At 33.8% G+C, this 72,089-nt stretch overlaps 3 pseudogenes; all 3 read right to left on the reverse strand.

The window, feature by feature from the left end:
• Window positions 1-28,584: 28,584 nt before the first annotated feature.
• LOC143220158 (cytochrome b pseudogene) lies at window positions 28,585-37,287 on the reverse strand (annotated as a pseudogene).
• On the reverse strand, window positions 35,088-37,244 carry LOC143220156 (cytochrome c oxidase subunit 2 pseudogene; annotated as a pseudogene).
• Window positions 37,288-37,334: 47 nt separating the features above from the next.
• LOC143220159 (cytochrome c oxidase subunit 1 pseudogene) lies at window positions 37,335-38,862 on the reverse strand (annotated as a pseudogene).
• Window positions 38,863-72,089: the final 33,227 nt, after the last annotated feature.

A 72,089-nucleotide genomic window follows, 5' to 3' on the forward strand; every position in this document is an offset into this window, starting at 1 on the left:
AAACCGATCGAGGAAGTTGCCATCTTCTGTGAGAAACGAACGACTATGTAAATAGCTTAACATATCCTGTGACTCCGAATGTCAAACCAGATATTGCGGGAGAAAATGCGCTGTACGCAATTCGCAAGAGACACCACGATTCACGGTTAGAATATTAAAGTAGAGCGTGAAACAGTTTGAGAACGTTACCTATTGGTATAAAGTCAAACATTTTACGGCAGACTTTACCATTCCAGAGCCAAATCCGCTGCATCGAGAGTATAATTTCGTGTTCAGTGAAACAAATACGAACACATTTCAGTGACGTGCACCATAATTTCATGTATGACTTAGAAGATCGTCTATCAAACCGTTCGAGAACGTGACCAGGTTCTTGAGAGTCACGCAGCTACGCCAATAGCTTCACCTTTCCTGCGACTTTGCAAGCCAAACGCAATATTCCGGGAGTTACTGCGCTGCACAGTATTGGCAACAAACAGCTTAATTCACGGGTTGTATATTGAAGCAGAGCGTCAAGCCGTTTGAGAACGATACCAATTGGTATAACGTCATACACTTTATCACATACCTTACCATCCGAGAAACTAACCAGCTGTATCGAGAGTATAACTTCGGGGATCAGAAACACAAATTAATATACATTTTAGTGGCGGGCACCATAACTTCGTGTAGGAATTAGAAGATCTAGCGTCAAAACGTACGAAATCGTTACCACCTACTTTCAGAGTCGGACGGCTGAGTCAATAGTTTCACCAAAGGATGCGATTCTGAGAGTCAAACCAGATATCCCTGAAGTAAAGCCGCTGAGCAGTGTAGGTAATAAACACTTTCATTCACGGTTTGAATATTAAAGTAAAACGTCAAACCGTTTGAGAACGATACAACCCTCTACGAGAGGCGTACGTATATGTCAATAGCAACACTTATCGTATAATTCCGAGAGACAAACTAGGTATTCCGTGAGTTAATCCGCTTGACAGGATCGGCAACAAACACCTTAATTCACTGTTCAAATATTAAACTAGAGCATCAAACCGTTGTATAACATTACATATGAGTATAGAGGCAAACTGTTTACCGAAAGCCTTACCTTCCGTGCAGCTATCCCGCCGTATCGAAAGTATAACTTCGTGATGATGGAAGAAAATTCATATACACATTAGTGACGGGCACCTTCATTTGATGTACGATTTAGAATATCGAGGGTCAATCCATTCGAGAACGTTACCACCTCCATTGTGAGTCGAACGGCTAAGTCTATAGCTTTATCTGTGCTGTGATTCAGAGAAACAAACCAGGTACTCCGGGATTAAATCCGCTGAACAGTATTGCCGTTAGACACATTATTTCTCGGCATGAATATTATAGTAGAGCGCCTAGCCATGAGAGAACGTTATCAATGTCTATCGAGTTAAACCTTATACCTAACGCCATAGCTGGCGTGAATCTAGTCCGCTGTATCGAGAGTATAACATCGCGTTCCGTGAAACAAAATACACTGAATTTTTGCAGCGGGCACTTTAAATTCATGAATGAATTCGAAGATCGACTGTAAAACCGTTCAAGAACTTCTTTGAGAATCGAACGGGTATGTCAGTAGCTTCACCTGTCCTGTGATTCCGAAAGACAAACCAGGCATCCCGGGAGTCAGCAAACTGTACACGTTTGGCAATGGACAAATTGATTCACGGTACGAGTATTAAGGTACAAAGTCTATTCCTTGTAGAACGATACCTATTGGTATACTGTGAAAAGTTTTATCGATGACCTTACCCTCCGAGAACCTAACCCACTGCATCGAGAGTACAACTTCGTGTTCAGAGAACGAAAATAGTCTCCATTTCAGTAACGGGCACCTTAAATTCATTTATGAATAAGTTCGAGAGTCAAAGCGTTCGAGAACGTTACCACCATCGTTGAGATTCGTACGGTTAAGTCAGTAGCATCACTTACCCTGTGATTCCGAAAGTCAAACCAGATATTTCGGAGTGTATATTCTGTACAGTATTGGCAATAGACACCGTCATTCACGATTTTAATGTTAAAAAACTGCGTCACGCCGTTTGAGAACACTACCAATTTGTACAAAAGTCAAATGCTTTACCGAAGATCTTACCTTGCGCTATCCTCGCCCGCATCATCGAGAGTGTAACTTCGTATTCAGAAAAAGGCGTTAGTATTCAGATTAGTGAGTAGCACATTAATTCCATGCATGAATGAGGAGATCAGGTGTCAAAGCGTTCTAGAACGTTGCCACCGTCCTAGAGAATCGTTCAGCTATGTCAATAGCTGCACCTATCCTGTGATTCTGAGGAACAGGCCTGGAATTCCTGGAGTCAGTGCGCTGTAGACTATTTTCAATGGACATCTTAATTCACGGTTGGGATATTAATGTAGACCACTAAACAGTTTGAGAACGTTACCACCCTCTGTGGGAGACTAACGGCTATGTCAACAGCTTCACCCATCCTGCGATTCTCAGAGCAATTGCAGGTATCTCAGAAGTAACACGACTGAACACTATTGGCAATGGATCCCTTAATTCACAGTTTGAGTATTAGAGTTGAGCGTAAAACCGTTTGAGAGCGTTACAAATTGGCATAACGACATACTGTATACCTGATTCCTTTCTTGCAGAGATTATAATCCGCTGTGTCGAGGGTATAGCTTCGTGTTCAGCGAAACATATTAGTACACATTTTAGTGAAGCGCAACTTAATATCATGTATGAATTAGATGATCGAAGGTCAATCCGATTGAGATCGTTACGACCTTCTGTGAGAGCGAACGACTAAGTCAATAGTTTTCAACTATTCCGTGATTCGGAGAATTAAACCGTGCATTCCGGGATTAAGTCCGCTGAAGAGAATTGGCAATAGACATCATAATTAACGGTTTGAATATTAAAGCAGACCGCCACACAGATATGGATTACCTACAGGTATAGGGTCGAACTCTTTTCAGATAGACTTACCATCGGAGAATCTGACCTGCCGTTTCGGAAGTATAAAGTCGTGTTTAGAGAAACACATTGGTATACATTTCAGTAATGGCACCGTAAATTCATGTGTGAATTAGAATATCGATGTCCAAACCGTTCGGGAACGTTACTACATTCTTTGAGATTCGAACGGCTAAGTTTATTGCTTCACCTATCCTGCGATTCCGAGAGTGAAATCAGGTAATCCGGGAGTAAGTCCGCTGATGTTTATTGGCAACAGCCACATTAACACACGGTATGAATATTAATGTAGAGCGTCAAACCGACGGAACAAATTATGAATGCCCATAATGTAATTCCTGTTACCGAATACCATACCTTCCAAGTACCTAACCCGCTATACCGAGTCTCCTGCTTAATGTGCACGGAAACTAATTAGTAGACCTTTCAGAGGACGAACACCACATATTTGTGTTTGAATATCCACATCTGTAGTCAAGTCGTTCGCTGTCACGTTGAACAGTATTGGCAATAGATACATTAATTCTAGGTTTGAATATTGAAGTAGAGCGTCAAACCGTTTGAGAACGATACCAGCTGATATAAAGTCAATCGTTTTACCAATGACCATACCTACCGAGAGCCTTATCTGCTGCAGCGAATGGGTTGCTTAGTGTAACCGGAGACAAACAAGTATACATTGTAACGACTGGATCATTAGTTTCATGTATGGACGAGAATATCGTGATGCAAACCGTTCCAGAATGTTTCAACCTTCTTTGAGAATGGCATAACTAAGAAATAGCTAGTGATTCGGAGGGTCACACCAGGCATGTCAAGTGTAAATCCGCTGTATACTGTTGGCGATGAATACCTTCATTCGTCTTTGGAATATTAAAGTTGGCCGTGGAACCATTTGATATCGTTACACATTGATATAGAGTCAAATTCTTACCTATGGCCTTACCATTAGAAAGGCTGACGCCAATTATCGAGAGTATAATTTCGTGATCAGAGAAGCAAAGTAGTGACAAGTACCTTAATTTCACGTATGAATAAGAAGGTCGATATTAATACATTCCATAACGTTAACACTTTTTTGAAGAATCGCATAGCTAAAGCAATACCAGTAAATCCGCGGAACAGTATTGTCATTAGAAACCTCATTTCACGGTTTGAATATTAAAGCAGACCGTCAAGCCATGGCGGAACGTTACATATTGGTATAGAGTTAAACACTTTGCAGATGGCCTTACCTTCGTAGAAGGTAACCTGCCGCTTCGAGAGTATACTTTCGCGTTCAGTGAAGCAAACTAGTACATATTTTAGTTACGGGTACCTTAATTTCACTTTGGATAAGAAGATCGATGGTATATCCGTTCAATAGCATGGCCACACTCTTTGACAGTCGCACAGCTAAATCACTAGCCTCATTTGCCCCGTGATTCTGAGCTAAGACCAGGTATTCCTGGAGGAAATACGCAGAGGAGTATTGGTAATACCCACCTTATTTCTCGGTTTGATTGTTAAAGTAGAGCGTCCAAACGTCTAAGAGCGATACCAGACATAATAATGTCAAACGTTTTATTGAAGTCCATACACACAGAAAGCCTAACCCGCTGTATAGAGAGTATTACGTAGCGTTCAGAGAATAAAATTAGTATACCTTTTAGTGATGGGCACCTTAATACCTTCTATGAATTGGAAGATCGACGTTCAAATCGTTCTAGGACGATCCCATCTTCTTTAAGAGCCGAACGGCTAAGCCAATATCTTCACATGTCCTGTTATTCTGATAGTCACATCAGGTATTCCGAGAGTCAATCCGCTGAACACTAATGGCATTGGACACTATATTTCACCGTTTGAATTTTAATGTACAGAGTCAAACATTTGGAGAGCGATACATATTGGTACAATGTCAAGAGTTGTACTGAAAACGTTACCCTCCGAGAACCTAACCCGCCCTATAGTGAGTATAACTTCGTGCTCAGAGATACCAACTGGATTACATTGTATTGACAGGCACCATAATTTCATGTATGAATGAGATGTTCGGGTGGAGACCCATTCCGGAATGTTACCACCTCTTTGTGAAATCGAACATGTAACACAATAGCTTCACCTATACTGTGGATCCGAGAGGCAAATGTTATGCCCGGGGGTAAATACGCTGATGCGTATTGGCAATAGTCACCGTAATTCGCGGTATGAGTATTAAAGCAGGCAGTCATGCAGTTGTGGTCAACTAGCCATTGGTGTGGATTCGATCTTTTTACAGAAAGCGCTACCTTCCGAGAACCTAACCCGCTGTATCGAGAGTACAACTTCGTGATCAGAGAAACACATTAGTGTTCATTTTAGTGACGGCCGTCTCAATTTCATATATGCATTAGATGATCGAGGGCGAACAGTTCGAAAACGACATCACCTTCTTTGAATGTCGCACATTTAAGTTAATAGCTGCACCGCTCCTCTGACTCCGAGAGGCAAATCAAGTATTGCTGGAGTACATGCGCTGAACAGTATTGGCAATAGACACCCTAACTCACGGTATGGATACTAATGTACACAGGCAATCCTCTACAGAACGATAGCAATTGATATAGCGCCATACTCCTTACCGGATACCGAGAACATAGCTCGCTGTATCGCAGGTATATCTTCGTATTCAGAAATACAAATTAGCATACAGTTTAGTGACGCCCACTGAACTTTATTTATGCATAAGAAGGCTGAGTGTCAAACGCTCGAGTACGTATTCACCTTCTTTGAGAGTCGATCGGCTGAATCAACAGCTTCACCTCTCCTGTGATACCGAGAGTGAAGCCTGGTATTCCAGAAGTAAGTCCGCCGAAGGGTATTGCCATATGACGTCCTATTTTTCGCTAAAATTATTAAAGTTCAGAATCAAACCGTTGTTGAATCATTCTTATTGGTACAGAGTCCAACTTTCTACCGAAGGCCTTACTTTCCGAGACGATAATCAGCTGTATCGTGAGTATAACATCGTGCTCCGGGAAGAAAATTCATATACACTTTACTTACGGACACCATAACTTATGTATGATTTATAAGGTCTAGGGTCAATCCTTTCGCAAGCATTACCACCTACTTGGAGAGTCGAGTGGCTAACTCAATAGCGCCACCTACGCTGTGCATCCGAGAGTCAATCCTGGGATACCGAGAGTAAATCCGGTGATCTGTATTAGCAATACACTTAATTCGCGGTATCAATACTAACGTACAGGGTCAAACCGATATGGATCGTTACATATTGGTATAGAATCAAACTTTTCACCGAACGCCTTACCTTCCGAGAAGCTAACTCACTGTATGGAGAGAATAGCTACATGTTTAGGGATTCACAATAGTAAACATATTAGTAACGGATCCTTAATTTTGATATGGATAAGAACATCGATTTTCAAAATTTTCGAGAAAGTTACCACCTTCTGAGAGAGCCAAACGGCGAAGTCAAGAGATTCACACAACCTGTGATTCCTAGAGCTAAGCCAGATATTCCAAGAGTAATTTCGCTAACCAGAATTGGCAACAGATACCATAATTCACAGTCCGAGTAATAAGATAGAGTGTCAAACCGTCGGCGAACATTACCAATTCATATTAAGTCATTCATTTTACCGACAGCCTTACCTTCCGAGAACCTGACACGCTGTAGCTAGTGTCTCGCTTGTTCCTCACGGAAATAAATTAGTAGACATTTTGGTGGACATTTTTGTGCAAAAATATCAACATCTAGAGTCAAAGCGATCGAGAACGGTACCACTCTCTTTGAGAGTCGATCAGATATGTCAATACCTTCACCCATCCAGTGATTCCGAGAGCCACACCAGGTAATCTGAAGGTAAATACGCTGAAGGGTATAGGCAGTGGACACGATAATGCACGGTTTGAATATTAAAGTAGGCAGTCTATCCTTCGTAGAACTTTGCATACTGGTATAATGGCAAAAGTTTGACAAAAGTCAGTACCCTCCGCGTACCTAAGTCCGTACCTAATCCTCGATATCGAGATTATAACTTAGTAATCAGAGACACAAAGTAGTATACATTTTAGAAACGGGTACCTTAATTTCACGTATGAGTTAGAAGATCAATTGTCTAACCGCTCGGGAACAGAATAGCTTCACCTATCCTGTAATTCCGAGAGTCAACGCCGGTATTTAAATAGCAAATCCGTTGAATAGTATTGGCAACTGACACCATAATTCTCGGTCTGAATATTATAACAGGCCGTCAAACCGTTGTAGAATGTTAGTTATTGCTATAGAGTGAAACATTTTACCGATAGCCCTACCTTCGGAGGAGCTATCCCCCCCCCCCCGTATCGGGAGTATATAATCGTGATAATTGCAAGAAATTCAAAATTATTTCTGTGACGGGCACCTGGAGTTCATGTATGAATTAGAAGACCGATAGCCAAACCGTTCGAGAACGTTATCACCTTCCTTGAATGTCACAGTTCTAAGTCAATAGCTGCACCTATCCCATGATTCCGAGAGGCAATTCAGGTATTCCAGGCGTAATTGCGCTGATCGGTATAGGTTTGACGGTTGACGCTTTACTTTTCAATTCAAACCGTGAATTAAAGTGTCTGTTGGGAGTACTGTTCCGCTGATTTTCTCCAGGAATACCTGGATTGAATATCCGAATCCCTGGATGGGTGAAACTATTGAGTTGGCAGTTCGAATCTGATAGAAGGCGGTAACTTTCTCGAATGGTTTGGCGCACGATCTTCTTATTCATAACGAAATAAAGGTCCCCGTCACTGAAATGAATACTAATTTCTTTCTCTGAATCGAAGTTACACTCTCGATACAGCGTGTTATTTTTTGGTGGGTATGGTCTTCGGAATAGCGTCTGACTTTATAGCAATTGGTAACGTTCTCAATTGGTTTGACACACTATTTTAATATGCAAACCGTGAAGTAAGGTGTTTATTGTCAATACTGTGCAACGCAGTTACTCCCGGAATATCGCGTTTGACTCTCACAATCACAGGATAGGTGAAGCTATTGGCGTAGCTGTGCGGCATTCAAGGCTCGTAACGTTCGGGAACGGTTTGACTCTCGATCCAATAATTCATTCATGAAAGTAAGGTGAACTACAGTAAGATGTATAGCACTTTGTCTCTCTGAACGCGAAGATATACACTCGATGCAGCGGGTCAGCTTCTCGTAAGCTAGTGCCTTCGGTGGAATGATCGAATCTATACCAATAGGGAGCGTTGCCAACTGTGTGACACTGTACTTTATTACTTAGACCGGGAAGTAGTGTTTTTAATTCCTATACTGTACAACGGAGTTACTCCCAGAGTACCTGGTTTGACTCTCGAAACCACAGGATACGTGAAACATTTGACTTAGCCGTTCGACGCTCATAGAAGTTGGTAACATTCTCGAACGGATTGTGTCTTGATTTTGTAATTCATACATGGATCTATGGTGCCCATCACTAAAATGTATACATGAGTGTTTCTCGCGACGCGAAGTTGTACTCACGATACGGTGGGATAACTTCTAGGAAGGGTAAGAGTTCGGTTACAGGTTTGACGCTATGCGAGCACGTAACGTTCTTCAACGATTTGACGACCTGCTTTAGCATTCATACCGTGAAGTAAGGTGTCTATGCAAAATACTTTTCGGCGAATATACTCCTGGAATACATGGTTTGACTCTCGCAATCACTGGATAGTTGAGGATATTAACTTTGCCGCTCAACCCTGTAAGAAGGCGGTGTCGTTCTGTAACGGTTTGACCCTCGATATTCCAATTCATACACGAAGTAATGGTGCCCGTACAATGAAATGAATACTATGTTCTATCTCCGAACACTAACTTATACTCTGGACGAAGCTAGTGACGTTCGCGGAAAATAAGGCCTTCGGAAAAACGATTGACTTTATACCAATTGGTAACGCTCTCAAACGGTTTGACGGTCTGCTTTAATATTCAAACCGTCGTATATGGTGTCTATTGCCAATACTGTTCAGTGCACTAACTCCCAGAGCATCTGATCTTGTTCTCGGAGTTGCAGGATAGGTGATGCTATTGACTTAGCCGTTCGACTCTCAAAGAAGGTGGTAACGTTCTTGAATGGCTTGAACCTCGATGTACTATTTCATACATGAAATTAAAAGTCCCGTCCCTAAAATGTATACCAAACTGTTTCACTGAACAGGAATTTATATCCTCGATAGAGCCGGTGTTGTTCATCGCAAGGGAAGGTCTTCTGTATAAGCTTCAACTCCATAGTCAGTGATAACGTTCTCGAACTGTTTGTCCCTCGATCTTCTAAATCCTACATGAAAATAAGGTGCGCGTCACTATGATGTATAATAATTTGTTTCTCTGAACGCGAAGCTATACTTTCGATACAGCGGGCAAGGCTTTCGGAGTGTTATAGCTTCAGTAAAAAGCATGACTTTATACCAATTGGTAACACTCTCAAAAGGTTTGACGCTCTACTTTAATACTCATTCCGCGATTTGAGGCGTCTATTGGCAATAATGTTCAGTGGATTTACTACCGAAATTCCAGATTTGAATCTCGGAATCACAACTATAGTTGATGTTATTGATTCAGCCGTTCGAATCTCAAAGAAGGTGGTAATTATCTCGTACGGATTGACTCTCGATCTTCTAATTCATATATCAAAATAAGGTATGCCTCTGCTATAATGTCTACTACTTTGGTTCCGTGAGCACTGAGCATGACACTCGCTAAGGCGCATTATGTTCTAGGAAGGTATTATCTTCAGCAAAACAAATGACACTATGCAAATTGATAATGTTCTCCGATGGATTGACCTTCAACTTTAATATTTGTACCCTGAATGAAGGTGTCTATTGCCAATACTGAACAGCGGATTTACACCCGGAATACGAGGCTTGACTCTCGGAATCGGAACAATTGGTGAAGATATTGACGCAGTCGTTCGTCTCTCACAGGAGGTGGCAACGTTCTCGAGCGGTCTGAATCTCGACCTTCTAATTGATACATGAAATTAAGGTGCGCTTCACTAAAATGTATTGTAATTCCTTTCTCTGCACTCGAAGCTACACTCTCGATGCAGCAGGTTATATTCCTGATGGGTAAGGCCTACGGTAAATCTGTTGACATTACACCAAGGCGTAACGTGCATCCACGATTTGTCTGTGTATCTTAATATTTACACCGTGAAATATGGTGTCTAATGGCCATGCTAAACAGCAGATTGACTCGCGGAATACCTCACTTAGCTCTCTTAATCACAGGATAGCCGCTGTTCACATAGCCGTTCAATTCTCAATATAGGTGGTAACGATCACAAACTGTTTGACACTCGATCTGCGAACTCACACATGAAACTTAGGGTGCCGTCACTAAGATATATAATACTATGCTTTCTTGAACACGAAGTTATACTCTCGATACGGCGGGATAGGTCATCGCAGGGTAAGGCTTTCGGTGAAAAGTTTTACTGTATTGCAATATGCGTTCTGCAATGCCTATCTCTGACCCTTCATACTTATATTGTGAAATATAGTGTCTAATTCCAATAATGTACTGCGGGATAAGTCGCGGAATACGTGGCCTGTCTCTAGGAATCGCAGGATACGTGAAGCTATAGGCGTATCTGAGCGGCTTTCAAAGAAGTTGGGTACGTTCTAGAACGGTTTGACACTCGGTCTTCTGCGCCATTCATGTAATTAAAGCGCCCATCGCTAAAATGTATACTAATGTGTTTCTCTGAACAGGAAGCTATTCTCTAGATATAGCGGGTTAGATTATTGGAAGATAAGGCCTTCGATAAAGAGGAATAGTTCATTCCCTTATGTAACGATATAGAACAGTTGGACACTCTAGATTAATATTCAAACCGCGAATTAAGATGACAAGTACCAATACTGTTCAGCGAATTAACTCCAGGAATACCAGGCTTGACTCTCGAAATCACAACTACATGCAAAGTTACTGACACAGCCGTTCGACTCTCAAAGAAGGTGGTAACGATCTAGAACGGATTGACTCTCAATCCTCCAATTCATATTTGAAAATTTGGTGTGCTTCAGATATAATATCTACTCACTTGTTTCCGTGAGCACTAAGCATGACACAGGCTACAGCGTGTTAGGTTCTAGGGAGGGAATGTTTTCCGTAATAAGAATGACGCTATGCCAATTGGTAATATTCTCCGACGGTTTGACCTTCTACTTTAATATTCATGGCGTGAATACACATATATATAAATATATACATATATATTTTTTTTTTCTACTGTTGACAAATTTTATTTTGTATTATCTTTTCTACTGATGTAATCGACTAGTATTGTGGTGAGCGAATTTTATTGAATATATACTATGAAAACATGTTGTATTGATATTTTCTACTGTTGGAAAATTATATTGTGTAAAATTTGATCTATTGATATTTGCGACTACTAATGTGGTGAGCTAACTTTATTGCATATATAATATGAAAATTTGCTCTACTGATATTATAGACTAGTATTGTGGTCAGTTAATTTTATTGCACATATAATATGAAAATTTGCTCTACTGATAACTTCGACTAGTATTGTGATGATCTAATCGTATTGCGTGCATAATATGAAAATTTGTTCGATTGAAATTTTCTTCTGATGACATATTATATTGTGTAAAATTTGCAGTATCGATATTTTCGACTAGTACTGTGGTTAGATAATTTTACTGGATATATAATATGACAATTTGCTCTACTGATATTTCCGACTCGAGTTGTGTTGTGCTAATTTTATTCGATATATAATATGAAAATTTGTTCTATTGAAATTTTCTACCGTAGACAAATTTTATTGTGTAAAATTTGTTCTATTGCTATTTTCGTCCAGTGTTGTAGTGAGCTAATTTTATTGCGTATATAATATGAAAATTTGTTGTATTGAGATTTTCTACTAATGGCATATTGTATTGTGTAAAATTTGCTTTATCGATGTCTTCGATTAGTATTATGGTGTGCCACTTTTGTTGCACATATGAAATGAAAATTTGCCCTTCTGATATTTTCGACCAGTATTGTTGTGAGCTAATTTTGTTGCATATATAATACGAAAATTTGCTCTACAGATATTTTCGACTAATATTGTGATGTGCTAATTATATTGCATATATAATAAGAAGATTAGCACTACTGATATTTTCGTCTAGTGTTGTTGTGAGCTAATTTTATTGCATAGAGAATATGACTATTTTCTCTACTGATATTTTGGACTAGAATTGTGGCGAGCTAATTTTTTTGCAAATATAATATGAAAATTTGCGCTACTGATATTTTCGACTAGTATTGTGGAAAGCAAACTTTATTGCACATATAATACGAAAATTTGCTCTAGAGATATTTTCGACTAGTATTGTGACGAGCTAATTTAGTTGCATGTATAATATGCAAACTTACACTACTGATATGTTCGACTAGTATCGTGGTGAGCTAATTTTATTGCGTATCTAATATCATTATTTGCTTTACTGATATGTTCGACTAGTATTGTGGTGAGCTAATTGTATTGCGTATATAATATGAAAATTTGTTGTATTCAAACCTACTACTGATGACATATTATATTGTTTAAAATTTGCTGTATCGATATTTCCGACTATTATTATGTTTAACTAATTTTATAGTATATATAATTTGAAAATTTGCTATACGGATATTTTCGACTAGTATTGTAGAGAGCTAATTTTATTGCATATATAATAGGAAAATTTGCTGTACGGATATTTTCGTCTAGTATTCTGGTGAGCTGATTTTATTGCACATATAATATGAAAATTTGTTGCATTGCAATCTTCTGATGTTGACAAATTTTATTGTGCAAAATTTGCTCTATTGATATTATAGACTAGTATTGTGGTGAGCTAATTTTATTGCATATATAATATGAAAATATGCTCTACAGATATTTTCGTCTAATATTGTGGTAAGCTAACTTTATTGCATATATAACATGAAAATTTGCTTTACTGATATTATTGTCAAGTATTGTGCGAGCGAATTTTATTGCATATATAATATGACAATTTGTTCTACTGATATTTCCGAATAGAGTTGCGTTGAGCTAATTTTATTGCACATATAATATGGAAATATTGACGACTGATATTTTCGACTTGTATTTTGGTGAGCTAATATTTTTGCGTATATAATATGAAAATTTGCTCTAATGAAATTTTCGGCTAGTGTTGTGGTGAGCTAATTTTATTGCATATAAAATATAAAAATAAGTTGTTTTGAAATTTTCTATAGTTGACAAATTTCAATGTGTAAAATTTGTTGTATTGATATTTTCGACTGCTATTATGGTGATATAATTTTATTGCGTATATAATATGAAAATTTGTTTTTTTGAAATTTTCTACTGTAGTCAAATTTTATGGTGTAAAATTTGGTCTATTGATATTTTCGACCAGTGTTGTGGTGAGCTAATTTTATTTCGTATATAATATGAAAATTTGTTGTATTGAAATTTTCTACTGATAACATATTATATTGTGTAAAATATGCTTATATATATCGATATTTTCTACTAGCGATGTGGTTAGATAATTTTACAGGATATATAATATGACAGTTTGCTCTACTGATATTTCGGACTAGAATTATGTTGAGCTAATTTTATTGCAATATGTAATATGAAAATATGCACTGGGGATATTTTCAACTAGTATTGTGGTGAACCAATTTTATTGCGTATGTAATATGAAAATTTTCTCAACAGATTTCTTCGACTAGTATTGTGGTGTTCTAATTTCATTGCATATATAATATGGAAATTTGTTCTATTGAAATATCCTACCGCTGACTAATGCCATTGTGTAAAATTTGTTCTACTGATATTTTCGACTAGTATTGTGGTGAGCTAATCTTATTGCGTATATAATATGAAAGTTTGCAATACTGATATTTTGGACTTGTATTCTGGTGAGTTAATTTTATTGCACATATAATACGAAAATTTGCTCTACTGATATTTTCGACTAGTATTGTGGCGATCTAATTTTGTTGCATATATAATACGAAAATTTGCTCTACAGATATTTTCGACTAGTATTGTGATGTGCTAATTTTATTGCATATATAATAAGAAAATTAGCAATACTGATATTTTCGTCTAGTGTTGTTGTGAGCTAATTTTATTGCATAGAGAATATGACTATTTTCTCTACTGATATTTTGGACTAGAATTGTGGCGAGCTAATTTTATTGCATATATAATATGAAAATTTTCTTTACATATATTTTCGAGTAGTATTGTGGTTATCTAATTATTAGTGCATATATAGTATGAAAATGTGCTCTACTAATATTATCGACAAGTATTGTGGTCAGCAGATTTTATTTCATATATAGTATGAAAATTTGCTATACTGATTTTTTCGATTAGTATTGTGGTTATTTAATTCTATAGTACACGTAATACGAAAATTTGCTCTACAGATATTTTCGACTACAATTGAGGCGCGCTAATTTTATTGCCTATGTAATCTGAAAATTTGCTGTACCGACATTATCGGCTAGTATTGTGGTGAGTGAATAATATTGCATATATCACATGAAAACATGCCCTGATGATATTTTCGACATGTATTGTGGTGAGCAAATTTTATTGTATATATAATATGAATATTTACTCTACTGATATTTTCGACTAGTATTATGGTGAGATAATTTTATTGCCTATATAATATGAATGTTTGCTAGACTGATATTTTCGAATAGAATTGTGATGAGCTAATTTTCCTGCAAATATTAAATGAAATTTGCTCTACTGATGTTTTCGACTAGTATTATGGTGAGCTAATTTTATTGCATATATAATACGAAAATTTGCTCTACAGATATTTTCGACTAGTATTGTGGTCAGCGAATGTTATTGCATATATAAGATGAAAATTTGATGTATTGATATTTTCTACTAGTATTGCGGTGTGCTAATTTTATTGCATTTATAATATGAAAATTTTGGTCTACTGATATCTTCGACTAGTATTCTGGTGAGCTAATTTTATTGGGTGTAAAATATGAAATTTTTATCTATTGAAATTTTCGACTGATGACTAATTTTGTTCTGTTAAATTTCTGTATTGATATTTTCGACTGGTATTGTGGTGAGCTGATTTTATTGCATATAAAATACGAAAATTTGCTCTACTGATATTTTGGAATAGTATTGTGGTGGGCTTATTTTATTGCACATATAATATGAAAATTCGCTCTACTGCTCTATTCGTCTAGTATTGTGGTGAGACAATTTTATTGCATATATAATATGAAAACTTGTTTTACGGATATTTTCGACTTGTGTTGTTGTGAGCCAATTATATTGCATATAAAATATGAAAATTTGCTATACTCATATTTTCGACTAGTATTGCCGCGAGCTAATGTTATCGCATATACAATATGGAAACTTGCTCTATTGATATTGTCGACTAGTATTGTTGTGAGCTAATTTTATTGCATTTATAATATGAAAATTTGCTGTACTGATATTTTTGACTAGTATAGTTGTGAGCTAATTTTATTGCACAGATAATGTGAAATTTTACTCTACTTATATTTTCGATAGTATTGTTGTGAGATATTTTTACAGTATTTATAATATGAAAATTTGCTGTACTGATATTTTCGACAAGTATTATGTTGATCTAAATTTATGGCATATATATTATGAGAATTTGCTCTACTCATATTTTCGCCTAGTATTGTTGTGAGCTATTTTTACTGCATATATAATTTAAAAATAAGTTCTATTGATATCATCTACCAGTATTGTGGTGAGACAATTTCATTGCGTATATAATATGAAAACTTGCTCTACTGATATTTTCGACTAGTATTGTGGTGAGAATATTTAATTGGTTATATAATGTGAAAATTTGCTTTACTGATATTTTCGACCAGTATTGTTGTGAGCTAATTTTATTGCATATATAATGTGTAATTTTATTCTACTTATATTTTCGATAGTATTTTTGTGAGATATTTTTACAGCATTTATAATATGAAAATTTGCGGTACTGATATTTTCGACTAGTATTATGTTGATCTAAATTTATGGCACATATATTATGAAAATTTGCTCTACTCATTTTTCGCCTAGTATTGTTGTGAGCTATTTTTACTGCATACATAATATTTAAATTTGCTCTAATGATATTTTCGACCAGAATTGTGGTGAGCTAATTTTACTCCATCTATAATATGACAATTTGCTGTACTGATATTTTCGACTAGTATTGTGGTGAACCAATTTTATTGCATATATAATATGAAAACTTGCTCTACTGATATTTTCGACAAGTAATTTTGTGAGCTATTTATACTGCACATATAATACGGAAATTGTCCCCATTGATATTTGCGACTAGTATTGTGGCTTGCTGATATTATAGCTTACATAATATTTAAATTTGCCCTCCTAATATCTTCGACTAGTATTGCGGTGAGCTAATTCTGTTGCATATATAATATGATAATATGCTGTACTGATATCTTCGACTAGTATTGTTGTGAGCAATTTTTACTGCATATATAATATAAAAATTTGATCCTCTGACATTTTCTGCTAGTATTGTAGTGAGATAATTTTATTCGATATATAATATGAAAATTTACTTTACTGATATTTTCGACAACTATTGTGGTCAGCTGATGTCATTTCATACGTAACATGAAAAGTTGCTCTACTGATATTTGCGACAAATAATCTGGTGTGCTCATTTTATTGCATATTTATGATGAAAATTTGATGTAATGATATTTTCGGCTAGTACTGCGGTGAGATAATTTTATTGCATATATAATGTGAAAACTTGCTCTACTTATATTTTCTACTAGAATTGTGGAGAGCATATTGTATTGCTTATATAATGTGAAATTTTATTCTACTGATATTCTCGACAAGTATTGTTGTGAGCCAATTTTACTGCATATATAATATTGAAATTTGCTCTACTGATATTTTCGACTTGTATTGTGGTGAGCTAATTTCATTACATATGTAATCTCAATATTTGCTCTTATGATATTTGCGACTAATATTGTGGTGAGCTAATTTTATTGCATATATAATACGGAAACTAGCGCCATGTATATTTTCGGCAAGTATCGTGGTGAGCTAATTTTATTGCATATATAATGTGAAATTTTATTCTACTGATATTTTCGGCTAGTATTGCTGTGAGCTATTTTTACTGCATATATAATATGTAAATTTATTCTCCTGATCTGTTCGACTAGTACTGTGGTGTGCTAATTATATTGCAAATATAATATGAAAATTTGTTGTATTGTAATTTTCATCTTTTGACAAGTTTTCTTGTCTACAACTTGCTTCATTGATATCTTCGACTAGTATTGCCGTGAGGTAATTTTATTTCGTATATGATAAGAAAATTTGTTCTATTTAAATTTTCTAGTACTGACAAACTTTATTCTTTAAAATTTGCTCTACCCGATATTTTTGACTAGTAGTGTGGTGAGATAAATTTATTGCATTTATAATGTGAAATTTTATACGACTGATATTTTCGGCTAGTATTGTTGTGAGCTATTTTTCCTGCATATATAATATGTAACTTTATTCTACAGATATTTTAAACCAGTATTGTGTTATTCTAATTTTATTGCATATATAACATGAAATTTTGCTCTACTGATATTTTCGACTAGTATTGTGGTGAGCTGATATTATTGCCTATATAATATGTAAATTTGCACGACTGATATTTTCGACTATAATTGTGGTGTGCTAATTTTATTTTATATACAATATGAATACTCCGTCTACTGATATTTTCGACTAGTATTGTGGTTAGCTAATTTTGTTGCATACATAATATGAATATTTCATCTACTTATATTTTCGACTAGTATTGTGGTGAGCTACTTTTATTGCATATATAATATGAAAAGTTGCTCTACCAATATTTTCGACTAGAATTGTAGTGAGGTAATATTATTGCATATATAATATGAGAGTTTGCTGTACAGACATATTCGATTGGTATTGTGGAGAGCTAATTTTATTGCATATATAATATGAAAATTTGATCTATTTTTATTTTCGACTAGTAATGTAGTGCGATAATTTTATTGCATATATAATATGAAAAATTTCTCTATCGCTATTATCGACTAGTATTATTGTTAGTTAATTTTATTGCTTATGTGATAAGAAAACATGATCTACTGATATTTTCGACTACTTTTGCGGTGAGCTAATTTTATTGCATATATTATATGAAAATTGTCTCTACTGATATTTTCGCTTAGTACTGTATCGAGCTAATTTGGCGGCATATATAGTATGAAGACTTGATCTACTGACATTTTCTACTAGTATTGTGGCGAGTTTATTTTATTGCATGTATAAAACGAATATTTAATTTACTGATATTTTCGACTAGTATTTTGGTGACATAATTTTATTGCTAAAGTAATATGAAATTTGGTACTACTGAAATTTTCGACCAGTTTTGTTGTGATCTAATTTTATAGCATACGTAATATGAAAATTTGCCCTACTGATATGTTCGACAAGTATTGTGGTGATATAATTTTATTCCATATATAATATGAAAATTTAATCTTCTAATATTTTCGTCTAGTATTCTGGTGAGCTAATTTTATTGCATATATAATCTGAAAATTTTATTTACTGATTCTTTCGACTAGTATCATGGTGAGCTGATTTTATTCCATGTGAAATATGAAAATTGGCTCTACTCATATTTTCGACTAGTACTGCGGTGTGCTAATTTTATTGCATATATAGTATGAAAATTTAATCTATTGACATTTTCGGCTAGTATTGTGGTGAGCTAATTTTATTACATATGTAATATGAAAATTGACAATACTGATATTTTCGACTAGTATTGTGGTGTGATTATTTTATTGCATATGTAATAAGAAAGATGGCACTACTGATATTTTCGTCTAGTATTGCGGTGTGCTAATTTTATTGCATGTACAACATGAAAATTTGCACTACTAATATTTTGGACTAATCCTGTTGTGAGCTGCTTTAATTGCATACATAATATGAAAATTTGTTCCACTGATATTTTCGACTGTTATTGTGATGAGCTGATATTATTGCATATATAATATGAATATTTACTCTACTGATATTTCCGACTAGTATTATGGTGAGCTATTTTTATTGAATATATAATATGAATATTTACTCGACTGATATTTTCGACTAGTATTGTGGTGAGCTAATTTTATTGCATATATGATATTTAAATTTGTTCTATTAAAATTTTCTAGTGTTGACAAATTGTATTGTGTAAAATTTGCTGTATTGATATTTTCGACTAGTATTGAGGTGTGCTAATTTTATTGCATATGTAATATGAATATTTGCTCAACTGAAAGTTCAACTAGCATTGCGGTGATCTAATTTTATAGCATATATATAAAAAAAATTTGCTATACTGATAACTTCGACTAGTATTGTGGTGCGCTAATTTTATTGCAAATATAATATGAAAATTTGTTGTATTGTAATTTTCCACTTCTGACAAGTTCTATTGTGTACAACTTGCTCCATTGATATTTTCGACTGGTATTGCCGTGTGGTAATTTTATTGCAAATATAATATGAAAATTTGGTGTACTCATATCTTCGACTGTTATTCTGGTGAGCTATTTTTATTGCGTCTAAAATATGAAATTTTGATCTTTTTGAAATTTTCGACTGATGACTAATTTTGTTCTGTTAAATTTCTGTATTGATATTTTCGACTAGTATTGCGTTGAGTTAGTTTTTTGATTATGTAATATGAAAATTTGCCCTACTGATATTTTCGACTAGTATTGCGGTGAACTAATTTCAATGCATATATAATATGAAAATTTGCTCTACTCATATTTTCTACTAGTATTGCGGTGAGCTTATCTTATTGCATATATAATATGAATATTTGTTCTACTGATATTTGCCTCTAGTATTGTGGCGAGCAACATTTATTGCATATATTATACGGAAATATGCTCTACTGATATTTTATACTAGTATTGTTGTCAGCTAATTTCATTGCATATATAATACGAAAACTTCATCTACTTATGTTTTCGACTAATATTGTGGGGAACTAATTTCAATGCATATATAATATGAAACTTTGCTCTACTGCTATATTCGACTAGTATTGTGGTGAGTATATTTTATTGCGTATAGAGTATGAAAATTGGTTCTAATTAATTTTCTACGTTTGACAAATTTTGCAGTGTAAAATTTGCTGTATTGTAATTTTCGAATAGTATTGTGGTTAGCTAATTCTATTGCATATGAATTATCAATATATGTTGTATTGAAATTTTCAACTTTTGACATATTTTATTGTGTAAGATTTGTGCTATTGATATTACCGACTGTTATTGTGGTCAACTAATTTTTTGGATATATAATATGAAAATTACTGTACTGATATTTTCGAGTAGTATTGTGATGAGCTAAGTTTATTGCATGTATAATATGGAAACTAGCGCCATGTATATTTTCGGCTAGCATTTTGGAGTGCTTATTTTATTGTATATATAATATGAAAATTTGGTCTACTGATATTTTCGACTAGTATTGCAGTTAGCCAATTCTGTTGCATATATAATATGAAAATTTGCTCTACTGATATTTTGGACTAGTATTGTAGTGAGGTAATTTTATTGCATATATAATGTGAGAATTTGCTCTACAGACATATTCGACTACTATAGCGTTGAGTTAATTTTTTGCATATATAATATTAAAATTTGCGCTACTGATATGTTCGACAATCATTGTGGTCAGATAATTTTATTGCATATATAATATGAACATTTAATCTTCTAATATTTTCGTCCAGTATTCTGGTGAGCCAATTTTATTGCATATATAATTAGAAAATTTTATTTACTGATTCTTTCGACTAGTATTATGGTGAGCTGATTTCATTCCATGTGTAATATGAAAATTGGCTCTACTCATATTTTCGACTAGTACTGAGGTGTGCTAATTTTATTGCATATATAGTATGAAAATTTAATCTGCTGACATTTTGGACTAGTATTGTGATGAGCTAATTGTATTGCATATAGAATATAAAATTTGCTCTACTGGTATTATCAACTTGTGTCGTGGAGAGCCAATATCACTGCATATATGATACGAAAATTATCTCTACTGATATTTTCGAATAATAATGTGGCTAGCGAATGTTAGTGCATAAATAATATGAATATTTGTTGTACTGTAATTTTCCACTTTTGACAAATTTTATAGTCTACAAATTGCTCTACTGATATTTTCGACAACTATTGTGGTGAGCTAATCTTATTGCATATATAATATGAATATTTACTCTACTGATATTTTCGACTAGTACTGTGGTGTTCTAATTTATTGCAAATATAATATGAATATTTGTTGTATTGTAATTTTCCACTTTTGACAAATTTTGTTGTCAACAACTTGCTCTATTGATATTTTCGACAACTATTGTGGTGGGCTAATTTTATTGCATATATAATATGAATATTTACTCTACTGATATTTTCGACTACTATTATTGTGAGCTAATTTTGTTGCCTATATAATATGTAAATTTGCACGACTGATATTTTCGACTATAATTGTGGTGTGCAAATTTTATTTTATATACAATATGAATACTCCGTCTACTGATATTTTCGACTAGTATTGTTGTTAGCTAATTTTGTTGCATACATAATATGAATATTTCATCTACTTATATTTTCGACTAGTATTGTGGTGAGCTACTTTTATTGCATATATAATATGAAAAGTTGCTCTACTAATATTTTCGACTAGAATTGTAGTGAGGTAATATTATTGCATATATAATATGAGAGTTTGCTGTACAGACATATTCGATTGGTATTGTGGAGAGCTAATTTTATTGCATATATAATATGAAAATTTGATCTATGTTTATTTTCGACTAGTAATGTAGTGCGATAATTTTATTGCATATATAATATGAAAAATTTCTCTATCGCTATTATCGACTAGTATTATTGTTAGTTAATTTTATTGCTTATGTGATAAGAAAACATGATCTACTGATATTTTCGACTACTTTTGCGGTGAGCTAATTTTATTGCATATATTATATGAAAATTGTCTCTACTGATATTTTCGCTTAGTACTGTATCGAGCTAATTTGGCGGCATATATAGTATGAAGACTTGATCTACTGACATTTTCTACTAGTATTGTGACGAGGTTATTTTATTGCATGTATAAAACGAATATTTAATTTACTGATATTTTCGACTAGTATTTTGGTGACATAATTTTATTGCATAAGTAATATGAAATTTGGTACTACTGAAATTTTCGACCAGTTTTGTTGTGAGCTAATTTTATAGCATACGTAATATGAAAATTTGCTCTACTAATATTTTCGACTAGAATTGTAGTGAGGTAATATTATTGCATATATAATATGAGAGTTTGCTGTACAGACATATTCGATTGGTATTGTGGAGAGCTAATTTTATTGCATATATAATATGAAAATTTGATCTATTGTTATTTTCGACTAGTAATGTAGTGCGATAATTTTATTGCATATATAATATGAAAAATTTCTCTATCGCTATTATCGACTAGTATTATTGTTAGTTAATTTTATTGCTTACGTGATAAGAAAACATGATCTACTGATATTTTCGACTACTTTTGCGGTGAGCTAATTTTATTGCATATAATATATGAAAATTGTCTCTACTGATATTTTCGCTTAGTACTGTATCGAGCTAATTTGGCGGCATATATAGTATGAAGACTTGATCTACTGACATTTTCTACTAGTATTGTGGCGAGTTTATTTTATTGCATGTATAAAACGAATATTTAATTTACTGATATTTTCGACTAGTATTTTGGTGACATAATTTTATTGCATAAGTAATATGAAATTTGGTACTACTGAAATTTTCGACTAGTACTGCGGTGTGCTAATTTTATTGCATATATAGTATGAAAATTTAATCTATTGACATTTTCGGCTAGTATTGTGGTGAGCTAATTTTATTACATATGTAATATGAAAATTGACTATACTGATATTTTCGACTAGTATTGTGGTGTGATTATTTTATTGCATATGTAATAAGAAAGATGGCACTACTGATATTTTCATCTAGTATTGCGGTGTGCTAATTTTATTGCATGTACAACATGAAAATTTGCACTACTAATGTTTTGGACTAATCTGTTGTGAGCTGCTTTAATTGCATACATAATATGGAAATTTGTTCCACTGATATTTTCGACTGTTATTGTGGTGAGCTGATTTTATTGCATATATAATATGAATATTTACTCTACTGATATTTTCGACTAGTATTATGGTGAGCTATTTTTATTGAATATATAATATGAATATTTACTCGACTGATATTTTCGACTAGTATTGTGGTGAGCTAATTTTATTGCATATATGATATTTAAATTTGTTCTATTAAAATTTTCTAGTGTTGACAAATTGTATTGTGTAAAATTTGCTGTATTGATATTTTCGACTAGTATTGAGGTGTGCTAATTTTATTGCATATGTAATATGAATATTTGCTCAACTGAAAAGTTCAACTAGCATTACGGTGATCTAATTTTATTGCATATATATAAAAAAAATTTGCTATACTGATAACTTCGACTAGTATTGTGTTGCGCTAATTTTATTGCAAATATAATATGAAAATTTGTTGTATTGTAATTTTCCACTTCTGACAAGTTCTATTGTGTACAACTTGCTTCATTGATATTTTCGACTGGTATTGCCGTGAGGTAATTTTATTGCAAATATAATATGAAAATTTGGTGTACTCATATCTTCGACTGTTATTCTGGTGAGCTAATTTTATTGCGTCTAAAATATGAAATTTTGATCTTTTTGAAATTTTCGACTGATGACTAATTTTGTTCTGTTAAATTTCTGTATTGATATTTTCGACTAGTATTGCGTTGAGTTAGTTTTTTGATTATGTAATATGAAAATTTGCCCTACTCATATTTTCGACTAGTATTGCGGTGAACTAATTTCAATGCATATATAATATGAAAATTTGCTCTACTCATATTTTCTACTAGTATTGCGGTGAGCTTATCTTATTGCATATATAATATGAATATTTGTTCTACTGATATTTTCCTCTAGTATTGTGGCGAGCAACATTTATTGCATATATTATACGGAAATATGCTCTACTGATATTTTATACTAGTATTGTTGTCAGCTAATTTCATTGCATATATAATACGAAAACTTCATCTACTTATGTTTTCGACTAATATTGTGGGGAACTAATTTCAATGCATATATAATATGAAACTTTGCTCTACTGCTATATTCGACTAGTATTGTGGTGAGTTTATTTTATTGCGTATAGAGTATGAAAATTGGTTCTAATTAATTTTCTACGTTTGGCAAATTTTGCTGTGTAAAATTTGCTGTATTGTAATTTTCGAATAGTATTGTGGTTAGCTAATTCTATTGCATATGAATTATCAATATATGTTGTATTGAAATTTTCAACTTTTGACATATTTTATTGTGTAAGATTTGTGCTATTGATATTACCGACTGTTATTGTGGTCAACTAATTTTTGGATATATAATATGAAAATTACTGTACTGATATTTTCGAGTAGTATTGTGATGAGCTAAGTTTATTGCATGTATAATATGGAAACTAGCGCCATGTATATTTTCGGCTAGCATTTTGGAGTGCTTATTTTATTGTATATATAATATGAAAATTTGGTCTACTGATATTTTCGACTAGTATTGCAGTTAGCCAATTCTGTTGCATATATAATATGAAAATTTGCTCTACTGATATTTTGGACTAGTATTGTAGTGAGGTAATTTTATTGCATATATAATATGAAAATTTGCTTTACTGATATTTTCGAATAGTATTGATGTAAACCAATTTTTTTGCATATATATTATGAGAATTCGCTGTTCCGACATTTTCGACTAGTATTGTGTTGGTCTAAAATTATTGCGTGTGTATTGTGAAAATTTTTTTGTACTGTTATTTTCGATGAGTAATGTGGTGCGCTATTTTTATATCATATATAATTTGAAAATTTGCTCGAATGTTATTTTCGACTAGTAGTGTTGTGTGCTAATTTTATTGCATTTATAATGTGAAATTTTATTCTACTGATATTTTCGACTAGTATTGTTGTGACTATTATTACCCCTTATATAATATGAAAATTTACTCTATTGATACTTTGGACCAGTATTGTGGTAAGACAATTTTTATTGCACATATAATATGTAAACATGCTCTACTGATATTTTCGACCAGTATTGCAGTTAGCCAGTTTTATTGAATATATAATATGGAAACTAACGCTATGGATATTTTCGACTAGTATTGTGGAGAGCTAATTTTATTGCATATGTAATATGAAAATTTGCTCTACTGACCTTTTCGACTAGTATTGCTGTGAGCCAATTCTATTGCATACATAATATGAAAATTTGCTCTACTGATGTTTTCGACTAGTATCGTGGTTTGCTAATTATATTGCATATATAATATGAAAATTTCGTCTACTGATGTTTTCGACTAGTATTGCGGTGAGCCAATTCTATTGCATATATAATATGAAACTTTGCTCTACTGATATTTACCACTAGAATTGTGGTGAGCGAATTTTATTGCATATATAATGTGAAATTTTATTCTACTGATGCTTTCGACTAGTATTGTTGTAAGCTAATTTTATTGCATATATAATATGGCAATCTAGGCCATTGATATTTTCGACTACTACTGTAGTGAGATAATTTTATTGCATATATAATATGAAAACGTGCTCTACTGCTCTTTTCGACTAGTATCTTGGTGAGCTAATTTTAATGCAAATATAATATGAAAATTTGCTTCAATGATATTTTCGACTAGTGTTGTGGTGAGCTAATTTTATTGCAGATAGAATATGAAAATTTGCTCTACATTTATTTCCGACTAGTATGGTGGTGAGCTAATTTTATTGCAAATATAATACAAAAATTTGCCCTACTGATATTTTCGAAAACTTTTGGGGTGGGCTAATTTTGCTCCATATATAGTATGAAAATTACCTCTACTGCAATCTTCGACTAGTATTGCGGTGACCTAATTTTATTGCATATATAATATGAAAATTTGCACTACTGATATTTTGGACAACTATTGTGGTTAGCTAATTTGATTCCACATACTATATGAAGATTGGTTGTATTGATATTTTCTACTCATTACAAATTTTGTTCTGTAAAATTCGATCTACAGACATTTTCGACTAGTATTGTTAAGAGCTAATTTTATGGCGTACATAGTTTGACAATTTGTTCTACTGAAATATTCTACAGATGATAAATTTTATTGCGTAAAATTTGTCCTACTGATATTTTCGACTAGTATTGTGGTGAGCTAACATTATTGCGTATATAATATGAAAATGTGCACCACTGATATTTTGGACTTGTATTGTGGTGAGTTAATTTTATTGCGTGTATAATATGCAGATTTGTTGTATTGAAATCTTCAACTGATTACATATTATATTGTGTAAAATTTGCTTTATAGATATTTCCGAATAGTACTATGGGAAGCTAATTTTATTGCATATATAATATGAAAATATGCTCTACTGATATTTTCGAGTAGTATTGTCGTGAGCTAATTTTATTGCACATATAATGTGACAATTTGCTCCTCTGATATTTTTGACTATTATTGTGGTGAGCTCATTTTAGTGCGTATATATTATGAAAATTTGTTCTATTGAAATGTCCTACCGCTGACAAATGTTATTGTGTAAAGTTTGTTCTACTGATATTTTCGACTAGTATTGTGGTGAGCTAATTTTATTGCATATATAATATGAAAACTTGCACTACTGTTTTTTTCCACTAGTATTCTGGTTAGCTAATTTTATTGCATATATAATATGAAAATTTGCTTTACTGATATTTCCGACTAGAATTGTGTTGAGCTAATTTTATTGCACATACAGTATGAAAATTTGCTCTAATGATATTTCTGACTAGTATTGTGATGATCTTATTTTATTGCATATGTAATATGAAAATTTGTTCTACTGATATTTTCGACGAGTATTGTGGTCAGCTAATTTATTGCATATATAATATGAAAATTTTCACAACTGATATTTTCGATTAGTATTGTGTTGAGCTAATTTTATTGCAAATATTAAATGAAAATTTGCCCTACAGATATTATAGACTGGTATTGTGGTCAGGTAATTTATTGCATATATAATATGAAAATTTGTTGTATTGGAATTTTCTACTGATTACAAATTCTATTGCGTAAAATATGCTCAATTGATATTTTCAACTAGGATTGCGGTGAGATAATTTTACTGTATATATAACACAAAAATTTGCCATACTGATATTTTCGACTAGTATTGTGGTGAGCTAATTTTGTTGCATGCATAGTATGATAATTTATTTTATTTTTTAGATTTTATAGAATTTAATATATATGTACGTATATATATATATTATCCCCTGTGTATCAAAAACATGTCATTTGAAATTTAGTTTCATGTCAAATCTGCTCAATGGATTTTTAATTAGCTGCAGTATATTGACTGTACAAAGGTAGCATAATCAATTGTCTTTTAATTAAAGAATGTAATGAAGGAATTAATGACGTATGTACTGTCTCAATTATAACTAATTAATTTAAATATTTAGTTAAAATGCTAAAATTATATAATGGGACGATAAGACCATATAGAAATTTATATTAATTTAATAATAATTGATAATATATTTAACTAATATTATTAAGTTAATATTTAATTGGGAGGATTTATGAATTTATTAAACGTTATATTTTACTGGTTATTAAACTTTGATTTAATGAAATATTTAAATTTGGTATAATAATACTACTTAAGAGAATAAATTGCCAAAGGGATAACAGCGTTATATCTTTTTAAAGAACAAATTAATAAAGATGATTGCGACCTTGATGTTCAGTCAAGATAAATTTTAAATTCAGAAATTTAAAAGTTAAATCTCTCCGACTTTTGAAGTCTTACATGATTTGACTTCAGATCGACGTAAGTCAGACCGGTTTCTATCTATAATAGTTTGATTAATTAATTATTAGCTTATTAGTTGATTTGAATCGAACACCTTTTGATTTAATTGAAGGGGAATGAGAATTAATCTCAGGTTTTAATATTGAGTATCATAGATGAATATTTAGAATAATTTTTTTATCGGAATATTTAAATATTATATTTATATGGTTATTATTGGTAATTATATTTTTTAATTATAATTATTAATCATTAATATTTTTTGTCATTTATATATTAAATTTAATTTCATTGATTTGAATTCGAGCATTATTATCACGTATTCGGTTTGATCAGTTAATAAGTTTTTGGTGAACTGATATATTAATTATTATTATATATCATTTAATATTAATATGTTTAATAAAAAAAATTATATTCTGTTTTTTAAGGTAATAAAAAATTTAATTTTTATAATATATTTTCAAAATATATGCTTATTCAAGTTCATTAACTTTAATAAATTAAATAATCTCAAACTTTATTTAATTTAAATGAAATAATATAATATAAAAAATATGATAAAGTAAACAAAATATTTAAATTAATATAAGGATATTCAATTATTTGTCCTCCTAATCATGTCAATATTAAAAAATTACTAATATGATATCAATAATATAATAGTCTAATAGGATAATTCTTAAAATTTTTTAAATAATTATTATGTATTAAAGGTGAAGTAAATATAATTAAAATTGAAAATATTATTCCAATTACTCCTCCTAACTTACTAGGAATTGATCGTAAAATTTAGTAAGCAAATAAAAAATACCATTCTGGTTAAATATGAATTGGTGTAATTATTGAATTATTTATTTTAAAATTATCAGAATCTCCAAAGTAATAAGGATATCGAAAATTAATAAATATAAATAAAGTTAAAATAATAATAAATCCTAATAAATCTTTAGTTATAAAATAAGGATAAAAAGGAATTTTATAAATATTTTCATTTGTTCCAACATGATTTGTTGATCCCGTAATATGTAAAAGAATCAAATGTAATATTACTATTATTATAATAATTAATGATAAAATAAAATGTAATGCAAAAAATCGATTTAATGTTGAATTATTAATTGAAAATCCTCCTCAAATTCATTATACTAATAATTGACCAATATAAGGTATTGCTGACAATAAATTTGTAATTACTATAGCTCCTCAAAAAGATATTTGTCCTCATGGTAAAACAATACCTATAAATGCTGTTATTATTGATAGCAAAAAAATTATAATTCCAATATTTCAAACGATATTTAATATAAATGAATAATAAAATGAATTTCGTGCAAAATGTAAATATATTATTATAAAGTAAAAAGATGCTCCTTTTATATGATTTAATCGAATTAATCATCCAGAATTTACATGTTTTATGATATGAGAAATTCTTATAAATGCTAAATTAATATTTGGACAATAATTTATTGATAAAATAAGACCTGAAATAATATGAATTGATAAAAATAAACCAAGAATTGATCCAAAATTTCATATAATATTAATATCTGTAGGTGTTGGTAAATAAATAAAACTGAAAATAAATATTTAATTTTTATTATTTTTTAATTTTTTATATTTATTGATATTAATTTATTTTGTTTCGTAAACATTTTTTTATGATAGATGTTATTTTAACTGAAAAATATATAATAATAAATAATATAATTATGAAAAATAATATATTAATGTTTAAATAAATGTTCTTTTTTTCAATAATTATTAATAAATTATTATTTAAATTTAAATTTGAATTATTAAATAAGTAATTTTTAAACAAAAAATAATTAAAATATACATATAAATAAATTGTTAATCAATTAATAAATAATCATATAATATTAATTTTATTAAATTTAAATTCTGGTAAATTTAATAAAGTAATAAAATAAGAAAAAATAATTATAATACCTGAAATATAAACAATTATATATGTAATAAATTTATACATATAAAATATATTATTATTAAAACTATAATTAGATAAAAATATTCTTGTGGAATAAATTTAAGAAAATAAAAAGTATTTTATACGAGAATAATTATTAACTTCTAATATTAAATTTATAATTAATAATGATTTAATTAATGATGATAAATTTATTATAATTATTATTATTATTATTATAAATTATATTATTATAATATTTTTCAAAGAATAATTTATTAAAAACAATAGTATTGGAAACTATAATAATTTTAATTACAAATTTTTTTGAATTTTATTAATATAAAAATATAATTTAGCTTTAAATAATTAATTATTAATAGTAATTTACAAAATTAATGTTTTTATTAAACTACAAAGCTAAATATTATAAAATTATATTTATAATTTAATTATTGAAATTATAATTATTATTTTATTATTTAAATTAATTATATTATTTTAATTAAATAATTATTTATTAATATTTTTAATTTTAATTAAATACATTTCTTTTTATATTTTAATATATTTAATTTATAATAATAATGGATGTATATATGTAATATATTCAATTAATTCAGTAGGAGAAGCAATTTTAGGATTATGATTACTAGTAAGATTAAATTATAATATGGACATCAAAAATTAAATTAACTAGATTAATTAATTAAAATTTTTAAATGAAGAAATTATTAATTTTAATATTTATATTTCTTAAAATTTAAAATTAATTTAATTTTAAATTCTAATTTATTATTCTCAATTATTTTTTTTATTATAATAAAATTAAATTGATTAGATTTAAGATTTATTGTTATAAATTTAAGGTTAAAATTTTATTTTTTTAATTTATTAATGTTAATTTATTTCTTCAAATTACTTATTTTTTTATTTAATACTTGAAGCTAGATTATTAATAATTTTTTATTAATAATGAATTGAGGTCATTCTATAAATCGAATTTTAGCAAGATTATATTTAATATTTTATACTTTATTTTTTTCCTTACCTTTATTATTTATTATTTTATGTTTATATATAAAAAATAATAATTTGATTTTAAAATTAATAGAATTAACTGATAATTATATTTCAATATTTATATTTATTTATACATCATTATCATTATAAGTTAAAATTCCTATATATATATATATATATATATATATATATATATATATATATATATATATATATATATATAATGCATTCCTTATTATTGAAAACTCATGCTGAAGCACCTTTTTATGGTTCCATAAGTTTAGCATCAATTATATTAAAATTAGGAATTTATGGATTATTAAGATTAATATTTATTTCTAAATATATTTTTTTAAAAATAAATTATTATACTTTAATTATTAGAATTTCAGGTATATTAATTTTAAGAATTATATGTTTACGTCAATTAGATATAAAATTAATTGTTGCCATATCTTCTATTATTCATATAGGATTAATATTAATAGGAATAATAACTTTCCCTAAATTAGGTATTTATGGTAGATATTTAATAATAATTTCTCATGGACTAAGATCATCTGTATTATTTTATTTAATTGAAATAATTTATAAACAAACAAATAGACGTTTATTAATAATTAATAATGGCTTAATTAACTTAATGCCGTCTATACCTTTAATATGATTTATATTATATTCTTCAAATAGACCAGCTCCTTTTTCAATAAATTTAATTAGAGAAATTTTTTTATTGATGAGTTTAATTTATCAATATAAAATTTTAATATTATTATTAATTTTATATTGTTCATTAAAATTTATTTATTCAATTTATTTATTTTCATTTCTTAATCATGGTAAATATTATTTTAAGTTTAATTTATGTAATGGTAAATTAATTAATTACTTTACTTTAACAATACATTGAATTCCTTTAATATTCGTATTTAACTTAATTTTAATTTAGATTTAAATAATTATAAAATATTAATTTTTAAAATTAATTCTATTAATAAATATTAATTTTAAATCATAATTAAATTATATATTTATAGAATTTATTAATTTTTCATAAGTTTATTTTTTTAAATTTTTAATTTTAATATTTATTATTTAATAATATTATTATTATAGAATGAAATATTTTTGTATTAAATTCTATAGAATTTAATTTTATGATTTATTTTGATTCAAAAAGAATAACGTTTTTATTTTTGTATCATTAATTAGATCAATAATTTTATTATATATAGTTAATTATATAAATTTAGAAAATTTATTAATTAAACGATTTTTTTATTTAATAATATTATTTCTAACTTCTATATATTTATTAATTATTAGATTTAATATATTAGCTATTATAAATGGTTGAGATGGATTAGGTTTAATTTCTTATTGTTTAATTATTTATTATCAAAAAAATAAATCTTTTAATTCAGGAATGTTAACAATTATTTTAAATCGTTTAGGTGATTGTTCTTTATTTATATTAATTTCTATAACATTAATATTTGGTATATGAAATTTATTATTATATAAAATTAAAAATTTAATAATAAATTTATTTATTATAATAGCTTTTACTAAAAGAGCACAAATTCCATTTTGTACATAATTACCAATAGCTATAATAGCTCCAACACCAGTTTCATCCTTAGTTCATTCTTCTACATTAGTAACAGCATGTGTATATTTAATATTTCGATATTTAGAATTATTAGAAATAAATTATAAAAATTTTATTTTATTAATTTTTAGGTTAAAAATATTAAATTCAGGTATTTCTGCAAATTTTGAATTAGATTTTTAAAAAATTGTTGCATATTCAACTTCAAGTGAATTAAAATTTATAATAAGAATTTTATATTTAAATTTAAAGGATTTAGCTTCTTTACATTTATTTGTTCATGCAATATTTAAATCTTCAGCATTTATATGTGTTGGAAGTTATGTTCATTATTTAAATAATAATCAAAACTTAAAATTCTATTGTTGGGTTAATTAAAGAACTAGACTATTTGTGTTTGAATAATTATACTTGAATCACTTGCGTACAACGTGGTCGCCGGTCACCGCTCAACTTCGTACACCAATGTCATTTACTCACGCACACACCCACACACACCGAGAAGACAAAGAACTAGCTTCGCCATATTTCGTACGTGGGCACGTGGATATTACGCGCGATTTTCAACATTTATAATGGAATATTTTATATTTATCCAATAAAACGATTAAAGTTAATATTTCCTTTATTTAGGTTAATAGGTTTTCCATTTTGAGTTGGATTTTAATCTAAAGATTTAATAATTGAAAATTATTTTATTTCAAAAATAAATTTGTATAGAAATTTAAATTTAATTATTAGAACAATATTAACTATTATATATTCTTTTCGAATTATAACAGTTTTATTAAATAAAAATTTAAATTTGAATTTAATTTATTTTAAAGACGATAATTTAATAAATTTTTGTGTATTAAATAAAACAATTTGTAGAATTTTGAAATGCAAAATTATATTTAATTTAATATTTATATTAAGATTTTTTTAAAAATATAATTTAAAATAAACAAATAGTTAAAAAAAATACTATAATATTTTAATATAACGTTAAAAATTTAAATTTAATTTTTAAAAAATCATATTCAAAATCATTGCAATATATTTATTTATATGAAATTATATTTGAGAAAATTATAATAGAATTAATTAAAACTAAATTTACATTGTAATTAAATAAAATTAATATTTACTTTAATTTTAAAATTTATAATATTATTAATTTCTATATTTTTATTATTTACTTCAAAATATTAAATAATCATTTATTTAATAATACGTTAATATTTTATATATAACATTTGTATAAATCAAACTTTTAAGTCGAAATTAAATGTAAATTTTTACTTTTATATAAATTAAAAATTTAATTTTTATAATTTAAATAATAAATATCTTTATATTGAAAATATAAATTTTTTCTTATAAATTATATAAAAAATTGGAATTTTTATTCATTAAATTTATTAACAATAAATTACCTCTAACTTTGGTTTCAATTGAGTTATTAATTATATAAAATAGAAATAATAATATTATTAATATTAAATTATAAAGTTAGAAGCATTATTTATTTCATTCCTTTAAATTTAAGTAGCTTATAATAAACAGTATAATATTGAAAATATTAAGGAAAATTTATAATTTTTTAAATATTTTTATTTTTAATATTTAAAAAATTCATAATTTAAAATAATTATTACATCCATGACTCCACAAATCAATATTTTTTAAAACTATTTAAATTTTATTATTAATATAATCAATTAAAATATTCATTTATTCATTCAATTAATAAAATAATAAATAAAAAAAAGTTAAAAATTCTATATAATGATTTATATAACTTAATTTAAAAATAATTTGTATTAATAAAATAATTTCAGCATCAAAAATTAAAAAAATTAAGGACATTAAATAAAGAGGAAAACAAAATGGTAAAATAGCTTTAGAAATTATATTAGATCCACATTCAAAAGATAATTTTTCATCTAATATATATTTAAATATTATAGATAATAAAAAATTAATTAAAGATAAAATTAATGAAGTTAATACTAATAATAAATATAAATAAGTAAAATTTATTATAATAAATATTTTATATATATTAATTTTGTTATAATTATTTAGTTGGAAATTAAATGTGTTTTGTATACTATATATAATAAAATTAAATGTAAACTAATAAATATAAATTAAAATATAAAAATAATCAAATTAAGTCTACAAAATGTCAATATCAACTTGAAAATTCAAAAATGATTTAATTTTAATCGTAAAAGTGCATAAAAAAATTTAATTAAACAAATTAAGACATGAAATCCACGAAATCCTGTTATTAAAAAATATAATGAACCAAAAACTTTATGATTCATTGTAAAATATGAATAAATATATTCAAATAATTGAATTATTGTAAATAATAGACTTAAAATTAAAGTATAAATTAAATATATAACTGACTTTTTTAAATTGTATTTTAATATATAATTATAACTCATTGAAAGAGTACATCCTGTATAAATTGAAATAATTGAATTTAATAATGCAATTTGTAAATAATTAAATATAATATTACCGTTATGAGGTCATATATTTATAATTTCAATTGAAGAAGAAATATATATGTGAAAATAACTTCAAAAAAAGGAAATAAGAGAAAGCAATTCTGATAAAAGAAATAAAATTATACTAAATTCTTAAAAATTTTTTACATAATTTGTATGACATCCTTGATAAGTTCTTTCACGAACATTATCTCGTATTCATAAAATAAAATTAAAAATTATATTAAAAATTAATATATACTAAATTTAATTATCAATAATTAATAATAATTTTTAATATAATTTTTATATATATTAAATATAAGATATTAATAATTTAATATATATTGAATTTAATTATCAATTATTAATAATAAATTAATTAATTCGGTTATTAAATTTATTAAATTTAATGATATTAATGTAGGTCAAGGTCTAAATGTAACTAAATGATAAGGAAAATTATTTTTTATCATAATTTTTTAATATTCTGAATAATATAAAGTTGTTAATATTGAAAATAGATAAGCTTGAATAAATGATATTAAAATATCTATAATTATTAATATATTTTATATCCAAAAAGAAAAAGAAATTAAATTTTCAAAATTTATAATAAAATTTCCAAATAATGTTATAAGTAAATGAACAGAAATTAAATTAGCACATTATCGAATTGATAAAGTTAAAGGACGAATAATATTACTAATTAATTCAATAATTAGTATAAAATTTATTAAATATAAATTGTGTATTTAAAGGTACTAAATGAATAAAAAATAATTCATAAAAATTAATTATTACATATAAAATTAATGCTATTCATAAGGTTAATGATAATATTAAATTAAATAATAAATGACTTGTCGGAGTAAATACATAAGGAATTAATCCAAAAAAATTAGTCATAAAAATATATGTTAATAAATTTATAAAAATAATAATATTCGAATTATATTTATATATCATAATAAATTCCATACATAATAATTTAATAAATTTAACAAATGAAATATTAATTCAATTTAAAATAATGTAATAATTATTAAATAAAATTATATAAAATGTAATAGGAAAATAAATAAATAATCAATTAGAAATAAAATTTCTATAATAATTTATTCTAATTATTGCATCAAATATTTCAAATAAATTTATAAAATTCATATTCATTTATTAAAATAAATTTTTTTACATTATAATTTAAATTAATTAATATATAATTTAAATTAATTATTAAGTATAATACATTAAAAATTATAAAAATATATAGTTCACATAAAGAAATTGGTCTCATTTGTGGAATTCATTAAAAGTAATTCTTACTATAATTGATTTATAAGATCAATTCCTTTAAATTTAAGATATTTAATAATTTGATTTCTTAAAAAATAATAAAAATATTAATTTTAAATTGACAATTTAATTTTATATATAATTTTAACTATTTTTTTAAATTAAATTTTATTTTTAATTCATTTTATAGAATTAGTTAAAGATGTTCTTTCAACAGTATTAGGTATAAATCCATGATTTATACCACAAATTTCTGAACATTGCCCAAAATGTAATCCAGGACGTGAATAAAGTAAATTAAATTGATTAATTTGTCCTGGAATTGCATCAATTTTAACACCCAAAGATGGTGCGGTTGAAGAATGAATTACATCAGTTGATGTAACTAATAAACGTAAAGGTAATTTTATAGGAATATCTATTCGATTATCTGTATCTAATAAACGAAATTGATTTATTGATTCATATATTAATATATAAGAATCCAATTCAATATTATTAAAATCAGAATATTCATAAGATCAATGTCATTGATGACCAATTGATTTAATTGAAAAAAAGGATTTAATAATGCACCAATATAATATAAAATTTTTAAAGATGGAAAACAAATAAATAATAAAATAATCATTGGAACAATTGTTCAAATTACTTCAACTAAATGATTTTTTAATCAATATAAATTAATAAATTTATTATTTAAAATATCAACAGTTAAATATAAAGTAAAAACAATAATTATTAATATAAATATTTTAATAAAATTATGTAAATAAATTAAACTATCAGAATAAAAAGAATTTGAATTTTGAAAGAAAAATATATTTCATGATGCTATTTTTAATAATAAACTTAAATTTTATATAATTGAATTTAAATTTTAAATTCTGCCATATTAAAATTTTTTAATTATTAATATTCTACACTCATTAAATGAATGATTTAATGGAGGATAATTTATTAATCATTCTATGGGAGATTGAAAAAATTTAAATAATAATAAACGTTTATAAATTATACATTCTAAAATCAAACATAATAAAAAAATTATTCTATTTAATGAAATAATTGAACCAATTAAAGATAATACATTTCTACAATAATAAGAATCAGGATAATCAGTATATCGTCGAGGTATTCCTATTAAACCTAAAAAATGCTGAGGAAAAAATGTTAAATTTACCCCAATAAATATCATTAAAAATTGATAAATCAATCATTTTTTATTTAATATTAAACCAGTAATTAAAGGATATCAATGAATGAATCTTGAAATAATAGAGAAAACAGCTCCTATTGATTAAACATAATGAAAATGAGCAACAACATAATATGTATCATGTAAAATAATATCAATAGATGAATTAGATAATATAATTCCTGTTAATCCTCCAATTGCAAATAATAATATAAAACCTAAAGATCCTATAATAGAATTATTTATTTTAAATTTTGAACCATAATAAGTTGCTAATCAACTAAAAACTTTAATTCCAGTCGGTACAGCAATAACTATAGTTGCTGAAGTAAAATAAGCACGAGAATCTACATCTAATCCAATAGTAAATATATGATGAGCTCAAACAATAAAACCTAAAAATCCAATTCCTAATATTGCATAAATTATTCCTAAATTACCAAATACGTCTTTTTTACAACTCTCATTCATAATAATTTATGACACGAATCCAAAACCAGGTAAATTAAAACACAAACTTCTGGATGACCAAAAAATCAAAACAAATGTTGATATAATACAGGATCTCCTCCTATAGGATCAAAAAAGATGTATTAAAATTACGATCAAATAATAATATTGTAATAGCTCGTGCTAATAAAAATAACGATAATAACAATAAAATTATTCTAATAAAAACGGATCAAGGAAATAAAGGTATTTTATCTAAATCTAATGTAAAATTTTTTATTAATATAATAGTAGTTATTAAATTTATATCCCCTAAAATTCAAGAAATACCAGATATATGTAAAGAAAAAATTGTAAAATCTACAGAAGCAGAAGAATTAAAAATATAATTAGATGAAGGTGGATACATAGTTCAACTAGTTCCAGATATAATATTAAAAATTCTTCTAGTTAATAATAATAATAAAGAAGGAGGTAATAATAAAAATCTAATATTATTTATTCGAGGAAATTATATATCAGGTGATCTTAATATTAAAGGAATTAATCAATCACCAAATCCTACAATTTAAAAAGGTATAACTATAAAAAAAAATATTAAAATTGCGTGACGTGTAATTAAAGAATTATATAATTGATCATTATTTTATAATATATTAGGAATTCTTAATTCTACACGAATTAAAAATCTTAGGGAAGAACCAATTATTCCTGACCATATAGCTAATATAAAATAAAGAATGCCAATATCTTTATGATCTGTTGATATTAATCACTTAATTTAAATTTAAATTAAAATTTATTTTAAATTTTCAAAATTATTTGTTTTTAATTTAACGTAAAATTTTTGTAGTATTAAAAAATTGTAAATTTACATTAATAAATTTACAAGATATTTCTTTTATCAGACATAATGCTTTTTATATTTATTAATTTTTAATTATATTTTATTAAACTTTAATTTGCAAATTTAAAATTATATAAATAAAATATATTAATTATTTAATTCTTATGATATATTAAATATAAATACTATTAAAATATTCAGCATTGAAAAAAATAATATTAAAAAATTAAACTTAAAATTAAAATTAATAAAAAATTTTAAAAAAATTTATATTTATGAATAAGAATGTAATAATAATTATACAACAAAATAAAAAATTATTTCTGATTAACAAAATTATAAGTCTCATAAATATATTATATGCAATAATATATATAAAACATTAATTAATAATCATTTAATAATAAAGGAGAAAAGATTGGTAATATTTAATAAAGTAATAAAATTAATATAAATAAAATAATTAAATTATTTTTATAATTTAATACAAAATTAATTAAATTATTATTTATAAATTTATATTTATATATTATAAGTTATAATATATAAATAATTAATATATAAAATAATATTAATAAATAAAAATATTTTTCATTAATATAATAAACAATAATTAATATATAATTTAACATTAAAGTTGATCATCTAATTATATTTTTTTATATTAATTAATTTTAATATATAAATAGATAAATATATAATTCTAAAAATTCCAAATAAAATTATTTTATACTCTAATTTTAAAATTAAACTTCTCAACTTCATGTATGAATTAAAAGATCGAGTGTCAAACCTTGCGACAAACTTACCATATTGTGTGAGAGACGAACGCACTGGCCATTAGCTTCACCTACCTTCTGATTCCGAAACTCATGCCAGATCATCTGGGCGTAAATGGGATGTACAGTATTGGCACCAGACACATAAATTCACGGTTAGGACATTAAAATGGCGCATCACGCCGTTCTCGAACGGTACCAATTGCTATAAAGTCAAACGATTTATCGAAGGCCTTACATTCCGCGAAACTCACACGCTTCATCGAGAGTATAAGTTCGTGTTCAGAGAGCGGAAATAGTATTCATTTCTGGACGGGCAACTAAACTTCGTGTAAGATTTATAATATCAAGGGTAAAACCGCTCGAGAATCTTGCCGCCTTCAGTGTGACACGTGCTGCTATGTGAATAGCTTAATATATCCTGAGATTCCGAGAGTTAAACTGGAAATTCCGGGATAAAATCCGCTGAATAGCATTGGCAATCGACAACTTAATTGACGGTTTGAATTTTAAAGTAGAGCGTGGAACCGTTTGAGAACGTTACCAATTGTTATAAAGTCAAACGTTTTACCGAAACCCTTACAGCCCGAGAAGCTAACTCGCTGTAGCAAGTGTCTTGCTTAATGTTCACGGAAACGAACGTGTAGACAAGTTAGGAGACTGGCACCACATTGTCATGTATAAGAAGTAAAATCGAGAGTTAAACCTATGTCAATAGATAAATATACCCAGTAATTCCAGGAGTCAATCACGCATTTCGGGAGTTGAGACGCTGAACAGTTTTAGCAATAGACACCCTTTCCGGGGTATGAATAGTAATGAAGAGAGCCAAATCGTGGGAGAACATTACGTCAGTCATTGAGTCATACTTTTTACTGACGGTCTTAACTTGCGAGAAGATGACACACCGCAGCGAGTATGATGCTTAGTGTTATCGGAAACAAATTAGTAAATAATTTAGTGACGTCACCTTAAATTCATGTATAAGTCAGAAGGTCGAGTGTCAAACGATTCGGGAACCTGGCCACCTTCATTGAGAGTCGAACGGCTAAGTCAATAGCTTCACCTATCCTGAAGTTCGGAGAGACAAACCCGGTATTCCGGAAGTAAATCAACTGATCAGTATGGGCATTAGACACCCAATTTCACGGTATATATGCTGCAATGCAGAGTCAAACCGTTGCTGAATGATAGTTATTGGCATAGAAGGAGTAGGTAATGTTCTAGAACGGCATGTCGGCCTGCCTTATTAATCAAACCGTGAATTAAGATGTCCGTTCCCAGTAGTATACAGTGGATTCACACCAGGAATACCAAGTGTGACCTTCGGAATATCAGGATAGGTGCAGCTATTGATCTAATAGTTCTGCACTCGAAGCAGGTGGGAACGTTGAGGAACGATTTGCCGGTCGCTCTTCTAGATCGAGCATGAAATTAAGGTGTACGTCTCTAAAATGCGTAGTAATTTCATTCCATGGACACGTAATTATTATCTCGACACAACGAGTTATGTTCTCGGAAGATAAGGCTTTCGGTAAAAACAGTGATTCTACACCAATTGACAATGATCTCCGACTGATTGAATCTCGACTTCAATTTTAGTTACGGTGGCAATAGTCTATACAATTCTGTGGTCTTACTCCCGCAATGGCTGGTTTGACTCTCGGAATAGCAGGGTAGGTGAAGCTGTTGTCTGAGCCGATCGACTCGCAAAAAAAGGCGGTAACGTTCTCGAACCGTTTCACAATCGATCTTCGAATTCATTCATGAAATTAAGGTGCCCGTCCCTAAAATTTATAGTAATATGTTCCACTGAACTCCAGATTATACGTGCGATTTGTCGCGTTAGACTTTCGGAGGGTACGGTTTACTATGAAACGTTTGACTTCATTCCAGTTGGTAACGCCCTAATACGGATTGACGCAATACTTTCGTATTCAGACCATGAATTAAGGTGACTAATGTCAACACTGTTCAGGGGATTTACTCTCGGAATACGTGGTTTCACTATCGAAATGACAGGATAGATCAAGCTACTAACTTACTCGTTCGACTATCAAAGAAAATGGGATCGTCCTCGTTCGGTTTGGCTCTCGGTAATTCTGCTCATGCAAGAAAATAAGGTGTGCTTCTGTTATAATGACTACTAATCTGTTTCCGTGAATGATAACTATGACAGTGGCTTCAGCGAGTTAGGTTCTCTCACGGCATTGTCTCCGGTAAAACGATTGACGTTATACAAATGGATAATGATCTCCGACAGATTGACTCTCTACTTTAATGTTCATAACCCGAATTAAGGAATATATTGCCCATATTGCTCAGCGGATTTACTTCCCGAATACTTGGTTTGCCTCTCAGAATCACAGGATAGGTGAAGCCATTGACTTAGCCCTTCGTCTCTCACAGAAGGTGGTAACGGTCTAGAGCGAGCTGATCCTCGATCTTTTAATTCATTCATGAAGTTAAGGTGCTCGTCACTAATTTGTATAATAATGTGTTTCCGTAAACACGTAGCTATAATCACGATACGGCGGGATATATTCTTGGACGTTAAGGCCATCGGTAAAGTGTTTGACTTTATAGCAATTGGTAACGTTGCCAAACCGTTTGGCGGTCTATTTTAATATGCAAACCGTGAAATAAGGTGTCCATTGTCAAACGTGGTCAGCGGGCTTACTCCCGGAATACCTCGTATGACACCCGGAAACACAGGATATGTGAAGCTATTGACGTAGCCGTTCGTAGCTCATACAAGCTGACAATGATCACGAGCGGTTTGACCCTAAATCTTCTAATTCATAATTGAAGTTAAGGTGATCGTCACTGAAAAGTTTACTAATTTGTATCTCTAAGTACGAGGTAATACTCTGCATGTATCGGATTACGATCTCGGAGGATAAGGTTCTCTGTAAAACTTTTAACATTATCCCAATATGTAACGGTCAATGAATGTTTGACTCTGAACTTTAATATTCTAACCGTGACCTAAGCTACTTTTGCGAATACTGTACAGCGCTTTTACTCCTGGATTACCGTGTTCGATTCTCGGAATCACAGGATAGGTGAAGCGATTGATTTATCCGAACGACTCTCAAAGAGGGAGCTAACGTTCTCAATTGATTTGAACCTCGATCTTCATACTCATAATGAAATTAAAGTCCCCGTAACTAAGATGTTTACTAACATGTTCCTCAGACAACGAAGTTATACTCTCGATACGGAGGACTAGCTCCTTTGACGGTAAGGTATTCGTTAAAACGTTCGACTTTACAGGAATTAGTATCGTTCTCATAAGGTGTGACGCTCTATTTTAACATTCAAACCGTCAAGTATGATGTCTATTCCCAATACACTTCAGCGGATTTCCTCCAGGAGTACGTGGTTGGACTCTCGGAAACACAGGATATGTGAAGCTATTCACTTAGCACTTCGAATATCATTGAAGGTGGTATCGGTTCCGAACTGATTTACCCTCGACTTCCTAATACATACATGATCTTCAGATGCCATCACTATAATGTATACCAATGTGACTCTCTAAACACGAGGTTATACTCTCGATACAGTGGATTTGTTTTTTGGAGGGTAAGGTTCTTTCGGAAAAACGTATGACCTTATAGCAAATTGTATCGTTCTACAACAGCAGGACATTCCGCATTAATATTCGAACCGTGCATTAACGTTTCATTGTCAGAAGAATTCTTGAACCATTCGCGTCACTGTCAGCGCAAAGGCAGTCAGCATTTTGCTCGCTAGTTGTTAAAACCATTATTCAAAAGATTTTGTAATCCCAAAAATGAAAAGAAAGTGTGAAGTAAGTGAGGAAAGCAGCAGAAAGGAAAATGTTTTAATCGTCGAGGAAGAAACTTATAATGAAGAGAGTACAGAGTGCATGGAAACAGATTCAGAAGGTTAAAACGATATTATAAATAATAATATTAAATTATTTCAAAGTAATAGAAAAGGGCACAGAATAGTAAGTACGTCTTCAGAAGATTCAATCGAAAATATTAATAATTTTGGTAATACATCTATAAATTTTTCATGAACTGAAAATAATTTGAACCCCGTATTACATACTTTTAATGAAACAGATTCTGGAACAAAAGCGGATTTAAATTTAAACTCTACACGTTTCGATGTCTTTCCATTACTCCTTTCAAAGGAGTTAATTTTGCACGTAATGGAAAAGACAAATAATTATGGAGAATATGCTATCCAAAAGAAACAATCTAACTACAATTCATCGTCCCCAAAAATTGGGAAAGATATTTCATTATCCGAAATGTATACATTTCTTTTTATGACCATGTTTGTGAGGCAAAAGAGAGTTATTACTGTGAAACAGTATTGGACAACAGATAAAATATTATCCTTCAACAGTCTTTCTAAAATCATCACAAGAGACAGATATTCAGAAATATGTAATAACATTCATTTTAATGATATGAATGCACAAGACTCTAATGACCCGTTAATAGAATTACGTCCTGTAATGACATTCTGAAGTCAAATTTCGTTGGATCCTTTTATCCATTTCAGACTCTCTGTATTGACGAAAGTCTGTTACAATACAAAGGAAGATGTTACTTCCAACAGTATATCCCCTCTAATAGGAGTCGATTTGGAGTAAAATCATTTGTTTTATGTGATTGTAAGACCGGATATATTCTAGACTGTATCATATACACTGGTAGAGATACTGATATCAAAACAAAAAATTTAGTGCAGCGAAAATCTGGAAATGTTGTTACAACCCTTCAGCGACCATATCTTGAAAAAGGTGTTACTTTTATACAAGTCCACATTTGTGTTCATTACATCACCAACATAAAACTAATGCACACGGCACAGTAAGAAGGAACAGAGTTGGAATGCCGCAGATGAAAAAAAATCAGGTCTGGAGAAATCGAATATCAATCTACAAATAATTTATTGGCAGTGTGATGGTTAGATAAAAAAGAGGTGTGGATGCTGTCGACAGTCCACAGTGCTGAAATAACGGAAAGTCGATGAGTAGATAATCGCACGGGATTACCTAAAAAAAACCAACCTGCGTTATTTATTACAATTACAACATGTGTGCCGTCGACAAAGTTGACTTGACTTTTGATCATTGCATTTCCTAAGAAAATCGACAAGGTGGCCCAAAAAATATTTTTTTCCTTTATTGGATCTTGCAATATGTAATGCTCACATTATTTACAATCAAATCACTGGAAAAAAAGAAAAATTCAGCAAATTTCATCTTTTATGTGCAAAAGAAATGCTACGAAGGTACCCACAGGATATGGTAAATCAGACAGTTATGACTAAAGATGCCGAAAATTTACCAATTCGGCTAACAGAAAAGCATTTTATACCGCAATGTTCCACTCCAAAAGAACTATCTTCAAAATCAAGACGAAGATGTGTTGTGTGTTCAAAACGGAAGAAATGGAAAGACACAAGATACGAATGCAAGGAAAGTAACGTAAGTCTTTGCATTGATCGATGTTTTGAACTATATCACCCTCGGGAAAATTATTGATGAAATTTTTTATTGATTAACCTTTTAATTTAATGATCTTGTGAATAAATTTGGCAAATATTTAGACACTTAATTTCTACTAAATAATGTTACTAATTAATGTTGATAAACTAGACTGAAAAGTTAATAAACAAATGAACATTTTATTTATCCTGTGGAAAATCTGTGTATATACATATAATATGTCCCGAATTTGAGTTGGAGTGCTATGAACGAAAACAGCGGTTAAGCAAAAACATGCGCTGGCAATTTGAAATGACTATCACGGCAGGAGCTCGGCATCATGGTACGGTTCATTTCGAACCGTCCCGTCCGCGAAGGGTTAATATTCATACCGTGAATTAAGGCGTCTACTGTCAATACTGTACAGAGAATTTACACCCGGAATATCTGGTTTATCTTTTTGAATCATAGGATATGTGAAGCCGTTCGTGACTCCGAGATGGTGGTCGCAACTCTCTCAAACGGATTGACTCTCGATCTTCTAATTCATGCATGAATTTAAGGAGCTGTCTCTAAATTTTATACTAATGTATTTCTCTAACCACGGAGCTACACTCAAGATGCAGCGGCTTAGTTTCTCGGATGGTAAATTCTTCGGTACTACGTATGACTTTATTGCGACTGGTAACGTTCTCAAGCGGTTTCACGCTCTGCTTTAATATTCATACCGTGAAATAACCAATACCCTTTAGCGGATATACTCTAGGATTACCTGGTATGACTCCCGAAGTCACAAGACAGGTGGAGCTATAGACATATCCGTTCGGCTTTCAAAGAAGGTGGTTACATTCTCGAGAAGTTTCATCCGTGTTCTACTTATTGATAATGAATTTAAGGTATGCGTCACTAAAATGTTAACCAATTTGATCCTCTATACACGAAGTTATACTCTCCATTCAGCGTGATAGCTTCACGGAAAGTTTCTTCTTCGGTAAAGCGTTTGAATCTATACGTATAGTTAATGGTCTAGAACGGTTTGATGCTCTGCTTTAATATTCATACCGTGAAATAAGCTGTCTATGGGGAATACTGTTCTGTACATGTACTCCTGGAATACCAGGCTTGACGCTTGGAACCACGAGGTCGGCGATGCTATTGTGTTAGATGTGCGATTTCACAAAGAAGATGGTAACGTTCTGGAAAGGATCGCCACTATACCTTCTCATTCATACATGAAGTTAAGGTGCCCTTTAGTGTAGTGTATACTAATTTGTGTCTCTGACCACGAGGTTATGCCTCTCGATGAAGCGGGTGAGGTTCGCGGAAGGTAATGTCTTCGGTAAATCGTTTGACTTTATAGCATATAGGTAACGTTCTCACACGGTGTAACGCTCTATTTTAATATTCAATGCGTGAATTATGGTGTCTATTCCCAATACAGTTCAGCGGATTAACTCCCGGAATACATGGTATGACTCGGGGAAACACAGGGTACGTGAAGCTATCGACATAGCTGTTCGATTATCATAGAAGTTCGCAATGGTCTTGCATGGTTTAAACCTCGATCATCTAATTCCTACATGAAATTAAGATGCAATGTCTATAAAGAATACAAAATTGAGTCTCTAAACAGGAACTTATAATCTCGATACAATGGGTTAGTTCCACGGAGGGTAAGGTTATCAGAAAAACTCTTGACTCTGTAGCGATTGGTAACGTTCTACAACGGTCCGACGGCTTGCTTTAATGTGCATACCGTGAATTATGTTATCTGCTGGGAATTCTGTTTAGCGGATTAACTCCAGGAATATCTGGCTTGACTCTCCGAACCGCAGGATAGGCGATGCTATTGACTTAGCCGGATGTCACTCACGAAAGGTGGTAACGTTCTTCAAAGGTTTAACCCTCAGTCCTCTAATTCCTGCATGAAATTAAGGAGCTCGTCACTAAAATATATACTGGTTCGTACTTCTTAACACGGTAATTTACTCTCGATACAGCTGTTCCGATTTTCGGAGAGTTCGGCATTCTGTAACAAGTTCGGCCCTATACCTATATGTAATGTTCTACAACGGCTTGACGTACTGCTTTAATATTCAATCCGTGAACTGAGGTGACTATTTCCAATTCTGTACTGCGCATTCACACCCGGAATAACTGGCTGGACTTTTGGAATCACAGGATTGGTGACGCTATTGACCCAGCTGTGCCACCCACAAAAGGGATGATAACGTTCTCGAACGGTTTGGCATTCGATGTTCTTATTCGTGCATTAAATTAATGTGCAACTAAAGTGTATACCAGTTTATACCTCTGAACTCTAAGCTATATTTTCTATACAGCGGGATATGTTATTGGAAGGTAAGGCCTTCGGTAAAAAGTTTGACTCTATACAAATAAGTAACGATCTTCGACAGTTTGACTCTGTCCTTTAATCTTTATAACGTGAAATAGGGTATCTATTTAAAATACTGTTCAGCGTACGTACTCTAGGAACACCTGGCTTGACCCTCGGAATCACTGGATAGGTGAATGTATTGACTTAGCTATGCGCCCCTCAAAAATGGTGGATACGACCTCCAACGATTTACTCTCAATCTTGCTATTCATATACGAAAATAAGGTGCCCTCCTGCTAAATGTCTTCTTCTTTGCTTCGGTGAACACTAAGCAAGGCACATCGTGCAACGGATTGTGTTCGCGGAAGGAAACGTATTAATAAAAGGAATGAGTTTATAACGATTAGTAATGTTCTCCATCGATTTGACTCCCAACATTAATACTCATGTCGTGAATTGACGCGTCTACTGCCGGTATCATTCAGGGGATTTTTACCACGATTTTTACCTTTGGCTCTAGGAAACTCAGGATTGGTGAAGCTATTAACATTAGCCGTTCGAACCTCATATAACTTGGTAACGATCTCGAACGATCTTAACACCCGATCTTCTGATTCAGACATGAAGTTAATGAGCTCGTCACTAAAGTGTATGCCAATTCGTCCTCTGAACACGATGTTATACTCTCAATGATTCGGGTGAGGTTAGCGGAAGGTCAGGTCTTCAGTAAAACGTTTGACTATATAGCAATTTGTAACGTTCCAAAACGGTGTGACGCTCTATTTCAATATTCAAACCGTGATATAACGAGTCCATCGCCAATACTCTTCAGCGGATGTACTCCTGATATTCCTAGTGTGACTCACGGAACCACAGGATAGGTTAATCTATTGTGATATATGTGCGACTTCACAAAGATGTAGGTGACGTTCTGGAACGGTTTGACAATCGATCTTCTAATTTATATTTAAAAATAAGGGATGCTTCTTCTACAATGTCTACTTACTTGTTTCCGTGAGAACTAAGCATGACACTCGCCGCAGCGAGTTAGGGTCTTAGAAGGAAGGGTGTCGGGTAAAAATTTTGACTGTATACCATTTGGTAATGTTCACACACGGCCTGACTCACTACATTGATATTCAAACCGTGACTTAAGGAGTCTATTGTAAATACAGTACAGCGGATTTACTCCAGGAATGCGTGGCTTAACTGTCGGAATCGCAGGATAGGCGAAGGTATTTACGTAGCGGTTCTTCTCGCACGTGTATTAAGGTGCCTATTGCCAATACTGCTCAGCGTATTTACACCCGGAATACTTCGTTTGACTTTCGGAATCGCAGGGTAGGTGAAGTTATTGACTTAGCTGTTCAACTCTCACAGAAGGTGGCAACAGAAGGTGGAAACGGTCTTTGATCACAGATATTCTAATTCATACATGAAGTTATGGTTCCAGTCGCATAAAGAAAGTCTGATTTATTTCTCTGCCCACTAAGATATACTATCGAAACGACGAGTTTGATTCTCCGAGAGTGATGCCATCGGTAAAGTGTTTGACGTTATACCAATTGGTAACGTCATCAAAGGTTTTTCGCCGAATTGTAATATTCATACCGTGAATTAAGGTGTCTACTACCAATACTGATCAGCGGATTTGCGGTCGGAATATCTGGTATGATTCTCCGAATCACAAGATAGGTGAAGCTGTTGTCTTAGCCGTATCGAGTATATAACTTCGTGCTCGAAGAGAGAAATTAGTACTCATTTCAGTGACGTGAACCTTAACTTCATGCATGAATTATAAGTTCGAGGGTCAACCAGTTCGATAACGATACCGCCATCTTTGATGCTCGAACGGGTAAATAAATAGCTACACCTATTCTGTGATTCCGAGAGTCATGTTAGGTAATACTGGAGTTAATCAGCGGAACAGTTTTGGCAATTGACACCTCCATGCACGGTATGAATATTAATGTAGAGAGACACACCGTCGGAGAATATTACCATTTCCAATAAGGTGATTCCTTTTACCGAATACCTTACCCTAAGGGAACCTAACACGCTATAACGAGTGTCACACTTATTGTTCACGGAGACAAATTAGTAGACAATTTTTGAAATCGTAAAGAACATTTTCATGTATGAACATCTAAATCGGGAGGCAATCCGTTCGAGAACATTGCCATCTCCTTCGAGAGTCGAGCGTCTGCGTCAGTAGCTTCACCCATACATGTGATTCCAAGAGTCGAGCCTGGTATTCCGGGTGTAAAACGGCCAACAGCATTTGCAATAAACACCTTGTTTCACGGTTTGAACATTAAAGTGGACTGTGTTTCCGATGGAGAACAAAACCAATTGTCATAAAGTCATACTTCCTATCAAATGCCATACCAACCTAGAACCTATTACGCTGTATCGAATATCATGCTTAGTTCTCACGGAAACAAGTTGGTCTAATTTTCGGCAACCGCAGAGCTTTTTCCATGTTTAAATAGCAAAATCGATAGTCAAACCGTTCGAGAGCGATCCCACCTTCCTTGGAAGTCCCAAACTTAAGTCAATAGCTTCACCTGTCCCGTGATGCCGAGAGTAAAACCAGGTAATCCGGGTGTCATTCCGTCGAACACTATTTGTCATGGTCACCATAATTCGCGGATTGAATATTAAGGTACAGAGTCTAACCCATGTATAACGTTACCCATTGGTATAACATAACAGTTTGACCGAAGACCTTACTCTCAGAGAAACTAACTCGCTGTATCGACAGTATAACTTCGTGGTCAGAGAAGAAAAATAGTAAATATTTTAGTGATGCGCACCTTAATTTCGTGCCTGAATTAGAAGATAGAGTGTCAATCCATTCCACAGCTTTACAACGTTCTCTGAGAGTCGAAAGGCGAAGGCAATTGCTTCTCCTATCCTGTGATTCCGAAAGTTAAACCACGTGTTCGGGGAGTAGCTCTGCTGAACAGTATTGACAATGGACACGTTATACCACGGTTTAATATTGAAGTATTTCACCAAACCGTTTTAGTCTGTTTCCAATTGGCATAAATAACGGCAAACATTTTACCGATGATCGTACCTGCCGAGAACATGACCGGCTGCAACGAGAATATAACTTCGAGTTCGTAGAAAGAAATTATTATTCATTTCAGTGATGGGCACCTTTCCTCCGTGTATGAATTAGAAGATCGTGGTTCAAATCTTTCGAGAAGGGAACCTCGTTCTGTAAGAGTAGAAAGGCCAAGTCAGTAGCTTCAGCTATCCTGTGCTTGTAAGAGTAAAACCAGGTATTCCGGGAGCACATCCGCTGAAGAGTATTGGGCATGGACACCTTTATTCACGGTTTGAATATTAAAATAGTCAATCCGTTTGAGAAAGCTGGAAAATGGTATAAATCAAAAGTTTTACTGAGGCCCTTACCCTCCGAAAGCATAACTTGCTGTATCGAGAGAGCCACATCGTGTTCAGAGACGCAAACTAGTACTCATTTTAGAGACAGGTACCTTAATATCATGTATGAATTAGAAGATCGATGGTCAAACACTCTGAGAACATTACCCCCCTCTTTGGGGATCGAACGGCTCTGTGATTCACATCACCTATTTCATGATTCCGAGAGTGAGATTTGGCACTCCGAGTGCAAATCCCCTGAACAGTACTGGCAATAGACATTCCAATTCACGGTATGAATATTAAAGTAGAGGGTCAATCCGTTTGAGAATACTACCAATTGGTATAACGTTATACTCATTAACGGATACGTTACCTTCCGAGAATATAACCATCTGTGTCGTGGGAATAACTTCGTGTTCAGTGGAACATATTAGTAAACATGTTAATGACGGGCTCGTTAATTTCATTTATGGATTAGAAGATCGAGAATCATGCCGTTCGGCAACATCACCACCTTCACAGAGTGTCGCATAGCTAAGGCAATAGCTTCACCTATCCTGTGTTTCAGAGAGCCAAGCCAGTCATTACGGGAGAAAATCCGCTGAATTATGCAGGCAATTGACACCATAATTCACGATACGAACATGAAAGTGGGAAGTCAAACCGTTGGATATCATTACCAATTGTGTTATAAGTCAAACTTTTTACCCGATACCATGCCTTCCGCGAAGCTAACACGCTGTAGCGTGTGTCCAACTTGCTGCACTCGGAGACAAATTAGTAGACATTGTAGCATATGGATGCCGTATTTTCATGCATCATTTGTAAAATCGACAGTCAAACGATTCGAGATCGATCCCATCTTCTTTGAGATTCGAACGGCTACGTGAATATCTTCACTTATCCTGCCATTCTGATAGGAAAACCCGGATGCCGGGAGCCAATCTGCTGCACACTATTGCTATTGCACACCTTTATTCATGGTTTGAATATTAATGTGGAGCCTGAAACCGTTTGAGAACGTTATCAGTTGCTATAAGTACGAATGTTTTGTCAATCACCATAGCTACCGAGAACATATATCGCTGCATCGAGTATGTTGCTTAGTGTAAACGGAAACAAATAAGTATCCATTGTTGTGACTGGCATCTAAACATCATGTATGGATAAGAATATCGAGAGGCAAACCGTTCCAGGACGTTACCACCCCCTTTGAGGATGGCCGAACAAAGACAACAGCTTCACCTATCCTTCTAATTCCGAAAGTCACGCTAGATATATCAGGAGTAAGTCAGCTGGAGAGTTTTGGCAATCGACACCTTAATTCGCGGTTAGAATAATACAGTAGAGTGTCAAACCGATTGAGAGCGTTACAAATTGGTATATTGTCAAACGTTTAACCGAAGGCCTTACCCTACGCGAAATTCATCGGCATCATCTAGAGTGTAAGTACGTGCTCACACAACAAAATTAGTATTCATTTCTGTGGCGGGCACCTGAGCGCCATGAACGAATCAGAAGATCGATGGCCAAACAGCTCAGGAACGTTGCCACCTTCTGCTGAGAGGCGAACGGCTAAGTCCATACTTCACCTTTCCCGTGATTCCGAGAGGCAACCCGGAAAACCGAGAGTAATTCCGCTGAAGTGTATTGGCAATTGACACATTAATTCACGGTTTGAGTATTAAAGTAGAGCGTGAGACCGCTTGAGAACGTTACATATTCGTATGAAGTTAAATCTTTTACCGAAGACCTTACCCTCTCAGAACCTAACCCGCTGTATCGAGAGTATAATTTCGTATTCAAAGAGGAAATTAGTACACATTTTAGTGACGGGCATCATAATTTCATGTATAAGTTGGAAAATCGAGTATCAAACCGTTCGAGAACGGAACCAGCTTCTTTGAGAGTCGCACAGCTAGGAGAACTTCTTCACCTATCCTGTGATTCTGAGAGACAATCCAGGTATTCCGCGACTAAGCCCGCAGTAAATTATTGGAGTTAGACACGCTATACCTCATTATCAATATTAAGGAACAGTGTCAAACCATTGTAGATCGCTACCTATTGCTATACATTCAACCTTTTTACCGAAAGCATTACCTTGCGAGAGCCCATCCCGATGTACTTATATTATAACTTCGCGTTCACGTAAACGAGTTAGTATATATTTTAGTGACGCCGTCCTTAATTTCATGTGCGTATATGAAGATCGAGTGTCAAACCGATCAAGACCGATACCAACTTACTCGGGAGTAGAACGGCTAAGTCAATAGCTTCACCTATCTCGTGATTCCGAGAGGCAATCAGGGAAAACCGAGCGTAAGTCCGCTGTAGAGTATTGGCCATTGACAGCATATTTAACGGTTCGAATATGAATATTGAGCGTCAAAGCGATTTAGAGCGTTGACCATTGGTATAAAGTCAAACATTCTACCTATCGCCCTACCTTCAGAGAAGCTAACCCGCTGTTTCGAAAGTATAACTTTGTGTTCAGAGAAAAAATTAGTATACATTTCAGAGGCGGCCACTTTAATTTCATGTATGAACTAGAATATAGATCGTCAAACCTTTCGAAATCGTTTCTACCCTCCATGTGGGCTGAACGGCTACGTCAATTGTTTCAACTATCCTGTGACTCTGAGAGTCAAATAAGGGATTCCTGGAATAAATCCGCTAAGGAATATTGGATATTGATACCTCAATTCGCGTTGTAAAAATTGAGGTAGAGATTCGAGCTGATGGAGAACATTATCAATTGGTATATAGTCATTCTTAATACCGAATAACATGCCATCCGGGATCACACCCCGCTGTAGGGAGTGTCATTCTTACTATTCACGCAAAAAGAAATCAGTAGTCATTTTGGTAGATGGGCACATTATTTTCAAGTATGTGTAGCAGAATCGAAAGTCTAACCGTTCGAGAACGTAACAACCACCTTTGAGAGTGGCACAGCTACGTCAATACCTTCAACTGTCCTGCGATGCCGAGAGTCAAACCAGATATTCCGGGAGTAAATCCGCTGTACAGAATTGGCAATAGATACCTTAACTCACGGTTTGAATATTAAAGCGGGCCGTCAAGCCGTTGAAGAACATTAGCTATTCCTATAGGGTTAAACTCCTTACAGAATGCCTGACCCTCCGAAAAACTGACCTGCTGTATGGAGTGTATAACACCGCGTTCAGACGTCCGAACTGGTATACATTTACTGACAAGCACCTTAATTTCATGCATGAATTGGAAGATAGGCGGTCAAACCGTTCGAGAACGTTACCACATTCCTCGGGAGCCACGTGGCTAAGTGAATAGCTTCACATATCCTGTGATTCCAAGAAACTAACCAGGTAATCCGACGGTAAATCCGCCGAAGAGTATTGGCAGTAGATACCTCAATTCGAGGAGTGAGTATTAAAACAGAGCGTCACACATTGTGAGAACGTTACCATTTCCTATAAAGTCAAACGTTTTATCGAATGCCGTACCGTCCGAAAGGATAACCCGACGTATCGATAGTATAGCTATTATGATTACGGAAACACATTCTTAAACAATTTAGTGACGTCGCCATGAATTCATGTATGAATTAGAAGATCGACGAACAAACCGTACGAGAAGATTCCCACCTTCTGCGAGAGACGAACGGCTAAGTCAACAGCTTCACCTATCCAATGATACCGAGAGTGAAACCAGGAATTCCGTGAGTCTATCCGCAGTACAGTATTGGCAAGAGGCACCTTAATTTGCGGTATGAATGGCAATATAGAAATTCGAACCGTTGTAGAACGTTACTTACTGGTATGTTGTCAAACTTCTTACCGGATACATTACGCTCCGAGAAACTAACACGCGGCAGGAAGAACCAAATTAGTAGACACACTAGCAGACAGACACGCTAATTGCATCTATCTATAGGAAGATGGAGGGTCAAATCGACCGAGAATGTTACCACCTCTTTTGACAGTCGCATGGCTAAGGTAATAGTTACACCTTTCCTGTGATTTCGAGAGAAAAAGCGAGGTATTGCGGGAGAAAATCCGCTGACCAAAATTGGCAATACACACCTCAATGTACAACTTGAATATTAAAGTACATCGTGGCACCATTCGAGAACGCAACCAACTGGTACAAAAGTCAAAAGCCCTACCGAAGATCTTACCTTCCGCGAGCCGCACCCGCCACATAGAGAGTACAACTTCGTGTTCAGTGAAAGAAATTAGTGTTCATTTCAGTGATGGGCTCATTAGCTTCATGTATTATTTAGAATATCGAGGCTTAAGCCGCTCGAGAACGTTACCACCTTCTGTGAGAGACGAACGCCTAAGTCATTAGCTACACCCATCCAGTGATTGTGAGAGTCAAACGAGATATACCGGAAGTAAATGCACTTAAATACAATATTGGCAATAGATACCTTTATTCGCGGAATGAGTATTAAAATAGAGCGTCACACATTGTAGAACGATACTATTTCCTATAAAGTCAAACATTTTACCGAATGCCTCATCGTTCGAGAAGGTAACCCTCCGTACCGAGAGTGAATCTACGAGTTAATAGATGACATTAATATACATTTCAGTGACGGGGACTGTAATTTGAATATGAATGAGCAGATCGATGGACAAGTCGTTCGAGAAAGTTACCACATTCTGTGATCGACGAACGGCCCAATTAATAGCATCAACTGTCCTATGATTCGGTGCGACAAACGAGGTACTCCGGGACTAAAATCCCCCTACACTATCCGGCCATAGACACCATTGTTGAGCGTATGTATACTAAGGCAGACCTTCAAACCGTTAATCAACGTTACCTAATCGGACAGACTCAAACCTCTTACCGAAGGTCTATCATTCGGAGAAGTTAACGCACAGTATCGAGAACATAATTTCCTTTCCATTCAAACTAATTAGTACACATTTTATTGACAGGCACCTTAATTTCATGTGTGAATTAGAAGACCGAGAGTCAAGCCGTTGGCGTACGTTACAAACTCTCTTTAGAGTCGCACAGCTAAGTCAATACCCTCACAACTTTACCCAAGACCATACACTCCGAAAGCCTATTGCGCAGTACCCAGAGCATAACATGGTGTTCCGAGGAACAAATTAGTATTCAATTTAGTGTCTGGCACCTAAATATCACTTATGAAAAGGCAGTTCGAGTGTCAAACCGTTTGAGATCGATACCACCTTATTTGCGGCCGATCGGCAAAATCAATTGCTTCTCCTATCCCGTTACAGGAGCCACCCCTGGAATTCCTGCAGTAAAGCCGCTGCACTGTATTGGCAATAGAATCATTAATTCACGATACGGGTATTAAAGTGAGGAGTAAAACTGTTTCAAAACGTTACGCATTGGTATAAAGTCATATTCCTCCCCTGTTTCCCTACCATCCGAGAACATGACCCGCTGTATTGTGATTATAACGTCGCGTTCAGAGAAACAAATTAGTGGACATTTTAGCAGACGGACGCCTTAATATCGTGAAACAACTAGATGGTCGATTGTCGAATCGTTGGAGATCGTTAACACCATCTTTTAGAGTCGAGCGACTATGTCAGTAGCATAACCTATCCTGTGATACCGAAATTCAAACCAGATCGTCCTCAATTAAATGCGCTGATCAGTATTGGCAGAAGACAACTTAATTCACTGTATGAATATTAAAGAAGTGTGTCGAACCGTTGTAGTACGTTACATACTGGTATGAACTCATCCTCCTTATCGACGGCCTTACCGTCCGAAATGCTAACCCGCTGTATCTAGAGCATAGCTTCGTGTTTAGAGAAACACATTAGTATACATTTTAGTGATGGCACTGTTAGTGTCGTGTGAATTCGAAGATCGTGTGTCATACAGTGCGAGAACGTTAGCACCTACTTTGAGATTCGAACGGCTCCGTGAATCAAATCTGGTATTCCCCGTAAAACTGCCGTTCACTATGGTCTTTAGACACCCTATTTCACGGTATTAATATTAAAGTACTCAATCAAATCGTTGTAGCACCTTACCTATTGGTACAAAGTCAAACTTTTCACAGACGACCTTACCATCGAGAAGCTAGCCCTCTGTACCAAGAGTATATCTTCGTGCTCAGAGAAGTAAATTAGTATTCATTATATTGACACGCACCATAATTTCATGTATGTATTAGAAGATCGAGTATCAAACGTTTCGAGAACGTAACCATCATCTGTGAGAGTCGAACGGCTAAGACAACAGCTTCACATATTCTGTGGCTCCGAGAGACTAACCATGTACTCGTGGAGTAAATCCGCTGACCAGTATTGGCAATAGACAACCTTAACTCAAGGTATTGAAACTAAAATATGGCGGCAAATCGTAGGAGAACGTCACCAACTCGTATGACGACAAACTTGTTTCAGCACACCATACTTTCCGCGAGTCAAACCAGATGTATCGAAGGTATAACTACGATTTCACAGTAGAAAATTTTTATTCATTTTAGCGACGGGCACGTCTATCTCATGAATGAATAATGAGATCGCGAGTCAATCAGGTCGATAACGTTTTCGCCTTTTTTGAGAGTCGCATAGCTAAGTCACTACCTTCACCGATCTGTTATTCCGGCAGTCAAACCTGGCATTCCGGGAATAAATGCGCTGAACAGTATTGGCAATAGACACCTTAATTCACGGTTGGAATATAAAGGCAGACAGCCAAACCGTTGAAGAACGTTACCTATTGGTATAGAGTCAAACATTTTACCGATAGCCCAACCTTCAGAGACGCTAACCCGCGGTATCGAGAGTATAGCTTCGTATTCGTAGGAAGAAATTATTAAACATTTTTGTGACGGACACAATAATTTCATTACGAACAAGAAGATCGAGCGTCAAGCCGCCCGAGAACGTTGCCACATTCTGTGAAAGATGAACGGTTTAGTGAAAAGCTCCACCTATCCTGAGATTCCGAGATTCAAAGCAGGTAATCCGGTAGTAAATCGGCAGAATAGTTTTGGCAATGGACACCATAAATCACGGTTTGAATATTACGGTAGATTGTCAAACCGTTTGAGAATGTTATCAATTCTTATGAAGTTGAACGTTTTGCAAAAGGCCGTACCTTCCGTGAACCTCACCCGCTTCATCGATAGTTTAACATCGTGATCAGAGGGCTAATTAGTGTACATTTTATTGACGAGCAAATTAATTTCATGCATGAATTAGAAGATCGGGTGACAAACCGCTCGAGAACAATAGCACCTTCTGTGCGAGACGACCGGCTATGTCAATAACTTCAAGTATCCTGCGATACCGAGAGTCAAACCAGGTATTCTGGAATAAATCCGATGAACAGGATTCGTAACGGACAACTTAATTCTCGTCTTGAATATTAAAATAAGCGTCAAGCTATTTAAGAACGTTACTAATTGCCAGAAGTCATACGGTTTACCGAACACCATATCCTCCGAAAAACAACTCCGCTGTATCAAGAGTACAACTTCGTATTCATTGAAAGAAATTAGTATTCCTTTAAGTGACGGGCACGTTAACGTCATGTATCAATTAGAACATTGATGGTCAAGCCTTTGGGGCACGATACCACTCTATTTGAGATTCGAACCGATAACGAACCAGGTATTCCGGGAGTTAATCCGCTGAATAGTATTGGCAATAGACACATGAATTCCCGGCATGAGCATTAAAATAGGAATGAAAATCGCCGGAGAACGATACGTATTGGTATGCAGTCGTACTCTTTACCGAAAGCCTTACCTTCGATGCAGCTAACCTATCATATCGAGTGTTTAACTTCGTCTTCAGAGAAACACATTTGTATACATTTACGAGATGGGATCCATAGTTTCAAGTATAAAATATAAAATCGAGTGTCATACCGATCCAGAACGTTGCCACGTTCTTTGAGAGACACACAGTAATGTCGTCAGCATCACCTACCCTGTTATTCCGCGAGTCGAATCAGGTGTTCAGGAGTAAATGCGCAGAGCTGTATTGACAATAGACACCTTAATTCATGGTTTGAATATTCAATTAGATCGTGAAACCGTTGTAGAACGTTACCAATTGCTGTGAAGTCCAACGTTCTACCGAAGACCTTGCCGCCCGATGAAATAATCCGCTATATCGATAGTACAACTTCGTGGTCAGGGAAAGAAATCGGTGTTCATTTCAGTGACGTGCACCATAACTTCATGTATGTATAAGAAGATCGAATGTTACACCGATCGACATCGTTACCACCCTCATTGAGAGTAGCATGGCTAGGGCAATAGCTTCACCCATCCTGTGACTCCGAGCGTCAAACAAGTCATAACGGGAGTAAATCCGCTGAATTGTATAGGCAATTGACACCATATTTCACGGTATGAACATTAAAGTAGAGAATCAAAGTGTCGGATCATTATCAATTGCTATTGAGTCACTCTTTTTACCGATGGCCTTTCCTTCCGAAAACATAACTCGCTTTATCGAGATAATATTTTGGTGTCCATGGAAGCAAATTATTATAGATTTTAGCGACGTATACCTTAATTTTATGTACGAGTTAGAACAGCGAGGGTCAAACCGTTCCACAACGCTACCACCTTCTTCGAGCGCCGAACTTCTCGATCAATAGCTACACCTATCCTGTGATTTCGGAGGTCAAACAAGGTATTCCGGGAGTCAATCCGCTGTACACTACTGACATCAAACACCTTAATTCACGGTATGAATATTCAGGTTGAGCGCAAAACCTTTGTAGGACCATACCTATTGTTGTATAATCAATTTTTTTTCAGAAAGCCTTACCTACCGTGAACCCAACCGGCCGTACCGAGAGTATAACTTTGTGCACAGAGAAACAGATTTGCTTACATTTTACAGATGGGCACCTTATTTTCATATATGGATTGGTAGATCGAGAGGCAAACTGTTCCTGAACGTTAGCACTCTCTTCATGAGTCGCACAGCTTAGTCATTAGATTCACCTATCCGGTGATTCCGAAGGTCAAAACAGGTACTACGGGAGTAAATTCGCTGAACAGTATTGCGAATGGACACCATAGTTCACGACTTGAATATTAAAGTATAGAGGCAAACCAGTGGAGGGCATTAACTAATGTTATAAAGTCATACTTCTTACCGAGTACCTTACCTTCCGAGAACATAACCCCTTGCAGAGAGTGTCTTGGTTAGTTCCCGCGGAAACAAATTACTAGACATTATATCCGACGGAGACCTTATTATTATGTCTGAATAGCAAAATCGAGAGTCAAACCACTCGAGAGCGTTACAACCTTCTTTGGGATTCCAACGGCTAAGTGAACAGCTTCACTTATCCAGCGATTCCGCTAGTCAAACTAGGTGTTCCGGAAGTAAACTCCCTGCGAAGTATTGGCAAGAGACACCTTATCTCACAGTATGAATATTAAAGAAATTGTCAAATCGTCGTAGAATACTACGAATTTGCATAAAGTTATTTTTTTACCGAATACCTTCCCTTCCGGCAACATTTCCCCTGTAGCCAGGGCCTTGCTTAGCGTTCACGGAATCAAATTAGTAACCATTTTAGCAGACGGACCCCATATTTTCATGTATGAATGGAGAGATAGAGATTCAAACAGTCCTCCAACGATCCCAGCACCTTTGAGTGCCGAACTGCGAAGCGAATAGCTGCACTTAGGCTGTAGTTCCGAGCGACAGACCAGCACTCTTGGAGTCAATGCGCTGTACACTATTTTTAATGAATACCTGAATTCGCGGTTCGAATATTAATCTAGAGCATCAATTCGCTCGATAGCGTTACCAATTAGTATAAATTCAATCGTTTTATCCTCTGAGTGGCTAACGCACTGTATCGAGAGTATAACATGGTGTTCAATGGTAGAAATTAGTATACATGCTACCAGGCGGACAATTTGTTCTCATGTAAGAATAAGAAAATCGAGGGTCACACCGTTCGACAAAAGTTACCACCTTCTCTGAGATTCGAACGGCTATGTCAGTAGCTTCATACATCCTGTGATTCCGGAAGCCAAACCACATATTCCGCGAGTAAATGCGCTGTACAGTATTGGCAATAGATACCTTATTTCGCGGATTGAATATTAAAATAGACAGTCACACCGTGTGAGAACGTTACAATTGCTATAAAGTCAAACGTTTTACCGAATGCCTTACCGTCCGAGATGCTAACCAGCCGTATCTAGAGAATAGCTTCGGGTTTATGCCAACACGTTAGTATACAATTTAGTGACGTCACCATAAATTCACGTATGAGTTAGAAGAACGATGGTCAAACCGTTGGAGATCGTTGCCTTATTCTATGAGAGACGAACGTGTAAGTCAATAGCTTCATCTAACCTGTGATAGCATGAGTATAAGCAGGTATTCCGGGCGTAAATCTGCTGAGCAATATTGGCAATAGACAGCATATTTCACCACAATTTCATGCATTAATGAAAAGACCAAGGGTCAAACCGCTCGAGAACCTTACCACCTTATGTGAAAGACCAACAGCTAAGTCAATAACTTCACCTATCCTGTGATTCGGACTGTCAAACTAGGTATTCAGTGAGTAAATCCTCTGAAGATTATTACCAATACACACCATAATTCACGGTTTGAATACTAAAGTAAAGCGTCAAACTTTTTGATATCATTGCCAATTGCTCTATCGTCAGTCGCTTTAACGAAGATCATACCCACCAAAAAATTAACCCACTGCATCGATAGTATAACTCCGTTTACATAGCAAGAAATTAGTATTGCTTTCAGTGGCAGGCACGATAACTTCATGCATGAATTCAAAAATCGATAGTCGAACCGTTCGTGAACGTTACCATACTCCTTGCGAGTCGAACTGATAAGTCAATAGCTCATACTGTCCTGTGATTCCGAAAGTCAAATTAGGTAATCCGAAGGAAAATCGGCAGAAGATTTTTGGCAACAGATACATTAATTCGCTTAGTGAAAATTAAAATATAGCGCCACACCGTGTCAGAATGTAACTAATTCCTGTAAATTCAAACCTTTATCGAAGGCCTTACCTTCCGCGAACCTCACCCGCTTCATCGAGAGTGTAATTTCGTGTACCAAGGTTGAAATTAGTATTCACTTCAGTGACGGGCACCTTAAGTTCACGTATAGCTAAGAAGGTCGACGGTCAAACAGTTCGTAAATGTTACTACCATCTGTGAGAGACGAACGGCTCAATCAATTACAAAGCCTGTCCTGTGATTCCGAGTCAAACCCGACAGTAATGGAGTAAATGACTCTGAACAGTATTGGCAATTGGCGCCTGAATTCACGGTTTGATTATTAAGGCAGACAGTGAAACCCCTGTAGAACATTCTCAACTGGTATAATGTCATTCTTTATACCGAATACCTTGCCTTCCGACAACAAAAACCCGTTGTAGGGAGTATCTTGCTAACTGCTCACGCAAAGACAGATCAGTAGACATTTTGGCACAGGGACACATTAATATCCTGTTTGAGTAGCAAAATCCAGAGGCAAACAGTTGGAGATTGTTACCACCTTTCTTGGGAATCGCACAGCTAAGTCAGTAGCTTCACCTATCCTGCGAATCCGAGAACCAAACCAGGTATACCGGGAATTAATCCGCCGAACTGTATTCGTAGTGCACACCTTAATCCACGGTTTGAATATTAAAATAGGGTGTAAAACCGTTTGAGATCGATACCAATTGCTCTAAAGTCAATCGCCTTAACGATGATCATAACCTCCGATGAATTAACCCGCTGTATCTAGAGTATAACTTCGTGTTCAGAGCAAGAAATTAGTGTTCATTTAAGTCACTGGCACTATAATTTCATGCATGAATTAGAAGACCTACAGTCAGACCGTTCGAGAACGTTACCACCTCGTTAGATAATCGCACGGCTACTTCAGCAGCTTCACCTATCCAGGGATTTCGAGCGACAACCCAGGTATTCCGGGAGTAAATCTACTAAACAGTATTATCAAAGGACACCTTAGTTCACTGTTTGAGTACTATAATAGAGCGTTAAACCGTTTGAGCACGTTAGCAGTTGGTATAGAGTCACATGCTTTACTTATCACCGATCCCTTCGAATGCCTATCAGGCAGTGTCGAGTGTATTACTTCGCGTACAGAGAAGGAAATTAGTATATATTTTAGTGATGGGCAACATATTTTCATACATGAATATCAAAATCGAGAGTTGAAGCCTTCAAAAATGTTACCACCTTCCGTGAGATACGAACTGATAAGTGACAAGTTTCACCAATCCTGTGACTCCGAGAGACAAATTAGGTATTCCAAGACTAAATCCGCTAAACAGTACACGCAATGGGCAACTTAATTCACGGTATGAATTTCAAGGTCGACAGTCAAGCTGTCGGAGGTTATAACCACATCGGATAAAGTCACTCTTTTTACCGAGTAACCTACCTGCCGTGAACCTCAACCCGCTGTAGGGTGCCCCAACCTTGCTGTTGACGGTAACAAATTAGCGGATATTTTTGCAAACGGTCTCCTTATTTTCATGTACGAGTAGAAAAATCGGGAGTCAAACATTTCGATACCGATCCCCCCCATCTTGGGGGTAGCACAGCTATGTTAATGGCGTTCCCTATCCAGTGCCACCGCGAGTCAAACCATGTATCGCGGGATTAAATCCACAGAACGGTATTGGCAATAGACATCTTAATTCACGGCATGAATATGAGAGTTGAGCGTCAAACCGTCGGAGAGCATTACGAAATGGAATAAAGCCATTCTTTTTACACAATACTTTATCTTCCGAGGAGCCAACCCGCTGTAGCGATTGTCTTGCTTCGGGATCACAGGAACAAATTAGTTGTCATTTTAGCAGACGGACATCATATTGTCGTGTATGAATAGGAAGAAAGATGGTCAAACCGTGCGAGAACGTTACCAACTTCGTTGAGTGTCGAACTGCTAATTCAATATAAATTCATATCCTGTGATTCCCAGAGCCAAATCAGGTTATTACGAGAGCAAATACGCTGTACAATATTGGCAATAAACGCCCTAGTTCACGATATAAATATTAACATACAAGGTCAAACCGTTGTAGAAAGTTGCTTATTGTTATAGTGTCAAACATTTTACAAAAGGCCACACTTTGCGAGAACCTAACCCGCTGTATCTAGACTATTACTATGTGTCCAGAGAAACAAATTAGTTCAGTGTTTTGTGACGGGAACCATAATCTCAAGTATGAATTAGAAGATCAAGGGGCAAACTGTACAAGGACGTTAACAGCATCTTTGTGCGTCCGACAGCTAAGTAACTAGCATCACCTATCCTGTGATTTCGAGAGTCAAACAATGTATTTCACTAGTAACTCCGATGAATTATATTGACAATAGACAACTCATCTCGCGGTATGAAAATAAAAGTACATACTTTAACCGTTGGTGAACATTAGCAATTGCTACAAAGTCGGCCTTTTTACCAATTACCATACCTTCCGAAAACCTAACACGGTGCTCCGAGTGTGTTGCTTAATGTTCACGGATAAAAGTGGCAGATATTTTAGCACACGGAAGCCCTATATTCATGTATGAATAGAAAAATCTACTGTCATACGGTTCAGTAACGCTACCACCTTCTTTCAGAACCAAATGGCGGTGTCATGAGCATCAAGTATTCTGTGATTCCTAAAGCTAAACCAGCTATTCCAGGAGTTCATTCGCAGAACAGTATTGGCAATAGACACCATAATTCTCTGTATGAATGTTAACATTGAGCGTCAAGCCGTATGAGAGCGTTTCCAATTGGTATAAAGTAAAACGTATTACTGATGGCCTCACCCTCCGAAGAACCAACCCGCTCTATCAAGAGTACAACATGGTGTTCAGTGTGTCGAATTATCGTACCTTTTTGTGGCGGTAACTTAATTTCCTGTATGAATTGGTAGAATGAGGGTCGAACAGTTCGAGTACGTTTACAAACTCTTTGAGATTCCAGCAGGTAAGTGAATAGCTTTACATATCCTCAGTTACGGAGAGTCAGAACAGATACTCCGTATTAATTCCACTGCACAGTATTGGCAATAGACACCTTCATTCACGGCATGAATATTAATGTACAGAGTAAAACCGTTGTAGAACGATAACTATTGCTATAGAGTCAAATTTTTACCGAAGGCATTCCTTTCCGGGAACACCACCCGCTGCATCGAGTGTACAACTTCGTGCTCAGAGAAGCAGTTTAGTATACATTTCAGTGACGGGCACCTTTTCTTCGTGCATGGCTTAGAAGTTCCAGCGTTAAATCTCTCGAGAACTTTACCACCTTCTATAGGAGTCGAACGGCCAAGACTACAACTTCACCTGTCCTGTTCTATCGAGAGTCAACCGGGGAATACCGAGAGTTAATCCGCTAACCGGTATTAGCAACACACTTAATTCACTGTATCAATACTAACGTAAAGGGCCAATCAGTTGTAGATCGATACCTATTCGGATAGAGTCAAATATTTTAAAGAAGGCCTTACCTTCTGAGTACCACACCCGCTGCATCGAGAGTATAATATAGGGCTCAGGGAAATAAATTATTATACTTTTCAATGACGGGCACCGTAACTTCATGTACGAATTAGGAGATCGAGGGTACAAAGCGTTGCAGAGCTTCATCAGGTACGCTGAGAGTCGAACGGCGAAGACAATAGCTTCTGCTATCCTGTGATGCCTAATGTTAATTCAGGTATTCGGGGAGTAAATCCGCTGACAGTATTGGCAATACACAGCATAAATGGCGGTTTGATATTAAAGTAGTTCGTCAAACCGTTCGATACCGTTACCAATTGGTATAAAGTCAAATGTTTTACCGAAGGCCTTTCCTTCCACCAACTTCACCCGCTTCACGAGAGTATAAATTGGTCTTCAGACAAAGATATTAGTATTCATTTCAGTGTCGGGAACCTTAACGTCATGTATGAATTACAAGATCGAGTGACATACTGTTCGATATGGTTACCACCATCCTTGCGAGTCGAACGGCTAAGTCAATATGTTCGCCTATCCTGTGACTCCGAGAGTCAAACCAGGTACCACAGAATTAAATACACTGTGCAGTACTGGCAATAGACACCATAATACACGGTATGAATATTAAAGCAGACCGTCATACTGTTGCAGAACGTTTCCTATTGTTATAGTGTCAAACTTTCTACCGAAAGCCATCCCTTCCGAGAAGCTAACCCGCCGTAACGGGAGTATATGTTCGTGCTGAGAGAAACACATTTGTGTACATTTTAGTGATGGACACCATAATGTCATGTATGTATTACAAAATCAAGGGATAATCCGATCGAGAACGTTACCAACGTCTTTGAGATTCGAACAGTTATGTCAATAGCTTAACATATCCTGCGGTTCCGAGATTAAAACCAGGCACTCCGGGATTAAATCCGCTGAAAAAGTATTGGCAATAGACATATTAATTCACGGTTTGAATATTAACGTCGCACCTGAAATCTTTGTAGAACGTTACCTATTCGTGTGGCGTCAAACATTTTACCGAAGGCCATATATTCCGAGAAGCCGAACCCGCTTCAGCAAGTGTCTTGCTCAGTGTTCGAGGAAGAAAATTAGTAGCATTTACACCAGGAATACATGGTTTGACTCTTAGAATATTGGAATAGGTCAACTTAGCCGCTTGACTTTCATAGGTTGTGGTAATGTTCTCGAAATGTTTGACCCTCGATTATGCTACTCATGCATGAAAATAAGGTTTCCGTGTGATAAAATGAACACAAATTTGTTTCTCTGTACACGAAGTTTTACTCACGGTACAGCGTAATAGGTTCTCAGAGGGTAAGGTCTACGGTAAAACTTTTGACATTATACCAGTAAGTAACGATCTACAAGGCTTAGACTCTGTAGCTCAATATTAAAACCGTGAATTAGGGCGTCCATTGCCAATAGTGTACAGCGGATTGACTCCCGGAATGCATGGTTTAACTATCGGAATAACAGGGTGGGAGAAGCTATTTACATAGTAGTTCGCCTCTCACAGAAGGTTGCATCGTTCTCGCGTAGATTGACCCTCGACCTCCTAATTCATACACGAAGATAAGATGCCCGTCACTGAAATGAACACTAATTTCCAGTTCTGAAGACGAAGTTTTACTATATATGAAGTTGGTGAGGTTCGCGGATCGTAGGACCTGGTGTAAAACGTTTTACATTATACCAATTGGTAACGCCCTCAAACGGTTTGACACAATACCTTAATATTCACACCGCGAATTATGGTGTCTATTGCCAATACTTGACACGGAAATTACTGCCGGAGTACCTGGTTTGATCCTCGGAATTACAGGATACGTGAAGGTATTGCCTGTGCTGATCGACTCTCAGAGAAGGTGGTAACGTTCCCGAACAGTTTGACCCTTGATCTACTATTTTATAAATGAAATGATGGCGTTCGTCACAGAAAAGAAGACTAATTTCTTTCCCTGAACATATAGTTATACTCTCGAAACGGCGGGTTTGCTTCTCCGAAGGTAAGGCCATCGGTAAAATGTTTGACTTTATAGCAATTGGCATCGCTCAAAAACGGTTCCACGGTATACGTTAGCATTCGGACCGTGAATTAAGGTGTCAATGGCTAATACTGATCAGCGGATTTCCTCCCGGATTAGCTGGTATACCTCCCCTCTATCACAGGATATGTGAAGCTATTGACTTAGCCGTTCGTCTCTCACAGAAAGTGGCAACGTTCTCGTACGGTTTGACCCTCGATCTTCTAATTCATATATGGAATTAAGACGCACGCCTCTGAATTGATTACTAACATCTTTCTCGGATCACGAGGTTACACTGTCGATGACGCTGGTGAGTCTCGCGGAAGGTAAGTTCTTCGGTAAAACGTTTTACTTTATCGCAATTGACAGCGTTCTCAACTTGTGTAACGCCGTATTTTAAAATCCAAACCGTGAGTTAAGGTGTCATATGCCAACGCTCTTCAGCGATTTACAACCGGATTACCTGATATGACTCTCGTATTCACGGCGTGGGTGAAACTATTCACTTAGCCGCTCAAACATCAAAGAGGGAGGTAACGTTCTCGAAAGGTTTGACCGTCGACATTCGAATTTATTCTTGAAACTCAGGTGCCCGTAGTTAACATTGAGAGTAATTTGTTCCACTGAACACCATGTTACACTCTCAGTATAGAGTGACAGATTCACTGCAAAGCTGTTAGGCTTTCGGTAAAATGTTTGACTCGATTCAAATTGGTAACGTTCTCAAATGGTTTGGCGCTCTAGTTTAGAATTCGAATCGTGAATTAAGGTGTCTATTGCCATTACTGTTCAGCGGATTAACTCCTGGAATACCAGCCTTGACTTTCGAAATCACAAGCGTAGGTGAAGCTATTGACGCAGCAATTCGATTCATCTAGGTGTTAACAAACTCGAACGGTTTGACCCACGATCTTCGAATTCATACCCGAAATTAAGGTGCCCCTCACTCGAATGTAAAATAATTTTTTTCTCTGAACACCAAGTTATACTCTCGATGGAGCGGATGAAGTTCGGGGAATGTACGGCCTTCAGTGGAAAGGTAAACTCTATACCACCTATAGGTAACGTTGTACACATGTGTGACACTGTACTTTAATATTTATACCGGGAAGTTGGGTATTAATACCGATACTGTACAGCGGACTTACTCCCAGTATACCTGGTTTGACTCTCGGAATCATAGGACACGTTAGGCTATTGAATAAGCCGTTCGACTCCCAAAGTAGGTGGTATCGTCTTCTAACGGTTGGACTATCCATTTTGCAGTTTATACATGAAAATGTGGTTCCAGTCTGCTATCATGTCTACTAATTTGTTTTTGTGACCATTAGGAATGACACTCGCTAAAGCGTTTATGTTCAAGGAGGGTAATCTATTCGGTAAAAAGAATGACTCTATAGCAATTGATAATATTCTCCGACGGAATGAACATCTGCTGTAATATTCGCACCGTGTATTAAGGTGTCTACTACCAATACTGTTCAGTGGATTTACTCCCGGAATACGTGGTTTGGCTCTTGGAATCATGGAATACGTGAAGCTATTGACGTAGCCGTTCGTCTCACAAAGAAGATGGTAAAGTTCTCGAACGGTTTGAACCTCATTCTCCTAATTCATACATGAAATTAAGAGGCTCGTCACTAAAATGTACATTAACAAGCTTCTCTGAAGACGTATTTATACTCTCGATACATCGTATTAGCTTCTCAGAAGTTAAGGCTGTCGTGAAGAAGTATAACTCTTTAACTGTACGTAACGATCTCCCTCGGTTTGACTCTCTACACAATTATTCATACCGCGTATTTAGGTGTCTACTGCCGAAACTGTTCCGAGGATTTACTCCCGGAATACCTGGTTTGACTCTCGGATTCGCAGAATAAGTCGTGCCATTCACGTAGCTGTGCGAATCACAAAGAAGATGGTAGTGTTGTGACGCGGTTTGTCTCTCGATCGTCTAATTGATTCATGAAATTAAGGTATGTGTCACTAAAATTCATACTAATTTGTGTCTCTGAGTACGTAGTTATATCCTCGATATAGCGAGCGGAATAGGTTCCCGGAAGGTAAGATATCCGGTGAGATGATTGACATTCTACAAATTGCTAATGTTCTCCAACGGTTTCTCCCTATAGTTTATTATTTATACCGTGGAATAGGGTACCTATTGCCAATTCTCTTCATCGTATTCACTCCCGGAATACCCGGTTTGATCCTCGGATACATAGGACAGATGTAGCTATTTAATGGAAGTCCGACTCTCAGAAGGTGGCATCGCTCTCGCAAATTTTGACACTCGATCCTCTTGTTGATACATTAAAATAGGGTGTCTGTCTTCTAAAATGCCTACTCATTTCTTCCTGTGAAAACTAAGTAGGACAATTGCTACAGCGCATTGGGTTCTTAGAAGGAAATGTGTCGGGTAAAATTAATGGCATTATACCATTTGGTAACGTTCTCCTACGGCTTGACTCTCTGCTTTAATTTCGTATCGTGAATTAGCGTATGGATTGCCAATAATATTCAGCGGATATATCCACGGAACCTCTGGTTGGCCTCTCAGAATCACACGATAGGTGATGCTATTGACCTAGCCGTTCGAGTTTCAAAGAGGTTGGTAACGTTCTCGATCGGTTTGACCATCGACCTTCTAATACATACATGAAATTATGGCGCTCGTCGCTGAAATGAAAAAAAAATTTCCCTGAAAATAAGTTATTCTCTCGAAACGGCTGGTTAGCTACTCCGAAGGTAAGGCTTTCTGAAAAACGTTTGACTTTATAGCAATTGGTAACGTTCTCAAACGGTTTAGCGCTCCACTATAATATTCAAACCGCGTATTAATGTGTCCATTGCCAATACTTTTTCAGCGGACTTACTCCTGGAATGCCTGGTTATACTCTCGGAATCCCTGGAGATGTGAAGCTATTGATTTAGCCGTTCGTGTCTCGCAGAAGGTGGCAACGATCTCGAGCGGCATAACGCTCTATCTTCAAATTCGAACATGAAGTTAATGCTCCTTCACTGAAACGAAAACTAATTTCTTTCTCTGAAAACGAAGCTATTCTCTTGATATGGCGGTTAGTTTTTCGGAGGGCAAGATCTTCGGTAAGATTCATGACTATATAGCAATAGGTACCGTTCTACAATGGTCTGACGGTCTGCTTTAATATTCAAACCATGAAATAAGGTGTCTATTGGCAAAAATGTTTAGCGCAATTACACCAGGAATACCTGGTATAGCTCTCGGGAACAAAGGATATGTGAAGCTATTCAATTAGTTGTTCGAATATCATAGTAGGTGGTAACGTTCTCGATCGGTTTCACAATCGATTTTCTAGTTCACATGAAGATATCGTGCCCTCACTGAAATGCAGACTAACTTTTATCTCTGAACACGAAGTTATATTCCCCATACAGCCGGTTAGTTTTTTGGGGGATATGGTCTTCGGTAAAGTGTTTGACTTTACAGCAATTCGTTACGATATACACCGTTTTGACGGTCTGCCTTAAATATTCAACTGTATTGGCAATCGATACCTTAAATAACGGTTTGAATACTAATGCACTGTTCAGCGGATTTTCTCCTGGAATACCAGGTTTGATCTCGGAACCACAAGTAGAGGTGAAGATATTGACTCTGCTGTTCGAGTCTGGACGACGGTGGTAACGTTCTCGAAAGGTTTGACACAAGATCTTCTGATTGATACATGAAATTACGGTGCCGTCGCCTAAATATGTTACTGGCTCGTTGCTTTGAAAACGGTTTTACTCTCTAAGAACAGCGGATAAGCTTCCTGACGGTGAGGCCATCGAAAAAATTTTTGATTTTGTAACAATTGGCAATGCTGTAAAGCGGTTTGACGCCGTACTTTAGCATTTTAACCGTGATTTAAGGTGTCAATTGCCAATAATCTTTCGCGGATTTACTCTCGGAATACCTGGTTTGACTTTCGCAATCGCTGGATTGGAGAAGCTATTGACTTAGCCGTCCATCTCTCAAGGATGGTGGTAACGATCGTGAGCTGTTTGACCCTCAGTCCATTAATACAAACATGAACTTTTTGTGCACGACACTAAGATGTATATTAATTTGTATTTATGAACACTAAGTTATACTCTCCATACGGCGCGTTAGCTTCTCGGACGGTAAGGCATTTGGTAAAGCGTTTGACTTTGTATCAATTAAGTAACTCTCTCACGCGGTAGGACGCAACCTTTTAACATTCACTCCGCGAATTAAGGTATCTATTGCCAATACTTTTCAGTAAATTTAATCCCGGAATACCTTGTTTGATACTCGGAAAGACAGGATGGGTGTAGCTATTGACATAGCGGTTCGTCTCTCATGGAAGGCTGTAAAGATTCCGAACGGTTTGACCATTGATCTTCTAATTCATACATGAAGTTATGGTCCCCGTCAATCAAATGTATACGAATTTGTTTCGCATATCACGAAGTTATACTCTCGATACTGCGGCATAAGAACTCGGAAGGTAACGTATCCTGTAAAAGGATTGACTTTGGAACAATTGGTAAATATTCTCCGTCGATTTGACACCCCACTTTAATGTTCATGCCGAAAATTTAGGTGTCTACTGCCATTGCTGTAAAGCGGATGTACTCCTAGTATTCCTGGTTTGACTTTCGAAAT

The sequence above is a fragment of the Lasioglossum baleicum genome, unplaced genomic scaffold (genome assembly GCF_051020765.1).
Source record: "Lasioglossum baleicum unplaced genomic scaffold, iyLasBale1 scaffold0284, whole genome shotgun sequence".
Lineage (NCBI taxonomy): Eukaryota > Metazoa > Arthropoda > Insecta > Hymenoptera > Halictidae > Lasioglossum > Lasioglossum baleicum.